Genomic DNA, 70,815 nt, shown 5'->3' with positions numbered 1-70,815 from the left:
CAAACACCCCCTGTAATACTACGGATTTTTATAAGCTAAGTACTCGACCGAGTAGAGCCTACTCGGCCGAGTAGTGTCAAAAGTGTAGTCTGTTTGGGTTCTGCCGAGGAATACTCGGTCGAGTATGGTGAATAATCGGCCGAGTAGAGGATACTCGGCCGAGTATATACTTTACTCGACCAAGTATCCGGTCTGGCGAGTAATATTACAGCGGTTTGATGCGAGAGTGTTTAGGGTTATTTAATTGTGAAAATCAGTTTCTAAACGTCATTTGCAACCCTAATCATTTTACGATACTCTAATCACTCCCTAATCTTCCACTGTGTGTGTGTGATCGTGGTAGTCCTTGCGTTCAATCTTTCATTCTACTGTTGGTAAGTTCTTATTTCCCATGTCATTTAAGTTATTATTAGGGTTTACTGTTTATATATGAAATTGGGGAAAGGGGGATTGTGCAATGTGTAATTGTGCTATGTGATTATTGTATAGGAGAAGACTTCGTAGAGGAGCCCTTCTAATTGTACGATTTCCCGTATTGTTTTTGTTGCTAAGGTAGGGTTTCCCTACTCAGTACTGTTAATCATTGTGTTTGTTTCATAATTGTTGTTATCTGCTGATCATCGGAGGATGGGTGTTGTGGTGACGGTGTTGATGTGGTGGTGTTGTGACGATTGTGGTGTTGTGATGGCTGTGATGCTGTGGTGTGTGTGATTGTGGTGGAGTCACTTGCGGGAGTGGCTTCACACCCTAGTTCGCCCTCCGTGGAACCCGTCACGGGAGGGGATGTGCACATTAAGGGACAGGGATTATTAGTCGCTCATTGAGGAGCTGGACTTAGTGGGGATGGGCTGCGGTCACCCACTGCCGGAGTGGATTACCTGTTGCGATGGGTAATCTGGCAGGGCTACACACTTTGGTGTGTAGTCGGTTACTGTGGAGGATGATCATCCGGTTGCATTGTTTGTTTGTTTTGTATTGATTGAATGGTACTGACCCCGTTGTTGTTGTTTGTGGTATCTGCTGTGATCCATTCGAGGATGGTGAGCAGGCTTGACAGGTATTGCTTTTGGTGAGCTTGGGCGGTCATGAGGGAGTCGTTTTCACCAGTTATAGCATCACAGTCTCGAGTCTTAGTTATGATAGTGTAGTTGTCAGATATTGGATTCATTTTATTGGTTTGGTTTTGGATTTGGTTTGATGTAAACATTTATACTTTACGGTACTTTTAATAAATGTGCTCAGTTCAGACGCTTTTGATATATACTAACCTCGGGCAACCGAGATGGTAACACACTTTCATGGTAGGGTGGTCCTGATAAGGCACCTTGGTATGAGGGGGTGTTACAAAGTGGTATCAGAGCCGAAGATTCCGGCACCTAAACAAATGAACCTAATGAACTTAGGGAGTCTAAATAAAATGAACCCGGGGAGAGTTGTTTGGAGCTACCGTAAAGACTCGGAAGACGTCCCAGAGTCGCAATTTGGCCCTCACTAACTCGAGCTGGTCACATGGGGAAGTGTGTTGAGAGTTGTGTCATATATGTGCATGTATGTGAAGGTTAAAAGTTGGAACATGTGATAGTCAGAAATATGTATGTGGAATTCGTAAAATATATGGAGAATGGAAAAGTAGTAGAAGGGATGAATATGTGAAATTTGGTGAATCGGTTTTAGCAAGTGAATGATTGGCATGATTATGTGTTTATTATGTGGCATTAGAATTCATGTCGTTATATGTTTGGTTGTTGGGATAGAAAGCATGATAAGGGACATTGTACTATTTTAACCCGTCTTTGGCATGACTCGGCCGAGCAGGGCTGGTACTCGACCGAGTAGAGGGTACTCGGCCGATTAACCAAGCACTCGACCGAGTGTTATTTGTTGGAAAGTGGCAATCGTCAATGGAGTGACTACTCGACCGAGTGCAAATAGGCGTACTCGACCGAGTAGTGTCTACTCGGCCGAGTGTTGTTTATAGTTGACAGAGTATGCTTTTTGTGAATTTGAGGTTGGCTACTGGAGTCAACTACTCGACCGAGTATCAGTGATACTCGACCGAGTAGTCTTTACTCAACCGAGTATTGTCTGGTACTCGGCCGAGTGTTTCTTTGGCGGCAGATCGTTACATTTTGAGCCATAGGCTTTTGTGCTTACGTTTCATTGTTTCTTATCAGCTCAAAATGCCGCCCAAAAGAACTGCCGCACAAATTCAAGCTTCTGAGATGACCCTTGACGAGGCTGCTCGTATGATTGAGCAACAAGAAGCTCTCCTTGAGGCTCTTAAGAATGTGGGGAAGGGGAACGAGAAGCCGGTGGATGCTACTCAACTTAGCATCATCATTGCCCGCTTAAACCCTCCCACATATGAGGGTGTTGGGGAACCAAAGCTGCTTAAGAAATGGCACCGTGAGATGGAAAGTCTCATGGAAGTGGTCAAGTGTCCTGATGATATGATCGTTGAGTAGGTAGTATAATACCTGAGAGGTGAAGCCGCCGTGTGGTGGCAAAACGTCAAGGAGGATGCTAGAGCCTACTACCAGGCTGAGGGTCTGGGGGCCATTCCTTGGTCAGGATTGAAGAGCGTTATGAGAGAGCAGTTTGTGCCAGAGCATATCCGACGCAAGATAAGGTCTGAGTTCGATTCCTTCACCATGAAAGAGGAGATGACAGTCACTGAGTACTATCACCGGTTCCCAGAGCTATCTCGCTATGTTGAGGATATGCAGTTGGGACAAAGGGGTTTGGCTCTCCGTTTTGAGAGGGGTCTATCTGCCAAGATCGTGAGCCGTCTGCCAGCTGGGGTTGCCACTGATCTTAAGGAAGTGTACCTGAGAGCGGGCCAAGCTGAAAGAATGGTAGATCTCTCAAGAGAGATCAATGAAAGGGCTGCTGCTGAAAAGTGGAAGGCTGACAATGGAAGCAACAGTCAGCCAGGCAATAAGAAGGGCAATTTCAACCATGCCAAAGCTTTTTCTGGTGGGGCTGGTTTCTTTGGGGGATCTCGTGGCTGGGGAAAGACTGGGGGTCGGAGTTTGAGTGACAGCTCCAACCTTACATGCTTCAACTGTGGTGGTGTAGGCCACAAGAGGTGGGAATGTACGAGTTTCAGGCCCGCCACTGGTTCAGGAGCTCGTTAGGGGAATTTATCTCAGGGGCCGACTCAGAGCTTTGCTAGCAACCGACCGGGTGGATCATAGGGCAACAGAGGTGGACAGAGCAACCAGGGCAGTTATAACCGCAGTGGTGGTGGATCTTATCAGTGTCAGAACAACAGCGCCACCCAGGATTCGGCAGCCAAGCCGAGCACCTCCAATGCTTCAGTCCAAGGAGGAGGGCAGAAAAACAGTGGGAAGGTCTTCATAATGGATAAGCAGGAAGCACAGAATGATGCACATGTAGTCACCGGTACCTTTCTTGTTCATAATGTACCGTCTTTTGTTTTGTTTGATTCGGGGGCAACACATTCTTTTGTGTCTAGGAGTCATGCCTTGTCTATGAGTTTGGGGAAGTTTGAGATTGTAAAGGATGACGTGTTCATACCTTCTGGGGAGTCTGTGTCGTGTCTCAAGTTGTATAAGGGAGTGTCTATGGTAGTTGGAGGGGTAGATTTACCGGTAGACCTGTTAGAGTTTCTTATGGATGGGTTTGAGGTGATAGTCGGGATGGATTGGCTGGGTAAGTATGATGCCAAGATAGATTGTCGACAAAAGAGAGTGTCCTTAAAGGGTCCTAAGGGTGTTAGGGTGTCCTATAGGGGGTTTGTTGTGAAACCTAAGTGTAAGTTCATAGCTGTGATGACTTTAAAGTCATGTTTGAGGAAGAAGTGCCATTTTATTCTCTGTCATGTGAGAGATCGCCGTGTAGAGCCGCAGACAGCTACTGAGATACCTGTGGTGGGAGAGTTTGATGATGTCTTTCTTGAAGAGATACCGAGTTTGCCGCTAAAGAGGGATATTGATTTCAGTGTGGAGCTTAAACCAGGAACATGTACTATATCCAAAGCACCTTACCGTATGGCACCTAAAGAGTTAGCTGAGTTTAAGAAGCGGATACATGAGTTGCTAAGCAAGGGTTACATTCGGCCAAGTGTGTCACCGTGGGGAGCCCCAGTTCTGTTTGTGAAGAAGAAAGATGGGAGTATGAGTATGTGCATCGATTCCAGAGAGCTAAACCGTGTCACAGTGAAGAACAAGTATCCTTTGCCTAGGATTGATGACTTGTTTGATCGGCTAAGTGGAGCAGGTGTGTTCTCCAAGATTGACCTGAGGTCAGGCTATCACCAACTGAGGATAGCAGATGAGGATATTCCAAAGACAGCGTTCCGATCTCGATATGGTCATTATGAGTATGTGGTGATGCCTTTTGGGTTGACCAATGTACCAGGAGCTTTCATGGATTTAATGAACCGGATCTTTACACCGTTCTTGGATCGGTTTGTGGTTGTTTTCATCGACGACATCTTAGTCTATTCCAAGACTAAAGAAGAACATGAAGAGCACTTGAGGATGGTTTTGCAGACTCTGAAAGAGAATCAAATCTATGCCAAGCTATCTAAGTGCAAGTTTTGGTTGGAGGAGGTGGCTTTTCTGGGTCATGTGATATCTAAGAAGGGGGTGTCTGTGGATCCTAGCAAGATTGAGGCCGTGACCAAGTGGAAATCACCGAAGAATGTTGCTGAGATTCGGAGTTTCTTAGGCCTTGCTGGCTACTACAAGAGGTTTGTGAAAGACTTCTCTACCATAGCGCGACCTATGACAGCCTTGATGAGGAAAGAGACCAGATTTGTTTGGGATGAGAGTTGTGAGACAACGTTTCAGACCTTAAAGGAATGTTTGACCACAACTCCTATTCTAGCTTTGCCAGAGGGATGTGAGAACTTTGAGGTATATACCGATGCTTCAAAGAATGGTCTGGGTTGTGTTTTTATGCAGGCAGGGAAGGTTATAGCTTATGCTTCTAGATAGCTAAAGCCATATGAGGAGAATTACCCTACTCATGATCTGGAGCTGGGAGCAGTTGTTTTTGCTCTTAAGATTTGGAGGCACTACCTTTACGGAGCAACCTTTAAGGTGTTTTCTGATCATAAGAGCCTAAAATATATCTACACTCAAAAGGAGCTTAACATGCGATAGAGATGGTGGATGGAGCTGATCGGATATTATGATATGGAGATCATCTATCACGAGGGTAAGGCTAATGTTGTTGCAGACGCTTTGAGTAGGAAGAGCGTTCATTCGCTATGTACGGCCATGTCCTTGCTGAAGCTGAGGGATGAGATGTCTAGGATGGGGATCTTTATGATAAGGAAGGGAGATACCATCGGGGATTTGACGATCGAGCCAGACTTATATGAGAACATCAAGAGTAAGCAAGAGCTTGATCCTAAGATTCAGGACTGGAAGTCAAGAGTGGAGAGTGGGATAGTTTCCAGGTTTTCTATCCATGCAGATGGGAGTGTCCATTTTGATGGGAGGTGGTGTGTCCCTAAGGATGCAGAGTTGAGGAGAGTGATCTTGTCGGAGGCTCATTGCACTCCATATTCGGTTCACCCGGGTGGTGACAAGCTTTACAAAGACCTTAAGAAGACTTTCTGGTGGCCAAACAAGAAGAAAGAAGTAGCGGAGTTCGTGGCTAGATGCTTGACTTGTCAGAGGGTCAAGGGTGAGTAAAGGAGACCACAGGGTAAGATTCAGTCTTTGGAAGTACCTGATGCATGTCCTAAATATGATGTTTTACACCCCATTTTACACGCATTTTAGAGCTCAATTAAGTAGTTTAATGCTACTATTTGCCCCATTTCGTCTACTTTCGTATTTTTATGTAATATTGCAGATTTATGCGGAAATGAGTAGATATTAAGCTAAATCCGTCCCCGAGTACCTTGCATTGCATTTGACGTGAAGTATCTACTCAAGGAATGAGCTTAGTGCGTAATTCGAGGCCTGAAAGATAATTTTATGAAGAATTGGAAGCGGACTATCAGCTAAAGCAGTCGATCGACTGGCCTCCATGGTCGATCGACCAACCCACGACTTACAGAAGCTACTGTGCACTGCAGTCCAATCGATCGACCGGTCATAGTGGTCGATCGACCACACCGCTAATCTGCGTAAATTAAAAGATTGAGAATTAGGAAGCCCATTGTATTTTAGGTTTTAGAATAAAGTTACGTATGTCTACCTATATAACGTAACTCATTCCTGATGCTACGATCATGAAGTCTTTTATCAGAAAACTTTAGGGAAATATTAGGGTTTGCATTTAAGTTTAATTGTTCAATACAATCGGATTATTGCTTTACTTTCTTTGGTACTTTCGGTTTCCTCCTATTCTATTCGGTATTCTTCTGCTCTTATTTTAGTTTTATTACTCTATTTGTTCGTAGTGTAGAATTGCTATATTAGTTTCCCGAAACCGAAATTATCGCTTTATGTTATTTGTTTGTTTAATTATTTCAAGCATGAATTCAGCAGTTTTATTCGTTGATCTTGTTGTTGTTTTCGTCATAGTCATGAGTAGCTAAATACCTTGTGCTAGGATGTAGGGAATCTGTAGAAGTAGGCGGCATTAGAATAGTAGACCCTAGATCGCGCTATGGTCGATCGACCATGTTCCCTGGTCGATCGACTGGCCACGTGAGTTCAGCTTCGTTTTAATTAATTAAATTGCTATGTTTGACGAATCGAGTGCACGCGACTAGTTGAATGCCTAGGAATTGACCGACCCAGTAAAGATCGAAAGATAGGGAAGGGAAATAGCCTACCTAATTAAGACGACTAAATTAATAAGATCGAGAGATAAGTTAATTTAGCCTTTTTAGTCACTTTTCAGGACGAAAGTTAGTATTAGTGATATTAGGGGCCTGTAGCGAGATCGAAAGATGCTACCTGTAAGAATGGACCGAGAGGACTTCTTATTTTCCCGTCTCACGTGTTTGTTTTAGACCCACCTAGTATACTGCCGCCGAAACTATAGTGAACCGACCATCTTAGCACCCTTTTAATATTTGATTTCATCCGTTTATTTAGTTTATTGTCTTTTATTGCCTTTAGCTATAGACCAAATCAAATCAAACCCCCACTTTGTTACCTTGGACTTAAAATTAGACAACTAATAATTGCATCGCCTCCCTGTGGTTCGACCCTGTTACCACTAGCTTCTGTTAGTTTTAATAGGTATTATAAATATTATCTTTGGTGCATACAACGACGGGCATCAAATTTTGGCGCCGTTGCCGGGGAGGCAATTGTTTAAAATTTTTAGTTGTTTCTATTTTAGTCTTTTCTTAGTTTAAGGGACATCTGTTCCTTAAACTATTCTTATATTCTATTTGTAGTTTCTTCTTATGCGCAGGTCACAGGGTGGTGAATTACTACCGTTCAATCCTGAGATTGAGAAGACTTTGCGTGAGTTGAGACGATCATCTAGAGTATTGCTGACAGAGGAAGAGCTGAGTACTCTGTCTAGTTACTACGAGAACGACCTATTTGAGGAGGATCCACATTCATCTCCTGTTTCCACTTCTTCACCGAGACCGTCACATCTCCGCATTTTCCAGTCATGGTCAAGAAGCAAGTATAGTCGATCCTCGGGCAACCGACAAATGCGAATCTTTATAAGGGATTCGCATTATCAGGGGAGGACAGAAAATTCGAGCCGAAGCCTTCTTATATTAACCTGGTTGAGAGGAACCAATTCGGGGGAGCTGCAAATGAAGATGCAGCTAAGCACATGGAGACATTCATCGATTATTGCTGTTTCATACCCCCACCAACTGGTGTGACCCAGGACCAGGTGAAGGAAACTATGTTTATATTCTCTCTTCGTAATGCTGCAAGGGAGTGGTACAGAGACCTGGATCGAGCTGCTAATGGGATCACTGACTGGAATTCTTTGGCCCTAGCATTCTACAAGAAATATTTCTCTGCCTTGAAGACTTATGCCATTAGAGCTCAGATCACGAGCTTTAAACAGGGTCTTGATGAGAACTTTCATGAGGCGTGGGTCCGTTTCAAGAAGCTGGTGCGAACCATTCCGCATCATGGGTTCGAAAAATGGAGTCTATGCAATCAATTTTATAATGGGCTCTATGACGATCAGAGAGCTATCATGGATGCGGCGGTAGTAGTGGCGGATTCCGGGAGAATGTTGGAGAGACTAAGGGGTGGAAAATTATTGATGATTTGGCCACCCATAAAGCTGAGTATGGGAATTCCAGGGGAAATCAAAGGAGGAGTGCTGAATCCCCTTCTGTAGCTGCACTAGAGGCTCTTACGGCGAGGTTTGATAAGTACGAGTTAGGAGGAGCTTCAAAAGGAGGGATCTATCATGTGAATGCTGTTTCAGACGGTCCTTTCGTCTGCAAGAGATGTGGAGGAGAAGGACATGTTTCAGACAACTGTCTTAATCCCTATGAGTCTTGTGCTGCCTTTCAATATTATAGGCAGACAAACACTTATTTTGAGCCGAATACCCATCCTAACTTGAGGTGGAGTAGCCAAAATGTCCTGAATCCAACTCCACCTCCACAGCAGCAGCAACAACAGAATTATGTGCCCCCTCATAAGTAGCAGCAGCCATATCAAAAGCCTCCGTATGTCCCTCAGCAGCAGCAGCAGTACCAAGGGTCCGAATTTGCCGAATTGAAAAATTTGTTGCTGAAAGAGTCTCAAGCTAGAGAGGCCGGGATGAAAATGTTAGAGAGCCAAATTGCTCAATTGGCAAGCAAGAATACAACTCGAGCTCCGGGATATTTATCGACGCAGACGGACCAAAAGAAGACCCTTAATGCCATTACTTTGAGGAGTGGGTCTACCCTTGATGGACCCGCTATGGTTGAGGATGTCGCTGAAAAAGATGAGGCGGAACCGAGTAAGAAGAAGGCTGGAACGAACAGTGGAAAGAAAAAGACGATTACCAGGTATATCAGTCGATCGACTGATATACTCAGTCGATCGACCAGTCTGCGAGATACAGTAGCTTCTGGTCTTGTAGAAGTCAGTCGATCGACTGACCAACATGGTCAATCGACTGACAACGCTGCTGATGGTGAGTCTTTTCGTCCTCCAATGCCAGACAACTTGAGGGACCACTTGTTTCAGGGTACGACGACTCCGAAAATATTGAGGCAAGACCCAAATGCTGATGGGTCAGTCCCAGTTCCGAAATATGACCCGATGATGATTAATGGATCATTTTTGAGATGGTCTGAAGAAGGGTCAAGCTACAACAAGGAGAAGGTAGTGGATTTTCAGCCTAAATCCACCGATGTCGGCATGAGAGACCTAGAGGAGAGGGTCAAGTTACTTCTTTCAGCCCCTTATCCGGAGAGATTGGTGCCGACGAAGGAACAAGTATCGTTTAATAAATTTGAAAATGTTATTCGTAGCTTAAACGTACAAGTTCCCTTTCTTGAGTTAGTTAATCAAGTGCCTGCTTACATGAAATTTATGAAGCAACTTTTATCTAAAAAGAAGTCACTTGAAACTGTGTATTCTGTCGCATTAACTGAGGAGTCATGCTCTTATTTGACCCATACTGCACCTCATAAGCTAGAAGACCCAGGTAGCTTTTCAGTCCCATGTAGTATTGACACCTTTTCTATTGAGAAGGCCTTGTGTGATCTAGGAGCCAGTATTAGTGTAATGCCCTTGAGTCTTGCTAGAAAGCTGAAATTGACTAGGTTTGCAGTTACCAACATGACAGTATAAATGGCTGATCGATCTGCGGTCCAGCCTATAGGAGTCTTAGAGGACATTCCTGTGCAAATAGGAAAGTTCTTTTTCCCTGTTGACTTCGTTGTACTAGATATGCACGAGGATGCCCACATTTCTATCATATTGGGTAGACCATTTCTGCACACTGCTGGTGCAGTTATAGATGTTGGCTCAGGGACTTTGACTTTCAAAGTAGGTAAGCATTCCATTGTCTTTGCCTAGACAGCTAAGAAGAAAGACCCCATGTGGCCAGTCACTTGTAATACGGTTTTTGAAAATAAATCCTATTTTGTGCTTTCTGATATGCCTGTCTCTACGCCTGTTTCTGCTGTAACACCTCCGCCCCATATTGGGAGCAAATTGGAGGAGGATTCTTCTGTTTTGGATTTTGCAGGAGCTGGTTTGGGGAAGGAAGAGACGCATGTTGCTCCAACTGTGAGGGAGCCAATCGTTCAAAGAGGCGGCCTAAGATGTCTTAGCTATGGCACTGATGAGGAGCCTGATGAGGAGCTAGTCAAAGCGACGGAGTCCGATCTGGATTCTGATGAGCCGGATGAGGACATTGATTGGGGAGATGCTGAAACCGTTGATCCGTTGAGTTTAGCGGATGTTGGAGTTGAGAAGAGTGCAGCTGAGGAGATGAGCACTGTAGAGGCTACCTCTTGTAGCCAGAAGCCGAGCAAGTGGGCCATTCCGTGGCCGTTCTTGATCAACTACTAGTTGATTGAGACTTTACATACATTTTATTGCTTTTAAAGACTATTTACCGTTTTTCGTGTGCGCGAGACTTCGCATTTTAATTAGTTTGCTTAGGATTTTATACACTTTAGACTATTGCCTTGGGTTTTGCACAATTTTGGGCGCGTTATTATGTGTATTTGTAGGTTCATAGACCTTGTTAGCTCAATTTATTGAGCTAATTGAAGAAAATCAGAACTTACAGCAGGATTTTCAGTCGATCGACTGCCTCCTATGGTCGATCGACTGAGCTGCGATTTCCAGGAGCTTCTGTTCCTGTTCACCTTGGTCGATCGACCACCCCGCGCTGCTGTACTTATTTTCGATCATTCCCCTGCTGTGTTTGATCAATTTGCGGAAGTTGAGGGAGTCTTTTCTCCACTTTATTCTCCGACTCATCTCTGTTTTCTTCTGTTTCTTTATTTTACACATAATTTTGCGTTTCAATAATTGTTTTCTCGGATTTACGCATGGTACTTTTGCTTCTTTTCAGGTACTTATTGGTAGCACTGCTGGCTACTGAAACCTCCTAGCTCGATCACGCTGGTTTGGGGAGGTTTCCTTTTGCTGCGCTTAAAGTCTTGTAAGTTTCCGAGTTCCTTTTCCTGTCTTATTTAGTTATTTATCGCAAAATCCCATTTCCTTTTGCTTCTTCATTACATGATTTTGCACAATGGGGACATTGTGTGATTTGGTTTGGGGAAGGGTTTTGCGTTGCATTTCATTTGCTTGCATTCACGTTTACATTTTGTCTTGCATTGTTGTTTAATTTCTCCACATATACAGAAAATCAAAAAAATTGAAAATTTTCAAAAATTTCAAAAATTTGCATGTTTATTTTAGCATATAGGTCGAGTCAGAACGATAGTATTTCAATGATGACATTGCATTTTCAACTGTTTATGCCTAAGCCTTGCTTAATTGACATGTTATTAGTAGAATCATATGCATAGTCTACGAGTTTTTGTTAATATTTTGCTGGACTTGAGACTTGACTTAGAATTTTGGCAAACTACATCATATTCTGAGAATTGGAGCCTATAACTGGTGTCATCCATGACCAGTTTATCTAGGATTGTGAGTAGTTACTCCTTATGAGACATGTTACATAAATGTGCATAAATATGAACTTAATCTGCTTAATACCTGTATGCGTTCGGATTTGTGGTTAGTTGACACATGTGGAAGAGGTTTCCTTTATTCATTTTGCCCATAAGCTTCACAAAGCCAAAAATAGCCTTTTTGTCCCATTAACTACATCCTATATTTAGCCTGCCCTTGTCAAGCTAGTAATTTATGTTCTTGGGATTGTTATTTCATTTTTGGTTGCAAATGCTCTTTTGAGATGATGTTGGGAGGATGAGAAAAGGAAGGAAAGAAAGAAAAAAATAATAGAATTGGAAAAAAAAAATTGCGTGTTGTACTGTAGAGGGCAGTCGATCGACTGCCCATCTTGGCCGATCGACCGAAGCCCGAGAAGAAAAAGAAAATCAAATCGCATAATTCAAAGTCTTTATTAAATGGCGATTTTTGCTCCCGTGTTGCATTCATATCTTATGGGGAGTTGATTAATTATGGAGATTGTGAGATTTGTGCTTGCTATTAGCACTCGTTTTATTGGAATTTTGAGCAAGAAGTTGGATGTTGTTATTAATTTGGTTCCCTTAGTTACTAGCTTGGCTTTTAACTCTGTTTTTATCCGAATTTATCTTAGCCTCTTCTTACCCATACCTCTCATATCCATATTTACCTCGGCATGTGTCATGGTCATTTGTTTGGTTGGAATGCATATGTACGGTTGTAGAGATTATTTTCAAATTAGATTGCAGACATGTTCTTATAGGTCGTAGTTAGGTGAGTGTCACTACAAAATGAATTCTTTCCATCTTTACATTAGTCACCTGTGCTTATGTGTGATATGAGCGACCCGTGAGAGTCCGATTGATAAGTCTCTACAGTTGACGGTTCAGCAGTTTTTAACGACTACATAACTCGTTTGCATGATTCACATTGCTAATTGATTGTCGGTTATTGCATTAAATTGGTTTAGGCTTTACATGTTGCATTTCGCTCTGAGGTTGAACTCGTTCCATTAGGTTTTTAGGATCGAGTCTAGTTCTTTCTTGGGCACAAGCAAGGGTTTGGTTTGGGGAAGTTTGATGCGTGTCCTAAATATGATGTTTTACATCCCATTTTACACGCATTTCAGAGCTCAATTAAGTAGTTTAAAGCTACTATTTGCCCCATTTCGTCTACTTTCGTATTTTTATGTAATATTGCAGATTTATGCGGAAATGAGTAGATATTGAGCTAAATCCGTCCCCGAGTACCTTGCATTGCATTTGACGTGAAGTATCTACTGAAGGAATGAGCTTGGTGCGCATTTCGAGGCCTGAAAGATAATTTTATGAAGAATTGGAAGCGGACTATCAGCTAAAGCAGTCGATCGACTGGCCTCCATGGTCGATCGACCAACCCACGACTTACAGAAGCTACTGTGCACTGCAGTCCAGTCGATCGACCGGTCACAGTGGTCGATCGACCACACCGCTAATCTGCGTAAATTAAAAGATCGAGAATTAGGAAGCCCATTGTATTTTAGGTTTTAGAATAAAGTTACGTATGTCTACCTATATAACATAACTCATTCCTGATGCTACGATCACGAAGTCTTTTATCAGAAAACTTTAGGGAAATATTAGGGTTTGCATTTAAGTTTAATTGTTCAATACAATCGGATTATTGCTTTACTTTCTTTGGTACTTTCGGTTTCCTCCTATTCCATTCGGTATTCTTCTGCTCTTATTTTAGTTTTATTACTCTATTTGTTCGTAGTGTAGAATTGCTATATTAGTTTTCCGAAGCCGAAATTATCGTTTTATGTTATTTGTTTGTTTAATTATTTCAAGCATGAATTCAGCAGTTTTATTCGTTGATCTTGTTGTTGTTTTCGTCATAGTCATGAGTAGCTAAATACCTTGTGCTAGAATGTAGGGAATCTGTAGAAGTAGGCGGCATTAGAATAGTAGACCCTAGATCACGCTATGGTCGATCGACCATGTTCCCTGGTCGATCGACTGGCCACGTGAGTTCAGCTTCGTTTTAATTAATTAAATTGTTATGTTTGACGAATCGAGTGCACGCGACTAGTTGAATGCCTAGGAATTGGCTGACCCAGTAAAGATCGAAAGATAGGGAAGGGAAATAGCCTACCTAATTAAGACGACTAAATTAATAAGATCGAGAGATGAGTTAATTTAGCCTTTTTAGTCACTTTTCAGGACGAAAGTTAGTATTAGTGATATTAGGGACCTGTAGCGAGATCGAAAGATGCTACCTGTAAGAATGGACCGAGAGGACTTCTTATTTTCCCGTCTCACGTGTTTGTTTTAGACCCACCTAGTATACTGCCGCCGAAACTATAGTGAACCGACCATCTTAGCACCCTTTTAATATTTGATTTCATCCGTTTATTTAGTTTATTGTCTTTTATTGCCTTTAGCTATAGACCAAATCAAATCAAACTCCCACTTTGTTACCTTGGACTTAAAATTAGACAACTAATAATTGCATCGCCTCCCTGTGGTTCGACCCTGTTACCACTAGCTTCTGTTAGTTTTAATAGGTATTATAAATATTATCTTTGGTGCATACAACGACGGGCATCAGTACCCGAGTGGAAGTGGGAGTCAATCTCTATGGACTTCATTGTGGGATTGCCAAGGTCACAGCAAGGTAATAACATGATCTGGGTGATTGTTGACCGGTTAACCAAGTCAGCTTACTTTGTTCCTATGAAAGATACCTGGTCTAAGATGCAGCTGGCATTGGGTTACAGGAGACATGTGGTACGGTTACATGGTATACCCAAGGATATCGTTTCTAATCGTGATGCGAGGTTCATATCCAAGTTTTGGCAGAAACTGCAAGAGTTGATGGGTACTACCTTGAAGATGAGTACAACTTTTCATCCAGCAACCGATGGTCAGACGGAGAGAACCATCAAGACCTTAAAGGACATGTTGAGGGCATGTGTCATGGAGTTTGGGGGCAGCTGGGAGGACAGACTTGATCTAATTGAGTTTTCATACAACAACAGTTATCATACGAGTATCGGGATGACACCTTTTGAGGCTTTGTATGGTCGGAAGTGCCGAAGTCCAGTTTGTTGGGATGATAGTTACAAGTCGTAGTTTTAGGACCACAAATGCACAGATATGGTTGAGTAAGTTCAGATGATTCGGCAAAATATGAGAGCAGCTCAAGATCGTCAGAAGAGTTATGCCGATTTACACCGCAGAGACATAGAGTTCGCAGTAGGTGACAAGGTTCTTCTTAAAGTGTCACCTATGCGAGGGGTAATGAGGTTTGGAAAGAAAGGTAAACTAAGTCAGAAGTTTATAGGTCCTTATGAGATTTTGGACCGTATAGGCGAGGTAGCCTACAGATTAGCCTTGCCACCAGCTTTGGATAGAGTCCACAATGTTTTTCATGTTTCCCAACTTCGGAAGTATGTGAGCGACCCGTCGCATATACTTGAGGTGGAGAATATCGAGCTTGATGAGTCCTTGTCCTATGCCGAGGTTCCTAAAGAGATTCTTGACCGCAAAGTTCGTAAGACAAGGAATGGTGAGACTGTCTTACTCAAGGTGCTTTGGTCTAATCACAATGTGGAAGAGGCCATATGGGAACCCGAGGAAGCTATGCGAGAACGTTTTCCTAACCTTTTTGAGCAGGTATGTTTGGTTACGGGGACGTAACCATTGTATTTTTAGGGGGGTAGGAGATGGTCGCGTGTGTGTTTTGTCTTATTTTGAGTCGGGATAGTGAGTCTTGTGATGTCTTGTGTAGTTCTTTGGTGTTGATAAATGTTTGTTTGGGAAGTCTTTTTGTGTTTTGTGGTGTCTTATTTTAGGATGGAGTGTGAACTTCGGGACGAAATTCTTTTTAAGGAGGGAAGACTGTAATATTACGGATTTTTATAAGCTAAGTACTCGACCGTGTAGAGCCTACTCGTCTGAGTAGTGTCAAAAGTGTAGTCTGTTTGGGTTCTGCCAAGGAATACTCGGCCGAGTATGGTGAATACTCGACCGAGTAGAGGATACTCGGCCGAGTATACACTTTACTCGACCGAGTATCCGGTCTGGCGAGTAATATTTCAGCGGTTTGATGCGAGAATGTTTAGAGTTATTTAATTGTGAAAATCAGTTTCTAAACGTCATTTGCAACCCTAATCATTTTACGATACTCTAATCACTCCCTAATCTTCCACTGTGTGTGTGTGATCATGGTAGTCCTTGCGTTCAATCTTTCATTCTACTGTTGGTAAGTCCTTATTTCCCATGTCATTTAAGTTATTATTAGGGTTTACTGTTTATATATGAAACTGGGGAAAGGGGGATTGTGCAATGTGTAATTGTGCTATATGATTATTGTATAGGATAAGACTTCGTAGAGGAGCCCTTCTAATTGTCCGATTTCCCGTATTGTTGTTGTTGCTAAGGTAGGTTTCCCTACTCAGTACTGTTAATCATTGTGTTTGTTTCATAATTGTTGTTATCTGCTGATCATCGGAGGATGGGTGTTGTGGTGACGGTGTTGATGTGGTGGTGTTGTGACGGCTGTGATGCTGTGGTGTGTGTGATTGTGGTGGAGTCACTTGCGGGAGTGGCTTCACACCCTAGTTCGCCCTCCGTGGAACCCGTCACGGGAGGGGATGTGCACATTAAGGGACAGGGATTATTAGTCGCTCATTGAGGAGCTGGACTTGGTGGGGATGGGCTGCGGTCACCCACTGCCGGAGTGGATTACCTGTTGTGATGGGTAATCTGGCAGGGCTACACACTTTGGTGTGTAGTCGGTTACTGTGGAGGAGGATCAGCCGGTTGCATTGTTTGTTTGTTTTGTATTGATTGAATGGTACTGACCCCGTTGTTGTTGTTTGTGGTATCTGCTGTTATCCATTCGGGGATGGTGAGCAGGCTTGACAGGTATTGCTTTTGGTGAGCTTGGGCGGTCATGGGGGAGTCGTCTTCACCAGTTATAGCATCACAGTCTCGAGTCTTAGTTATGATATTGTAGTTGTCAGATATTGGATTCATTTTATTGGTTTGGTTTTGGATTTGGTTTGATGTAAACATTTATACTTTACGGTACTTTTAATAAATGTGCTCAGTTCAGACGCTTTTGATATATACTAACCTCGAACAACCGAGATGGTAACACACTTTCATGGTAGGGTGGTCCTGGTAAGGCACCTTGGTATGAGGGGGTGTTACATCCCCTCAGGGGTGTTTGTTTGGGGGAGTTAGAATGGAAGGGATTTAATCCACTCCAATGTTTAGTTGAGCTATTTTGGAATGAATTTAGAATCCGGATGGATTTTAAATCCATTATAACCCCTTCTAATCTCATACTCAACCTTACCTAAAGATTTTAACTCAATTCCATAATGTTTGACATTTCATTCCATTCTAAGGTTCAACCAGACAATATAAATCAAGTATGGAATTTAGAATCCATTCCATAATGGTATGACACTTCAATCCATTACATTTCATCCCCTTCGAACCAAACGTCCCCTTAATAGAAGTACCGAGGTAACACTAAAAATCTTATCATTGAGAAAAAAATTACAGAACTCACATAACACAAATTTCCTTTTAGGTTGCCACTATACTTGTCCAATAAATATGAAAATTCAAATGGTAAAATACACAGCAAAAATATGCCACCATAGAGAAAGGAAGAAGACTTACCATTTGGCAAGGAGGAAAAAAAATGTTTAGGCATTTTATAAGAAAAATAAATAATGCAAACTTATCTCATTAGTGTCGGTGGTAATTTAAAAGTTGACTAAGCTATTCGTCTTCCCAGGAGGAAATCATTAAACTCAATTAAATGGGTCTTAACTATTAGAAGATCAAGCAACAAAAAGTTTATTAATGCTATGTATTGATGTACTCAATAATTTTTATCAAAACTTGCGGTGAAATGTTTTATTAAGGGTGACACGGAGCAATAAAATTTCACTCAAATTTACCTTTTAACAGTAAGTATAGATGGTCACTTCAACTAATCAGCAATACGTCTCACTTGTTGACGGGTCAAGTATCATCCACTTGGGTAGATAAGAAAAAAAGTATAATGGATAGAAAATTACAAATGACTTGTCTTTATCCTTCCATGTGGGTTTTATTTGACCCATCACAAGAACAAATGAGAATCTCCTATTTACTAAAAGAATAGGTGTAACTCTAGGTTTTCCCGCCTAAACATAATTTCTAAAATAAGTTTAGTTTTCTTTAGCCTATTCTATAAGTATGGTAGCCTATAATACACATAATCTTTTAGATTTATATATTTATATCATTTAGTATTTCAAATTGTACACAAATTTATTTCCAATCTTTTTATGATATAAAAGGGAATTCTTTTGTTTTTGTTTAAAGAATCATACGTTAAAAATTGCGGTTAAAAAATATATTATCAGTAAAATTTTAAAAAATAACACAATAAATCTCTCGATAAAAAAAAAAAAAAAACTTTCATTGAAATATTCATTCCATGATTAATACAATTTTGATTTTGATTTTTCAATTCAAAATATAACGTAAAAAATAATAATATTAGTTAATTTAAATTTCATAAATAATACACTAAAAAAACATATACATTACACGAGATCTAAATTAGTTTGTGATTAATCAATTATGGCACCTACGACCGTGGCACAATTTGTCAACAAGTCCAAAACGTTTACCAACATGTGTTGTACTCTACTCACTCGTGTGTAAAAATATCCCAAATATAAACAAACACGCCTTCCCTTTCCCTCTCATCTTTCCAAGTTCCGACACAATCCCTTCTTTTTCTCACCTCATCTCCTCATTTCCAATGGGCAACTGCAATGGCCTCCCTTCCACTCTCTCCCACCTCCGTTCCTACGACTCCTCTCCTCCGGCTCCACCCAATCCACCTCACCAACCCGACCCGAAACCCGAACCCAAACCTCCACCCCCACCTTCTCCACCACAACACCACCCCCAACCAAACTCCAACTCCAACTCTAACTCCAACATGGGCCGGGTCTTGGGCCGGCCCATGTCAGACGTCCGGTCCACATACATCTTCGGCCGAGAACTAGGCCGAGGTCAATTCGGCGTTACCTACCTAGTAACCCACAAGGACACGCGCCAGCTACTCGCGTGCAAATCAATCGCTACTAGAAAACTAATCAACCAAGACGACATCGAAGACGTCCGTCGCGAGGTCCAAATAATGCATCATTTAACCGGACACCGGAACATTGTGGAACTCAAGGGTGCATACGAAGACCGACACGCGGTTCATCTTGTAATGGAACTGTGTGCTGGTGGTGAATTGTTTGATAGGATTATTACTAAAGGACATTATTCGGAACGAGCTGCGGCCAGATTGTTTAGACAGATTGTTACTGTTGTTTATAATTGTCATTCTATGGGAGTTATGCATCGTGATCTTAAACCTGAGAATTTCTTGTTTTTGAGTGAGAGTGATGATTCTCCGCTTAAAGCTACTGATTTTGGTCTCTCTGTGTTCTTTAAGCCAGGTATTTTATTTGAGCAGTAGCGGAACCAGGATTTATAGCTAGTGACGGAAATGATCAAATAAGTTTCTTGAATAGTGGCGGAACCAGTATTTGTGGTTAGGAGGCAAACTATTAATCGGAATAAAGTGGAGTAGAAAAAGAAAATCGAGAATTTTAACTAAAATTTTCGAGTTTTTAATTGGCAAGAGTGGTGACTGTTTTGCTAGGCTCTTTAGTTTCGCCACTGTTCTTGAAAATAGATAGTTTGTTTTGCTGAATTTTGGTTGTGTTTGATTGAGAATCGGTTTTTTAACTGAGCAATAGGTAGAACTTAGAAGCTTGCGTTATGAATTGTGATTAGCTATTGAATTGTTTGGAGAAGTTGTTCTAATTTTGGAGGAACAATTTGAAAATTTAATTGTATCAATTTTATCCCTAATTTGTTTCGGAGCACACCTTTGATGAAGTTTGCTTGATAACCGGATTTGAATGGAAGAATAGGCATAAGCTTGTATTACGAATTGTGTGGAAAAGTTGTGCTAATTTTGATAGATTACACTGAAAATTTTACTGTGCCAATTTTCTCTCTAATTTGAATCGAAAACTCCTTTTTTTGAACCGAGATAGTTTGTTTTGCTAAATTACATTCCGTAATGTTATTTGCTTGATGATAACTGTTCTATAATTGAAAAATAGGTGGAGGCTTGCATTGCGAGTGGTAGTGTTGTACAATGTTTGAAGATCTTGAGTAGTTCAACAATATGTTGACTGCTATTGATTGCCTTTTTTGTAATTCAGTTTGTTAGTTAAGGTAGTTGAGCCTTTGTTTAAGTGCTTAACAAATGATTCGTTTAAGCATAGTTAAGCTGTTAGTTGTGCAGTAATCATTGAGCAGTGGGTGTGCACATGTGAGGGGATGAAGAAATACTAATACAATGGACTGGAAGTAGTTGACTAGTATGACTTGTGTATAATTGATGGTAGCTTGGTGTTACTGGAATCGTGGAAGTTAGATGCCTAATTTAGATTACTTCCATCTGTAACTTGGAGATGCCGACATTCACTGCTATGTTCTCGAACAGAAGAAAAGGCAATTATTGAGTTAATAATTTGGTGTAAAGTGAACCGTGAGGGTAATTTTGATGCTAACAGGATTTAACCCTAACACCATTTTGGCCATAATAGGACATTTGTTCCACCATAGAGGCTTAACTGTGACTTATAATGTACGTAGCCAGTTCATCATACGCAGAGTGTGTTTGATGTTGATTTCCATGTGGTGATGTTCTTTGATACAGGAGAAGTCTTCAGAGACCTTGTTGGAAGTGCCTATTATGTAGCACCTGAGGTCTTACGCCGTAGTTATAGTGCTGAGGCTGATATTTGGAGCGCTGGAGTGATATTATATATTCTGCTTAGCGGAGTTCCACCATTCTGGGGAGGTATGTCTCATGTCCATTGCTCGGATACTACACCAAAGCAAACTCCTTGGTTTATTTAATTCTTTGTTCTCTTAATTTTACCTACTCCGAATACATGAAGATTTTCAAGTGATGAACTACTTTCGTATGAACAAGTTTTTAGCTTTCATCCTTGTCATTTATCATTCCTTGCTGCGTGATTCATTAATGAGGCGTCTCATAATTGGAGATATTGTTGTGTTAGTTTGTAGTAGCATCCTAGTTTTGGTTCTGTCTTAGCCTTAATCCTCCATGGCTAGTATAGAGATGCACTTTATATATGTTCGGCTATGATGTGTATAGCTCATTGAATTGACCCTTTTTTTTTCTTTGCTTGTCAATGGAAGAGAATGAACAGGGTATTTTTGATACCATTCTAGTGGGACATCTTGATTTCTCATCTGAACCGTGGCCTTCAATATCCAGCAGTGCCAAAGATCTCGTTAAGAAGATGTTACGGCAGGATCCTAAGGATAGGCTTTCTGCTCTTGATGCTTTGAGTAAGTTTTTTTTTGTCCTAAAATATGTGCTGAAATCATCAATTCCAGACTAGTCAACAAGACCCTTTTCATATTTAGTATATAAGCAGTCAGTGTTCATCATCAGCCTTTTGGCAGTCGTTAATAAAAGGCAGTCGTTAATATGTTCTCTTTAGCTGGTCAGTTATACTGATTGAGGTACCCAAATCAAGTGGGACTAAGGAACCTACCTGCTCTTGCTGCCACTGAGCTTGATATCCAATGATAGTCATTCACAGTGCACTCATTCCTGACTAAATATTCGTGATGCTAAGTTTTACCAGTGAGTTTGAACGTGACCACTAGATATATTGAATTTAAATGTAGATCATCCATGGATGAGAGAAGATGGAGATGTTTCTGATAAGCCAATTGATATTGCCGTTTTAACAAGGATGAAGCAGTTCAGGGCAATGAACAAACTAAAGAAAGTAGCTCTAAGGGTGAGATTGGAGGAAATTTCCTTTTTTATTTTATGGTAAATCCTTGAAAGCTTATACCTGATGCCTTTTCTCTTTAGGTAATTGCGGAGAACCTCTCTGAAGAAGAAATTATGGGTTTGAAGGAGATGTTTAAATCTATTGATACTGATGACAGTGGAACTATAACTTATGAAGAGTTAAAGGCTGGACTACCTAAACTGGGAACAAAACTGACTGAATCTGAAGTTAGGCAGTTAATGGAAGCGGTATGAACTTGTGCTTTTGTTTCTCTGTTCAGTTACCTCAGAATTTAGATTAGACATACATCTGTACAATAGTGAAACAATTGGATGACCGTCTTCCCAAGCGATTATCAATTTAAGTTCTAGGTATTAATTTATAATTTTATATTCTAGTCACTAGTACGTAAGCATTTCTTTGAACTGGAAATCTGGATTCTGACCCTGTGCTCTCATGTCTTATCTATTTGCTGAAGTTCTCTGTCTGTCTATCTACCGTTGCGTCAATCATGAGCCATAACCAACAATCTACTCAAGGTTTTTCCCCGTCTTGAAAGGCCTCAGTCTTTCGAATCATTTCATCATGAGTCATCATGAAACAACCTCTCTAACACGCGGAGTAAGGTTACAATCATCCAACAGGCCTCCTACCCTGCCGTTTGCAGGAGCCTTTAAGGCAATGGGGTAATGATGTTGTAGTAATATAATCTGTTTAAGTTGATCATCCTTGGTTTTACATGCATTTTCATTGACAAACATTGAGCTATTAAAAAAAATGAACCGTGAGGCGGTCAACATTATGGCTGTGTATGATATGAGTATCTCCATGAAATGATCAGCTTCCTCTTATCATACTTTTGTGGATCCCCTAGGCAAGGATTGTTCTAAAATTGATTTATCAACTTGTGAGCTGTAACTGTGAGGTGAGGTCAGCATTTTGAGTCCGTTTAGGAGAACTAAAGATGGATTTTCCATTTGGGTCGTGGTGGTTGTAATCTGTAAGTTAGCTTAAATATTTTGAGTCTAGAATTTATGCGGTGAAAATCATTGAGAAGAATGCAATTACAGGCTGACGTGGATGGCAGTGGAACAATTGATTACATGGAGTTCATCACAGCCACAATGCATATGAATAGGATGGAAAAGGAGGAGCATTTGTACAAGGCATTTGAATATTTTGACAAGGACAAGAGTGGGTAAGTTTCTCATGACACTTATTATAGAATGAGAAAACTTTTTTACTACTTCCCTTTTGAAGGTCTACCTCGTCATCTTGTAATGAATACTTACGGTCTTGCTTGTCTTTCCCATATAAAGGTACATAACAATGGAGGAATTGGAACAAGCCTTGAAGAAGTATAACATGGGCGATGAGAAAACAATAAGAGAGATCATTGCAGAAGTAGACACAGATAATGTACCACATCTCCAATCTTCTATATTGCTCATTTTCTTTCTCCGCTACACATTTTTTTCTTTCCTTTTGTCAATTCAATTCTGATGCACCATGTAATGTTCATGTTTTTATTTCTTCGTTCTTCAAAGGGGTGAAGTTGTATGCATCCAACCCCTTGCCGTAGATAAGACTACAAGAGTCTTAGAGGCATTGGAATAATGTTTATGTTGTCCAAGCTCCCACCCGGGTACAATCAGGTGTCCTGTTGGGATGTGTGGTAAAAAAAAACAGTGCTGCCTATGGTAGAAAAAACTGAACAATTATGTGTTGGACACTATTGGCTAAGTTAGAAACTGCTAGAAGTATCACACACAAAGGTGTGTCTTTGAGGCGCCTGTTTTATGAACGACATTCTTGTTTTTAGCTTACGAGGAAGTCATGTTGTGCGTTCATAATAGCCTTGCGAATCATAACAGACCCATGTTATATCTTTGTGTTTTCCCCGTGAATTCAATAATATGATGTAGCCTATAGGACTGAGAATTTCCTATCATGCAGGATGGTAAAATTGACTACGATGAATTTGTGGCCATGATGAAGAAAGGTAACCCTGACATGATTGGTAACAGACGACGGAGATGATCCATAACAAGTCGACATACCTCGACTTCCTTGACCGATGATTCGGAAATTTCACAACTGCAGCTTTTATATGAAGCTGTATGGTCTATAAATATCTATTGGAGAAGGAAACTAGGATGGCCATCCCATTAATGCATCAAATGTGGTCCATTTTTTTCCCTCTTACGGCCCGATGTGTGTGTAATTATGAGTTTGATGCATTTGTTTGCTGTGTTTTAATTTTGCTCTCGTCCACTCAATCTGAAGAACTTGAGCTGTAACTTGACCTCGGCTTACTTATATTTACAGCTATGGGCGGCTGTGAAAATTCTTTGTTGTATTGGTTTTTTTTTTCTCTGTTGAAGTATTTGCTGTGGTCTGTTGTTCGAGTAATTTTTTTTTTTTTTTTTTTTTTTTTTTCTTTTATGATATTTCGTTCAGCCTTCTAAGAGACTTCAGCTGTTTTTTATGAATTGAGGTTTCCATAACCAACTTGTGGACAATTAGTAGTTATCTAACAGTTTTTGTAGGCACCATGGGCGCATAACAGTGAATGTCCAAAAAGATGTTACATGGGTTCCGAAACCACATTCAGTTTTTGTGGATGCTAATAAAGTGTTCTGCCCAATGTAGTTCTATTCCGGTTCCCCAATTAGATTCGGAATCCAGTAATAAGTACCTAATGGCGAAGTCAAGATTTATAGTTAGGGGGAGTAGAAAATTTCAAGGGGGGCAAACAAGTAATGCTATAAGTGAAACTCAAAAAGATTTCAGAAAATCTAATTAAATTTTTTGAACTTTTCATTTTTCAGACCACCCCCATCCCCTTTGCTCCACTACTAAGGTACCTGAGTCTGATTGTACTCATGTCTACCCATACCTATATTTAACTGTTCCACTAACATCCTTACTTGTAACTTGACACTTGGCGCTTGACAGTTGGCACTTAGCATAAAAGACCACCAATATAATATTATGTTACTCGGACACTTTACTTTGATGATACTAAGAGTCGAAGACACTCCTACAACACACATTTCTACACTTCATGTTAAACAAAGAGGTAACAATTCCTTACCTCGTGTTCATCTGGTAGGACATAGGCCTTGTTCTTTTGGACTGAAATCGTTGAGCTGAATTAAACTGAACTGAACTGAAAGAGTTAATTTGTGAAGATAAAAGCTAAAGTGAACTAAATAGATTTGAAATGAACTGAACTGAAATTAAGTTCAAAAGAACATAACCTTAGAAGTAACATGGGGTTTGAGTTGAGTTGTTTGACACTTTTGACATACAAAAAAAAAGTCCAAAGCACAAAAAAAAAGGTAAAAGAAAAGTAATGAAGGTAAGTTCTGGACACCTTCAAAAAAAGGAATAATGAAACAATCAAATTGATCAAACATGCAACTTCCACCTTACATCCTCTTGTCAACTTGCTGCTGCCTTGCCTGCCTATATATACACTCCTCATTTCTTACTTTACCCTTTTCCCCTCCCCCTTTCTTCCACCAACCCAATTATCCAAATCCCTAATTCTCCAAATTCATCCTCCATCTTTCCTTTTTTTGCTCTCATTTGCAAATTAGGGTTTTTATTTTCACATAAATTAGTCGAATTATTGTTCACACAAATGCATATTTTTATTATCTTTAATAAGAAGGCGCGAAGAAAACCCTAATTTTTTTCAATTTTTTTCAATTTTGGGGGTTCAATGTTGAGCTCTTCTTCTTATTTTATCTCCAATCGTCCTTTAACTTTACCTTCTGGTTCTAAAATTAGGGTTTCGAATCGTTCTGTGAGTTTATCCCCTCTTAATCGCAGCTTTCGCATTGCCAATTCCAATTTGAGCTTATCGAAATCTGTAAGTTCATTTTTTTTTAATTTGTGTAATTTGTTTATGTAATTAATTGTAGCTTAATGAGGTAATTAAGTGAGTAATTAATTGTTAAATTGGTTTAGAAATGGAAGATATGTTGCTTTAGACAAGAAGAGTTACCAGCAGAGAATTTGAAGTCGGATGTGGTTGAGGATGTTCTTGCTGATGAGTTGGTGAAGCCGAAACTCGATAATCCGGAGCTTGTGAAAAAAGATTGGACCTCAGGTTTCCGTGAGGTAAATTTCTTAGTTAATGTAGCTTATAATAATGTGTGTGAGGGTTTATGAGAATTATGTTTGAATGAATAGGTTGATGATTAGTTGTTGAGGTGTTTGAATTGCGTTTGCGTGTTTTTATCGAAATAACAAAGTTTCGAAGCAATCTCATGCTGTGGCTTGGAAAACTGTTTGATCGTTGAACCTCTTTGTGGATGAATCGGTGAATAATTAAGTTGCTAGTCTCTTTCTCGGTAAGCAAACAATACAATGAGCGAAAGACGGAAAATTGCTTGAAAACACATTGTTAATAAGGTAGGTGTTGAAATGTGATGTATTCCAATGAAAAAAAAGCTATTTAGGCCTTTTAGGGAGAGAGGTATAGCCAAACGACTTCAATGCTCTTACCCTGAAGTGAGTAGTATGCAGTGGAAATGGAATGCGATATTTTCTTATCATGATCAAATGAGGTATCTTTGTCCGAATTATGAACTCATGATGTCGACCATCTATATGATGGGAGTATGGTATTTGGATCTGTGATGTGAAGTGAAAATTATAGCTTAACTTTTTGTGCTAGTGCTTTGCTAATTTATCTGTCTTATCATTTTATATGATGGTTAATTTAGATTGCTATTTTCCCTTCTTTGAGACCATATTGAATACCAACTTTTGTATGACTCAGGCGGTTGATGCAGTTTTTAGAGCGATTGGGGATCGCTGGAGTGTACCATGGACAGGGGAGACCATACTGCAAGTAAGTCTCGTCGTAATATGTATATAAGAACAAAATCTGTCATTAAGATTGATCCGACACAGCTTCTCTGAGAACCCAGGAGTGTTTGGTTGTATGCTCAGCAATTTCTGGATCCTGTTGGTTTTAAAAACTGAATTGTGTCTGCTTACTCTGCTATGTGCTCCCAACTGAGATTTCTGTGTTAGAGCCTTTTTTGTATGCTAGGTGGATATTGTCCTTTCCTTTTTTACTTTTATATTTTTCGTTGATTGCTGATGGGTTTGCGCGACCCATTTTGGTTCTCTCATTTGGTTTTCACTCCTCTTTCTACATCTTTGCATTTTGAGTCGTGCGACCACTCAATGACGGTTCTAAAGGATGATTCATGTCAGCCAACCCCAAAGCATTTCATAAATAGGATTATACATTCAGATGTGTAGGAGCGTTGTACAACCATATCACATCTAGTTGAGCTTATATGTAACTTTTTCGAGCTTTTAAAAAAAATTGGTTAATTTTTACTTTTTTTTACATCAAAACTAAAATGTAAATGAGCTTATATGTATTGTTGTTTTTGAGTTTTGTTATAATTTTTTAAGATCATTATTTATGAGCTCATAAAATTTACAATAAAGCTCATAAACTTTACACTGCAAGCTCAAATCCTTTATTATAAAGCTCCAAATCTATACTAATTGCAATCATTTTGGGATTAAGGCTTTGATGTTGTTGTTGTTGCTGCTGATGAGTTTGCACGCTGTCTGGGTTACTTATTTGACTTAGTAATATGCCGGAATTGAGTAAAACGACTTTCACTAAGTCGCCTGTGCTTCTGATTTTGTGAAGTAGCAGTTGGTTGATGCAATTGAAACAACTTGCATTACGAGTCATCACTCAACCGGTCATTGGAAACTGCCTCACCTTAGGCAGGAGCCTTTTGGGCACTGAGGATGTTTTGTTGTACCGATAAGATCACGACAATACTCTGCGACTTACCAATCTTTGTGTTGATTCAGGTTATGCTATTATGGATTGCCTCATTTTGGTTTGTAGGCTCTTGGATGATGCCATTTGCAGCCCACATGGCAGGATTCAGTAAAGAGTCCCTGACATATCGTGGGCAAGCCTTATATAGCCTTTTGACCGATGTAACCGAAGGATTAGCAGGGATCGCAATCCTCCATAGATGTCTTTCCCGTTTTCGACCTCTTCCACCAGGTTGGTTTAAATTCAGCCTAAAAGGGAAGTGGCATTTTGATGTTGCTCTTGGATGCCTTATGTTTCCCTTGGTCAATCGTCTTTCACAATTCAACCTTGACATACTTCCTTTATTGCCTTCAACGCCTGTCACTCTTTCTAGCGTTGAGCAGTCTATCTTAGCACGGGATCCGATTGCAATGGGGTTGTACATTGTGGTTGTTTCCGTTTGTGCTCCTATCTGGGAAGAGATAGTCTTCCGGGGTTTCCTTCTCCCTTCCTTGACGAAGTACATGCCAGTATGGTGCGCTATACTGGTAAGCTCTGTTGTCTTCGCTCTTGCACATTTCAATGTACAGAGGATGCTTCCACTAATTCTTCTGGGGGTAGTTATGGGTACTCTCTTTGCTCGGTCTCGTAATCTTCTACCCTCTATGTTGTTGCACAGCCTGTGGAATGCATTTGTATTCTTAGATCTAATGAAGTAGAATCCTATATTTGTCCAACAATATAAAAGTAAATTGTTGGTGTCTTTTCAAATTGAAACAATTAGGACTCATTGATCTTGTGTAGTTTGCCGTTTCAATATGTTGTAAAATAGTTGCCATGATGATATACGCGTAATTGAATATAGGAAGGTTCTTCATGCGAATGACTGAAAGTTGAAGAAGCCTTGGAAATGTGGTGAAGAATTTTTTTAGGGGTGTAGAGAAATATAGGCTGTGTATCTTATGCTGATAGTGCGATGATACTAATCAGTTTACCCATGTAGCACAAAAGTTCTCGGAATGTCCATGGATTGTGGGGATAGCATTAGCTCATTTTGAGACGGTTGCTTGAAATAGGTATAAATTGTCAAATTGGAGGCTATAATAAATGTTCCAGTTATCACTTGTAAGAATTATTGATCAAGGCTCCAGTTATCACTTGTAAGAAGAATTATTGATTAAGGCGCAAAAGCAATTATAAAGCAAATTGCTAAATCACGCCCCTAGTTTTAACTCGATACACCCCTAAAAATGGGTACTATTTTGCCATTTCTTAATTTTTCTGTAACACTCCTCACTCCCTTAATTAGCAATGATTTGAAGGAAAAATAAAAATAACTTAAATTAGCAATGAATTAACTTATTAATTAACGATTAACTGAAAAGAATTAAACTAACTAATTAACGATTTTTTTATATATATTTAGAAGACGATTAATAACAACAATTTTAAACAATAATTAGCAATGAATTATTGTAATAATTAATGATGAATTTACACCGAAAATATGAAGTAATGATTTTTTTTATATATTATCAAACGTTAATTATTAACGATAATTAAATAATGATTTAAATTAGGAAACAAAATTGACTAACGACGAAAAAATATTAAAAAAATGATTTAAATTAGGGCCAAAAATTGACTATTAAAAGCGAAAAAACTTAAACGCAGTAGCTTTGTGCTCGAAGTCTGTTTTCGACGATTTATTTTTTTAAATCGTTTATCTCGACGAGACGTCCGCAATAGGAAAAAAAAAAGTTTTTTTTTTTTTTTTTTTTTTTTTTTTTTTTTTGGCAACAGTAAAAAAATAGTCTACATTTTCATGGCCTGGCGAGCCAGACCATGCGCAATGTTATTAAGATGCCTAGGTATAAAACTAACGCTTACACAATGAAAGTAAACCCAGATATCTTTAAGGTCTCCGAGTATTCCGCTGACACTATGGCTTTCCTTCTCAATACCGTAACTGATTAACCGACTTTTAAGCAGTCCATTGTAACCTCCAGGTGAAGCTCCCCCCTATCTCTCGCCCAAACACAGACCTCCCATAATCCGAGGGCTTCCGCTTGTATCGCGGACTCCGCTTTCCACTTTCTTTTTTCTCTATGGGTCTCCACTCCCCATCTATCATAAGCCACCCAGCCACAAGCTGCTTCAAGATTCCTGTCCCAGCTTGCATCAACCTTTACTCTGGTACCCCTACACTGGTCCTGCTTCCCAATCACGAAGAACGGGCGTCCTGCCTGTAGTTCCTTAGCGTCCATCATCCTAGGCATGGACCCCACCACCTGGTCTTTCTGCCTCTTCTCCCGTCTTTCCTCCTCGAGTTTTAGACCTTTTACACAATCCTGAACACTCAAAGCCAGGGTTCTAAAAAGAGTCAAGGGGTCAATCTTCACCCCATTAAACAAAACATTATTTCTTAACAGCCATATTTGCCAAAGTGTAGCCATGAACTTGAGAACCCTTTCCTCCCCCTCCTCAAGGTTTGATAAGAAATGAATCCAATTTATAATCCAGTCGCCAATGTTCAGCCCCACAGCACTCTCTCCTCTAATACCCAGCTCTGATCCTGCCCATATCCTAGCAGAGATATAACAATCCCTAAAGAGATGTTCCAACGTCTCTAGGTAATCCTCATAACCCGCACACAAACCACACCTAAAAGTCTCCCCAATCTTCCTTCTTTCAAACTCCTTACCTATTGGAAGCGTGTTGGTGATGATTCTCCATAGCAGGATCTTCCACATGGATGGGCCCGGAAGCTTCCAAAGTTTCGATTTACAAAAGTCTTTCCCTTTCTCATTTATCCTTGACCTTTCTTTCCGGGTTCCTTTAGCTTCCATATACTCCTCAAAAACAATACCATACCCACTTTTGATAGTATATGACCCATCATCGGTGAGCGGCCAGAAAACCTCATCCTTTATCCTGGAGCGACAAAGGGGAGTTGCTAGGATTTGCCTTGCCCAGTCTTCCTTAAACAAGAAATTAACCAGATGAGACCTAGTCCATTCGTGTAAAACACACGAATTGGCCTAGGCCAGTTCATGTGGTTTATGGGACGATAGATGTTACTGACGTATTTATGTGACATTGGGTAAAATTCGGAAGGCACATATTAGATGATGTCATAACTGATCCAATTGCAAAACGACTTTATGTTACCTTGCGTAAAATTTGGAATGTTCATATTGGATGACCTCATAACTGATCCAAAGTAGAACGTCGAAATGATGAAGTAACTTTCACCTTCAACTTCCCATTACGTAAAATTTGGAACTTATATTCATCTTTTACACAGCCATTCAAGTCGATTTGAAATTATAGCCAAAACATTTCAAGGGCACATCAACAGTTTTGCTTGTAATAACTTAATTTTTTTTAAAAAAAAAAAAATGCTGTCAAAAAAAAAAAAAAAAAAAAAAAAAAAAAAAAAAAAAACCTTAATTCAATATGATCAATTTGGCGGCATGCCCATCAAGCCATGTAGGCAATTGGTCATAGCACAACAAAACTAAACCAGATAAACATAAGAGCATTAGAGAGAGAACTCATAACAGCCTTCATAGCATGAACATAGGGTTGATAAAAGAAAACCATTGCGCTTTGCGCTATATGCATCGGATCCCAATTTTGCTGTTGGTGTATGGGGAATGCTGAGAATGTTGTGATACATCTCTAAAATGTAGTATATCAACATATTACCATCCCCTGAACCGAAAAGGCATTTATAATGTTTTATGACTTTTTATTCGATTCTGGGACCATAATGACTTGTGTAGCACTCGAATATCAATTAATGAAGCCATCCAAAGCTTGACCTTGGGGATCTAAATCCGACAAATTCAAGATAGCGTATGAAATTACAAAGCGTGAAATAAAGCCAAACCCCCAAGGCCCCCAACCCTTTTCGTTCAAAGGTTGGCTATGATGCACGAAACTACAAAAGCACAGAGCTACAACCATGAGTGGAGCTTTCTAATCATCCGAATGCATGTTGAATCGATAGGTTGCCAGTTGATGAATCAAAAACCGCCTTAATGTCCACCAAAGTACTTTCTACAGAATGTTTGATATCATGATTGCCAACAGAAACAGGTTCTGTTAATAGCTTCACTCCTTGCCTCCACAGTCTATGATCTACATAGAAAAAATATATCGTCAATGTTCATATTTGCAAGTTTAGTAATGCTTGTACATGAGATCACATTACGATCAGAAAATATGATGTGGATGAATACGCAAGTTGATGAAATATAATGGATCAGAAACCATAACGATGACAAATAATATACAGAGAAGAAGAGTCCAAGTGAATTTATTCGAAACAGCGACAACACCACAAAATGAAAGCCAAACAGTCTATTCATGAACAAATGGCATACAGAGTATATATTTACAGAGTGGTTTATTATACCTGGCCCAGTTGATACTATAATGTCATTTTGTGCATCCAACATCCAGTCTATCCAAAGCACAAAACCATGGCATATACCGCTCTTGATAAACTCAACCTGCAACAGCACAATAGTCCTCACATTTAGATAAAACTTGGACAAATTCTAGGGCGAGAGGTGTTACCCTAAAAGACCATTATCAAAATGAAAACATATAATTAAAAAAAAAAAAACAGTTCCTTCTCTTGTCCAATTTCATACACCAACCACTCCCTTGTTCAAGTCTTCCCACCCTGGTTGCTCAGGCTAACACGCCACCACCGCCTCTCTTATAACCGATATAGGCTTCCCCTCCCGTCACATAAACGGTTAAAACCTTCTAAGGGAGCTTGTTGAAGGGGAGGTGGTTGCTGAAGTCAGGGTTGGGGATGGAGGGAGGTTGGGGCAGGGGGGCTGTGACAACTGACAAGCTGTGTTTCAAGTAGTTTGGGTTACGCCACTGGGTAATGTGGCTATTCTATGAGACCTGTGAGGGACTTGTGGAACAGCCACTGGGTACTACAGTGGTTTACCCAGTGGCAATATAAGCTCTCCCCGAATTTAAGGTAGGAACCCCATACATTAGACATAGTACGGTTTTGACTTTCAAGTATGGTTAGCAAGAAAAAATAAAATGGAACTGATAAATAATATAGCGGCCATAGCCATATAACCACAACAATTACGCACTTTCAGCCACATTATATTTAGAGTGCGTACCTTAGTTTCTCCAGAACACGAACTCATAGGCTTTGAGAAGTCAAACTCCATGAGTGTAACATGTTCACTCAATTCCTATCGACAGTTCAATTACATATGGCATTAGTCAGTATAAAACTGATAAATCATGCAACATAAGAAATTGGGGTGAGACTTGATAAAGATGAAGCTAAGAAGAAAAAAGTTACTATACCATCATCTCTCCGCATTGCCAAATAGAACAAGGTAGCATAGGGCCCTCCTGAGGTGATGGCAAATTACCACATGCTCCTAGGACGACATTTACGACAGAATGATCAAACCCTTCAATGTCTGCGAGACTACAGCGACTTCTCCATAAATCCTAGAACAAGAGTTTACAATGTCACTTTTCTACCTCAAATTACCCACAATTAGCAAAGGTAATTCCGATTCCCAAGGAACTTACAGGCAGAGACATGACACAAACTCGTAAAATTCCTTTGCAAGGAACAACTTGTGCATCACTGGACAACATTCTTTCGATCCTTGTTCTTTCTTTCCTGAATACCCTCAGAGGGATGGAGATCATCCATTAGTCGTGCAAGAAGCATCAAACCACTAAACAGTTAATGGGTCAAGAAAGTAAAACTCTTTTCACTTATCCCTTCAAAGACAAATGTTCTCACTTAATTGCATCTTTGCCTAGTCAACATTGACACCTTGCACATGAATGCATCATGGCAGTCACTTAATACCACAGTCCTTTTCCTCCAATAAATGGTGACCATCCAATTATAGGAACCCTTCACCATCTACACAAACCCTGTTTAGTTTCCCAGCAAATCTCTCTCATTTTGACAGACTTAGAGACAAGTTTACCAAACACACAACGAACCAACCCCCTTCCCTTGCTTTAATTTTAAGGTTTTAATGGGGATCCAGAAGAGGCCGAGAGGAGCAAGTTCTTGAAGCCCGAATGGACAATGCTCCTCCCAACAACAAATGAAAGTGAGGCAGACTACCATGGTCACGCCCTACGGTTTTAGTGGAAACAGGGAGTTCCAGCTCAATAATTTGTCAAACGTGAAAAACATCGAGTCTTGCAGGTTGCAACCAATATCAGATTATCAGCTGAGTCCTTTCGGAAACTTAAGTCATATTGAACACAGTAACTACTAATTACGTCACTATCATGCACCACAAAAGCTTCTACATGCCAGCAAATAGAGATGTTCATTAAAGAATATATACGAATACCATGTACTTACCAAAATCTCAGATTTGTCCATGGAAGTTGGGTTTCACATCCATAATAGAACGGCTCCCCAACAAATAGGTCAACCTAGAAATAGAGATTTAATAACCTCAGACAGAACTAATGTAATAAACGCTATTTGTTGTTATGGTTGATGAACTTGATATCAAATGGGAAACAATGTCATACTAATAAAAATAGTAGCATGAGACTATATCGAAAATTACCTTTTTCTCAGCCGTATCTTCCATTAACGTGCAGTCTTGTCGATGGTCCAGAAGTTTGAAATCGTGTAAAGAAAACTGGTTTATTTTAGCTAGAGCTTGGAGATACTGAAAACCTTTTTGCCTCAATCCAGGAAATAATAACATTGCATGTGAAGTTTTGCAGAGATGAGTTAAGGCTATGGCTAAGAAAACACTATCATCCGCAACAAAACAATATTGGAAATCTCTTTTACACAGCTGCAAAAGAAAAAATCAAAAGGATTCAGAAAGAGAGAACCTAAATGTAAGAGAACGACTACAAAACAGCGACGGAAACTCAACAACCAGGGTGCAATAATAGAAACTACTACGACGTTATTTGGTCGGAATTAATCAAAGAAACGAGAGTCCATTTTTGAAATAATGGTTAAAAATAAAATATTTGTCGTTTTGGGTCGGTTTTGAAAATATGTGTCAAAATGGTGTCCACGTAGGCTCGGGATTTCTAGACCTGAAACACGCCATTAGCAGTGGCGTGTCTTTACAACAATTTTTTTCCTCAACTGACTGAACCTTAAAAAAAAAAAAAAAAAAAAAAAAAAAAAAAAAATTACATAAGACACGCCATAGGGGGTGGCGTGTTTCCCCTCTGAAACCCGCCATTCCCAATGGCGTGTTTGTTTTAGTCCATTTTTTAATGAAGTTTCTTTCCCTACTCATTATAAACACGCCATTAGTAGTGGCGTGTTTTAGGTCCAGAAATCCCGAGCCTACGTGGACACCATTTTGACAAATATTTTCAAAACCGACCCAAAACGACAAATATTTTATTTTTGACCATTATTTCAAAAATGGATTCAAGAAACGAAAGTCTACGCCTTTGACACATTGCAGTAAATTTATTCAACCTCAAATTTAGTATTTTCAATACTAGGCGAAGTTGCATACATCCAATCCCTTAACCATGCCAATCTTGCCCTATGTGGTATTGTGGTGCTGTTAATGTATTGCGGTAATGTTAACAATTAAAAATACTGACAGATTCATTGTGTTAACACAGGGGAAACATTGCATACATACGACCCGATTACATCATCATATCCGTGGGGCGGGGGCTGGGCCTTTGAAGCATTGTGGTAATATCAGTGCTGAACAACAATGTTAGAAAAGACTTTAACAGATACTTTGAACAACAAATGGGCTGACTGTGATCGAATAAGTTTTGAGACAGAATGGAGAGACAGAACAAGGCAAAACCATGCAATATGAATACAGTAACAATTAATAATACTATGTAAACATATAGGACTTTACTTAAGAAGAAGAGTAGTCAAACATATATGTTAGCTGAAAAAGTGATTCATGATCCAGACATCTACAACAAAATCATGGGAAGTGAAACTCTAGCTACATTAGACTTCTTACAAAGTTACAAGCCTTTTTAGTTAATGGCTTACTTCATTTCAGGTTTAAATATGTAACTGGCCTTGTGACTTTTGTAGGGTATGCAATATGGTGCTTCCCAGTTGCTTATATGTTGGGCTACCGAAAGGTCTAAGATACAACAACAACATCAGAGCCTTAATCCCAAAATGATTTGGGGTCGGCTGACATGAATCATCCTTTAGAACCGTCTATGGGTGAACACACACCTCAAAAAGCGAATAGAAGAGGGAAAATGAAAAACAAAAGGGAGAGCGAAAATGTAATGGAAAGTCAAGGTAAACTTACAGGTTTCAAAATCGAATTCCGGATTTCTTTTATAAAAACTTAAAATTTAAATCGAGAGAAAATATTAAAACGATTTTGAAAACCGAAATAGAATTAAGGATCCGGAATGCCTTAAATGTAAACCAAGTAAAATATATAAGAAAGTGGTTGGTAAAAAAGTGTAATAAAGGAGAGAAGAACAAATAATTTAATTTTTAAATTAAATAAAAACACTAAATATGTCAAAAAAAAAAAAAAAAAAAAAAATCAAATACTAAAAATTCACATGTATCCTTTCCCTCCATTGTGCCCTCTCCGTCACCATACTCTCCTCAAGCCCCAGGAATCTTATATCTTGCTCTATCACTCTCAACCATGTCTGTCTCGGTCTTCCTCTACCTCTAGGGACCAAAAGGTCTAAGATACATTTCACAATATTTAATTTTTCATACTTTACACCATGGGTTGGATAAATCATAAAAACAAGAGAGGAAACAGGTTTAGCACACTTACCGCATTTTCCAGTGTCGTTAACATAGAACGTCTCCAATTACAATCAGAATAGGTTGCAATTTTTTCTGGTGACAAAGTGAGCTCAATATCTTTTCTGTGTGATTTACGCTCACCCTCATTTGTTTGCCTTAGAGCCTCAAGATGATAAGAAACACTAGTATCTGAATGAGCAGCGTGTAATCGAACATTTTCATCCTTTGATACTGACAAGCCCTGTCCGGGGACAAACCACACACACTGTTTCCAGTGGTCACACCAATGGCCACCACCTTGTAAATCACAAAGTTGGAAATTTAGTTAGTATAAGAAGAGTATTAATCTTAAATATGGCTCCAGAAACACTAAGGTGATTTTTAATTCAATCTAGTAAGTGACCGAGACTCTTCTGCTCACAAATACATAAGCACACTATCAACCAACATCATGTATTAGTAGTAGTATTGGTGAAGTACCCGAAAGATCTGTTGATAATTCTTTTATCCATCTTGGTGCAGTAGAGTAAAATATTGTTCCTTCTTCATCAAGCTGTAAAACCCACCTAAACAGTAAACAAAGCTATTGTCAAGTGTAAGCGAAGATATAACAATCATCTATCTAATTTTTGTGATGGCATATTGAAGTACCAGGAGACAATAGCATTTACTCTTCCGCCACCAGTAGCTTTTATATGTAGTGCAGCCTCTTCATGACTCTCTGGTCGTTTCCAAAAGTCAATTTCAAATATTTTGAAGGGTTCTGAAAGCTGGATGGATGCAAAATTAAGCAAGGTTTCAAAATGTGAGTCTGCCTTGATCAGAATTTATTAAAGCAGTGTTACCAGCTTTATTTCTTCCCGCAAGGAGTCACAATGCATAGAGTACTGTTGGGACTTGACTTGCAAATTGCCTTTCAGTTCAGTGGGTACAAGACGAATGCCATCTGATGAGCAGACCTCATTGTTATACAGATCATGTAGCTTCCATAAATAATCGCTTTCAACAAACTGCAAACAAACATGGTTTCCAACTTTGAAATTAACATTATCAGTTGTAAAGATACTCAAGGTAGTGAGGTACACAGGAAGACTAGGTGGGAGCTACAGAACACTACTTCATGTTAACAGAGACTTCAATCATCTCACATATTTGTATGTTGCTTTAACAAGAAATATTGCATAGTGTTAAACAGTGGCTTGAGTCGTTACACAGTTAGCATATTACCCTAGATAATGTTTAGCTTATGGACATTATTTTTAGAGGTAGACCCAAAGGAGGAATTAAAGTAGTTTAAGATGGATGTATACAGGAAACGGTAAACAGAACAACACTATACAAAACTGAATTAATATTCCATGAAGTTACTTGCACTCATAGATAGCCTGTTTGATAACTTCTGAAAGATTTACCTGTCCATATATTGTTGCACGGTATGGTACAGTTTGAGGACTCTTCACCAGCAGTTCATCATGTGCATGCTGTAATGTAGGTATTAGTCCTTCTCCCAGTAACTCAGAGTCTAGAATCTCGCTAACCTGCAATTTAGTTTATCAATAATGGTTTTATGATTTATTTACTAGAAAGCAAATGAAAAGAATATGCATATATGAACCAAGCAAAATCACAAGTCACGTAACAGTCTTTAATTTATGCAATCCCTTGTATATGAATATATATTAAAGCAGTCATTCTTTTTCTCAAAGTCCAACTCTACCACTATTATTAAAGGATCCCAGTTTCTGTATGCTTGCCTAGCAATCTTCAAGTAGCAAAGCCCAAATTAGCCTAAGGGTCAAGAGATTGGCAGATAGTAAGCTCTGACGCTTGTAGAGTTCTAGTAAAATAACCTCTTGTAGGTTCAGCAAAGGAAGCTCCGGAGATTGAGTTTTCATATTGTTAATTTCTCAAAGTTTCGCAGATTGTTAATTTCTCAAAGTTTCCCCTTCTACCACAGTGCAAAGTGTTGCTGAAGCTAGATCTTTCAGGGCTGTTCAAGTGCTGCACAAGATTTTCATCCTAAATTCCTAATACCAATTCAAAGAGAAACGATTGCAGCAAAATCAAATATGCGGAACAGTGCCCACACAATAACCAGAGCCCAATGTGCCAACCTAAATATCTGCATCTAGCAAACTTTTCTGCTGAGCTTCGTGCATAGATAATCCCCCAAAAAAACAGCTATTAACACAGCATAAACAAGATAAAGAGAAACAAAAAACAAATGTAATGTGGTTAGTCAGAGCTTGTATAGGGCTGCAATTATGTGCTTTTCTTGTCTACTATTCTACTATTCTTGTTTCTATTGTTCAAACTGATTCTTGGTGCATAACTAATTGTAAACATTCACACTGACAATAGACTAGTTACAACTCATCAAAACAAGAACTGTTTTTTTTTTTTTTTTTTTTTTTTTTATCTAATACTCCCTCCGTCCGTTTCAATAGGTTTACACATTTCAAAATATGCGGAAGATTTTGAAAAAAAGGTAAACCTACTGAATGGAGGTAGTATGAGTACTACGAATTACATTTACAATTTGTGGCATATCATGAATCCCTGGAATATCTTACACCAAAGGTATGGATCCCCAACTAAGAACAAAAGCAGTTCCGGACAAATGAATCCTCCCTTTATAAGCACGACAATTGTTTAAAAGATATAAATCACTAATTTTGAGCACATATCACCTATATTTCACTATTCAGCTTCACACCTTCACATCAAGTGACATTTTTCGCCAGTATGAACTTATAAAGAGACTAATTCCAAAGATCGATGAACAAAACAAGAATATGTTAAAATGAAGTGGCAGTTTAATTTACCCACAAGAATATCTGCTCGAGTATTGATGTCAATGCCAACATTCAGTTCATCGGATCGCTTGTTGATGACTTTAATCTTCCTCTCCATGCCATTCTGACGTAGTACTTTTCTCATTAATTTCACCATTGGAAGGTATGACTCACATGCCGTCACGCTGCCTCTGTCACCACTTGCCTCAGCTTTGTCACTTACACCCATTGCACGTGCAGCCATCATTGACAGCAAACCAGTACCAGCACTAGACATATCACCCCATTACACCAAAAAAGAAGATATTAATGATCCTATTCATAAGAATTATTACATCTTCCTATCAAACATGAGACAAGTGATCTGCGTTTAGAAGGAACACAATAATGGATTCAATATCCTAGCAATTTAAGATTGTCAGATAATATTATGGCAAATCTCATCGAAAGCACAACTCCTTTACGGTTGTCACAAAAATTCCATATTTTTCTCCAATTTATATACCCGGATACCACACCTACAAGTATTGGTAAACCGCCCTAGACATGCAAAGACTATCTAACCGAGTTTTTTGAGTTATAAGTACCCACATTTTTAATCTTGAAGCAAAGGAATGTCATCACATAATGTCATAGATAATTCTATGTTACTCCGTCACTTCACTTTGGTCGCCTGGGACATAACAATTTGACACTTCATTTTAGTCCAAAAAAATGAAAATTTTGCGCAAAATTACCATATCTGACACTAAGACAGTGTCGTGCAGCTAAGTCAGAGTAACATAGATATAATTCACACCAACAACAATTGTAAGGGCCGCTATTTTTGTTATCTATCCACTTTCCTAGTGAATTTCACCGTATATAATTTATCATCAGAACAACAACTACATTAACCCAGCAAATTTGTAATCCCCCAATACAGAGACGAAATACCAATTGCGCCTTCCCGCCCTTCCACAAACGAATATATGAAATTTAATCAAGCCATTCATTGAACACAATCTAATAATCAGCTACCATTTCATTTTCTTTAAAAAAAACCATTGACTGATAAAAAAATCAATCAAACAAGAACTACAGCAAATCAACAAAACTGCATATTTCATCAACATTGCAATTCCTAAACACGGACATCAATTTCCGAATGCAGCAGGCTTAAATAGCATTCCAAGCTAGTGGCAGTACAAGGCAAGGGGGCTAGCAGGCACGATCGCTCTCGACCAATGAAAATGTTCAAGTTACTCCTATTTAACATTAGCTTATCTCAATTCAATAATAGTTCACCGCCTGACAATTTCAGTTCCCTAACGACAAATCCTGGTTCCGCAACTAATAATCATACAAAAATGAAGTAGAAATCGTCATTACCCAATGTCGAGCACGTGACAAGGACGAGTAACAGTCTTCTCAATAGCCAAACGATAAGCTTTATTTCTCTCACTATCATTGAGCATATCAAGATACGACGTCGTTGCAAGGTCGACAGCGGAAGGAAGGTTCGAAACGTCGTCGTATTCGTCAACGACGATCCACTCCGAGTTACCTGTGAGCGAGTTGAAACTGAGTTGGAACATTCGGTGCTGAGTTGACTCGGAAGCCATGGAACGAGCTGGTGTAAGATTGACGAGTGGTGGTGGTGGAAGCAGGTGGTGAGAGTGCGAGAAATGGTGTGTTGATGTTATTGTTAGGGTTTTGGAGGGAATTAGTGATGTCATTTTATCCAAAGTTAGGTTTTGGTACGTATTGGCGGCCATGGCGGGAGAAGACCGTTTTAGGAAAGTATTTCGTCATTCGGTCCAATTCACGACATTTGATCAAATATGTGACGGGAAATTAGAAAAATACATTGAACTGGACCTATAAAGAGGTAAATAGTCGTAAATATTACTCCGTAGTTATTTGATAAATTTAAAGTCGATTCATTGTCAAGTCATGAGTCGTTCAGGTTTAGTTTGTGTGACTTGGGAGAAACCCGGGTTGTATCGGATATCAATTTAGCATCGGGTGTATTGTATTCTTTATTTAAGTCATCTTCTAATTGATTCTAAAAGAAATCAACCATTGAGGCCGCCTCTTCATTGTCTCATAACGGTAAAGTTTCACGAAAAACGCTCATCTAATGTTCTAGTGAAAACGCTTTTCCAATGTTCCAAGAAAACATCATTCTTCACACCCATGATATAAGTACGCGTGGCTCTAGGTAGCACTGAAACGGATACTGCTACGAACACAGACACGATGATCACAAGTATACTACTTACTAACATCCCTCTTTCAGCAGTATTGAAACGGAGTTTGAAATTTCCAAATCCCTGAAAGCGTTCCTGATAGACCTCACTTTCCTAACCTTGTGTCATGCTACTGCCGAGTAACAACAAGAGCTAGTCAGATCTCACGCTTGAAAGCAAGAAAACTGAGAAGATGATAACTGACTGCAGAATATCATCTACAAGGGGGCTCTTCTATTCATAATAGAATGCCAGTATTGCCAAAGTTGTGATTGGAGACAATTGCTAAATTGCAATACGAATTCGTTACTTCAGGAAATAACCATTTTCCCAAGAAAAAAAACATAGGTGGTCTCTGACTACAAAGTCCACAGCTAAGTGCTCTAGGTCCCTGCCATTTCAATTAAGAGCTCCATTTTTAAGATCAGAATTGACAATTGAAAAAGCAAAAAAAACAATGTAACTGAATGATGAAGACACTCACAGCAGCAGACTCGGAACCGCTCAAATGTCCATTGTCTGAAACATATCCCCTCGGAGAATCTCCTTCTTCCTCGCCTTCTGGAACTGACGAGGGTAGTTGAGGCAGAGAAACATAAATAATTTTCAATTTCCACTCCTCAACAACATGCTCTGCCTCTTTGCTGAACTGAATTCACAAAGCAAAACCATTTAACCAATAAAACTATAGTATCTGATTACAAAATATCCAAATTGCCAGTGATGCAACTCAGCTGTTCGTTCACCCCTTGTTTGGATGAGGGGAATTAGAGGGAAAGGGAAGGTGACAATTTCCCTAGTTTGCTATGTAAACTAGATTGAAGGCTACATGCCAAATCAAAATCCTTCCTAAATAGGTACACTTTGAAAGGAAGAGTGGAAGACACCATCCCTCCATTTTCCCTTCCCATCCCTTCCCTTCTCTCAATCCTACTATTGTACTCCCTCCATCCATTGTAGTCATTTGTCTACCTTTGATTAAAATAACTCCCCCAAAAAATAAAAAAGGTAAACAAATGATTGGTATGGAGGGAGTATTCAAACAAACCCTAAAGTACATTTAGCTAAAAGTTAAAAGTTAAAAGTTAGAACAACTCCTAAACTTGTGGCACAATTACACTCTGAAGAGCTCAAGATCACCAAACTATACTTGTGACACAACCACACTCCGAAGAAGCTCAAACCCACTACACTATATTTGCAGGTGTAGTTTAAAAACAACTACCCGTACTAGTCAACTAAATCAGCAATTGGAGTATGTCCCAAACTTCGGGTCTATTCTTTACCACTTCACTCTATTTGCAGGTGTAGAACAGGAGCTCTCAGTTTTTCTTAAAGAAGAAATGGAAGTACAAAACCAGAAAGAAGGAGATTCCATAACATTGGATAAGGGAGATTGAAGGGAAGAGAGTTGGCAAAGAAACAAGAGAAGCTATAAACAGAGTTTAGAGCATTACGACTCAAGCATACTGTTCTAACCATTTTGACAAGGTCATATTTTGATAATTTGGTTAGGGTTCTAGAGAATAATTTGTAAGAAATCAAATCAGAAAGTAAAAAAACCGAAGCAGGCAAAGAAAAAACGATTTGACAAGAGGACTTACAACAAAAACATAAGATTTTGAAGTTGGAGTTTCTAAGCTTTTTATTATGGTGAATGTAATTCTACTTTGAAAGGAAAAGTAACAAATGATTTCAGATTAGAAATAAATATATTATTGTAGTAGAGAATAATATCTAAGTTGGAAGTATTACACTTGATCACAACGTGAGAAAAACAGCCATCACACGAAACTATAAGCACATGTATACAATTCTGTCAACATACTTTTGAGCAACATCAGTAAAATCAGATTTATAAGCAAATGTTTTTCAGCAAGATGTCATAAGGTTCAAGTGAACTCTAGAAATAACAAATTAAATAACCACAAAAGCCTCGGTAACTAGATCTCTCAAACGCACTATCCTCGTCATTAGCTTTTTTATGATAGGTTTAAAAGACTGAGATAGAAAGCGTAAATTTTACCTTCAAGGATGCAAGGGATGTAAGGCTCCGTTGTTGCATGACCAACTCTTGTACACTTGTGGAATTGCCGATATCTGTCCTTAAAAAAAAAAAAAAAAAAAAAAAAAACCAAAGCACAAAATCTGCTGAGCGAAATGCTTGTAGTAACTTCCGTCAATTCTCCCACAATTCAATAAAATAATTGCTCGATCATATAAATATTCGCAAATGAAAGAATCTTATACCAAATCAGGGCTTCTATGACATGTGACCATTTCCCAAAGCAGGTTCCGGCAACAAGGGCATTATTACTCGTGAGATATAAACGATACTGACAAACACGATGGAGCAAACCTTGGACACAATCCCAAGTTAAGTTGTAATCATAGTTTTGCTATCAGTGCAAACCACTATGCTTCCTTATCCACATCAATAAGTTTTGCATATGCTCCTCAGATGAGGCTCATAAATAAATAAATAAAAGTTGAAGATTTTAACTTTTAATGTCTGAACTGAATACAGAGATTTGATACAATTGCTTAAACCACTCTAGAATAAGCCAACCCATTTTTTGAAAGACAAAGCCGCCTCTCGTCTCTTAAATTGAGTTTCGGACTCGGATTTTGGAGACTTGCCCTTGTATAATGTCCTGTGGTACTTCAAAAATAGGGTACGGTACCGGTATTTATCAATGAACATGTTCTTTTTCTCCATCATCGCCACAACTTCATTAGCTCGGAAGAAAAAACCACCCCTTACAAAAGTGTAAAGGACGGAGTCTAAGAGTTCTTGATCAAATTTCATTTGGGTGGAAGATGCAAGGCTTTTCATCTCCCCCCATAGTTCTGCCACCTCAGTATATTTTCCACCAATGGCTGCATATCCAGTAACCAGAGAGTGAAAAGTTTGTGCATTCGGAGTATGTCCCAAGCTTCGCATCTTTTTCAGCGCCTTCTCTGCATCTTGTATCAATCTCTTCTTACAAAAAAAATGGATCACATTATTCCAATCGTGAACTCCGCAATCCACTCGCTCTCCCTCCTTAATTTCCTGCAAGAGTTTGGCCATTAATCCTGCTTCGCCACTTTGTGCACATCCTTCGACAAGGACCTCAAATTCTTGATGCCCAGCTCTTGGGATTTTCGCTTCTTTCATCTCTTTGAAAAGATTGAGAGCCCCGAGAGAATCCTTGTGTTGAACCCTCAACTCTATCAAACTCTCATAACAACTTGCATCTAGTTGAATTCCAGACCTACGGACTTCCTGTAAAAGTGACATAACCTCTTTTGTTCTATTCGCCTTACAATATGCTTTCAAAAGAGAGGAGTTCACAGAAGAACTGGTCCTAATTCCAGCAAAACGCATTTCATCAAGAATATCATGTGCTTGATCAAGCCAATCAAGTGAAATGCAAGTATTGATGACATGGACCAAGGCAGAATCGTCAGCAGAAGATGGGGCCTCTTTCCTTTCAACCTTGATAAGAAACTCGGCTAAGTCCTTAGTCTTACCAGATTCCAGAAATGACTTCGCTATTTTCACGTATGCAGTATCTGTTGGTTGGATAATACCTCGCTTAGTGATGACCAGTTCAACCGTTTTCTGCAACTCTGATGACAAATATACGAGTATTTCTTTTGTTTTCCTTTGCAAAGAAGTGAAGTTCCGATCTCTGCAAAAATCCTCAAAAGATATAAACTGGCATGCCAGTTTTACAGGCTTATCTAAATCACTAGAGTCCATATTGGCAAGAGTTTGGATAGAAGAGGATAAGATTTCTTTTTTGGCGGGTTCAAACATGAGGGTGGCGGCAGCAAGAGAATTCTGAGCTTCTTTTCCCTTATGAAGCATGTCTAAAACCATAAGAGATGCCAAATCCAAGTCCCCAAATTTCAGATGACAGTTAAGCAAGCAATTATAATACTGCAGCAACTGAATCTCATTAAGGTCGTGTGCTTCGTCTATGTGTCTCTTCAACTTTTTTAGTTCTTCTCTTCTCCCATTCCTTTCATAAATATGTGCCATCAAGATTAACAACGTAGTATCAGCCTTAACACCAATTCTAGGCATCATGTCCAGTAGCTCCTCAGCTATCCTAGTTGTTCCGGACACAAGACACCCTCCTACTGCAACACTTAAGGCGAGGGTGTTAGGCTTCATCGCAATCAAAGGTGCGTTACTTTTTTTACGGGGGTCTATCCTGTTATCCTTAAACAGATGGCCTATCTCAAGAATTAGCTCAGCAGCAAGATAAGCTCCAGACGATGACATTGACATGTAGGCCAAGACGGCAGACCAAGCTGTCACCGGTGGATATTCTTCAATCTGTACCAACTTTCTCAATAAAACAGATGCAGGCACTGGCATGCCACACTTTGATAGCGCAAGAGCAAAGTATAAAAGAGTCTCTTTCTCAAGTAACGCGTGCTTACCCTCCTCAAATATCCGTTCAACTAACCCAAAAGCCAGATTTAGCAACCGCGGGTCCAAAGTCTCAGCATAACCAGCAAGCAACATATTGACAACCGATTTTCTAGGAAACCCTTCCATATGCATATGCTGTTCTAAAAATCTCCAAGCATCATCATATCTACGTTCATTAACTGCATTTTGTATATCCAAACACAGTTTAGCAGGGTCACGAGCCTGCACCAAAATTGTCCCGCTTGTTGTGAAAGAACGACGATGATTAACTACATAGTTACGATATCTCCACCTTTGATGGTACCCACTTTCATTAACTAAAGATAAAATGGCTGGCGCGACAGAGATTGCTTTTTCACAAAACCCGAAACCACTAAGGTGCCATGAAGATAAAACAAGGCCCTGAAGCTTCTTATTTCTTAGCATTTCTATTGCCGGAACAATGTATATAGGATACAGCTATACAAGAGTAATTCAGAATAGGCACATCAGTAGTATACATCCACTGATTCTCAATCCAGCCTAGGGTAGCATTGATACAGACACATGACACGGCATTCCAAATTTAAGTCATTCAACAATAATCAACTCTAAAAGTTTCAGCTACATATTAGGGCAAATCAATTTCTCCTTGTAAAAATATGAAGGAAAAAGATTGACAAAAAAATGACCTCATGTATGGAGGAGGAGTGGTGATGTTGCCGGTTGCCGGTTGCCGATTTCCGATTTCCGATTTCCGATTTCCGATTTCCGATTGGAACAGAGACGGTGGCGTTTTAGCTACTCTGGTTTGGGACTGTTGTTCTCTACTTGAGACTGACGAAACTAAGGTAGTGGTGACTGGTGGGCTTTGGGAGTGTGGTGCTATGGGTTGAGATAGAAATTGTTTGGGGTTGGCTAGGTTTACTAAATACTCCCTCCCATCCAGACCAAAGATTACAGTTGTTTTATCATACTTGTCGAGACACGTTTTGAACGTCGTATCTTTAATTCTGGCATTATTAAAAATTATAAAAATTTGATATTCTTATAAAGATTCATGACGATAAAATCAAACAAAATCTCACATGACTATATTTTGTTATCTTATAGATTAAGAATAATATCAAAGATTTCCTACGACCATAAATAGTGCCAAAAAGCAACTGTAACCTTTGGTCTGGATGGGAGGGAGTATATCATTTGAAAAAGAAAATTGTTGCTTAGTACTTTCAAATTTGTTGTTAAGGGTAGGTCCATTAAGAGACTAATTATAAATTGATGGAAAAAAGGTATAAAAATTAATAAAATGAGTTACAAACTCACAATCAATAATAAAGGGGTACAAAAAAATACATAAAAGCGTACGATAAAATTGGTCTCTCAAATCTCAATAAGTTAGTGACAGATCGTTCCTTCAAAGTTTTAGTGAAGAAGTATATTGATTCATTGTTAAGATGGTCACAAATAAAATCATTTTTTAGTGGTCATTGTTAAATAAAACCGCCACAAGATCAATTCACATGACTATTATGCAAGCTTGCAATCACTCAAAATATAGATCCTCTTCAGATAACTAGATAAGTTAAGATACCGAATGAGAACAAGAAAGTCTTGTTTGTAAATGTCCGAGTGTTATGGCGTTTCACGATTTTCTTTCCTTTCTAAATTTTTTTTTTTCTTTTTTTTGCAAAAGATTATCATTTCATTTCAATTTTGAAAATAAATTACAGTTTGCGAAGAACTAACTATTAGGAAACTTCATGATCCTAAGAACACTTCCCCCACTTACAAAGGCAACCAACTATTTGATTTGAATGTTTAGAAAACATTAAGATTCTAACAGAAACAAGAAACTTAAGTTTCCTAATAATGACATCAATATCAGTAGCCTTTTGATTGAAAAGCCTGTTGTTCCTCTCCATCCAAACTTGGTGACCTGTTGCTGCAAGTGAACATTGGAACCAAGCTACTCGCCAATTTGCCTTACCTCATGTTGCATTCCTACTAATCAGTTCCTCTTCCAAGTTTAATGATGCTCTCTAAATGTTCATCCTCTCTAGCTTGAAGATTATCCAGTGGCAAGCTGATTTTGAACTGCCCTTAAGCTACAATCTTGTGGCTTGGGATGACTTTTGAATGTGTCAATCTTACAACCCAAGGACTTGTACTAGAAGCACCTCTGAGAAAACAGTAGATGTTTCTGAGATTAAGCTTGTTACCACTTTACCAGTAACAACTTGTTACCAGTAACCCAGTTAGACACCATGGAGGAGGCATGTTGAACATTTCCAGTTTTAGCAATAAGAATGTCCCTGACAGTGAGGATCCATTTTATGTTAGATGCATAATGTTTCTTAACTGACAAAAATCAGATGTCTTGATCTTTACAAATATAAGCAGTGATCCATTTTGCCCATAGACTAGTGCCTCCAGAAAAAAAGACCCAAAGCACGCATAATTGGTATTTGATGTAATACCCGCCTTTTAGGGATCCGTTGAGTGGCCCTTAACTGATAGGCTGTCGCACACCTATGTAAAAATAAATACCCTAGACACAAATGAATGTAGTACGTAGGGGTCGAATCCACAGAGAGACGGTAGTTGTTAATTAGTTGTTATGGAGTGAATTTTATCTTGAGATCGGTTATCGTATGATTGGTTGGTTGGATAATGGAAGAAAACAATAATGATAAAGAAATAGTCTAGAGAGATCGGGTCACACATGCAAATTACGTAAATGCTCAAATTAAACATAGAAGTTGATGAATCGTTAATTGTTTAGGCTTAGAGACACCCACCTCTCGATATTAGTGTCAACCATAGACCGAGTCCTAGATAAACTCTCGTTTATGACTAAGTCGTCCTACTACACATGCTTAGTCTAATCCGATTCTGTGCCTCTCGACTTATAGAACGAATTAACAAACTTAATCAATGAATAAGGCCTTTACACAAAGATTAAACGTGACGATACAAACATGTGATAGAAACAATGAAACGATACTATAACATCCTAGTTCAACATTGCAAGAACTACTTATGCATGGTTTCCCTTATTCCCTAGACAATTGAATTACTTATGCATAATGAAAATTAATCTAATCACATATGAAATGATAAAGATAAACATACTAACTAGCGATGTAAATGACTAAGGGAATAACAAAATAATACTAGAAATGAAATTACCTTGACAATAGAACTTGAATATAAAAGAACAAATGCTTGAGATGGAAATTGTAAATGAACTTGTAATATAAATTGAAATGCTTAAAATAAACATAAAGGAAATGATAAAGGGAAACCTAATCTAAACTAAACTAAGAACTAAATTGAGAGTCTAAAAGTGGTGTAGAAAATACAAAGAAAAAATGGTGTGTAAAAGGTGTGTAAGAAGTCCCGGATCAACGCCCTTTATATAGGGGTGAAGGGAGAAACGTGAGTAATTAAGAGAGGGGTAACCCCGATCGGGGTCGTGGTGATTTGACTCCGTCCTCTTAATTCTTCTAGTTAATGCTCATGGAATCCAATGTTGATGTTTAATGCCTTATTTAATCATCCGATAATGATCATTTTGTATGGCATCCAATGTATCTTAGCATCCTAAGCTTCCACCTAGTTAGACTTGATTTCTTGGGCTTGACTTTGCATAAGACTTTATTTTTTTTATTTATTTTTTTATAACGAGGAGGTTGACCCCCCCCCGGTCCATGCATTCCCGCACCACCACATGGACCATGTAAGACACCCCCTTCGGGGGCTGCAGTGGCCAATTGATCATCGCCCCAGATGGTAGTCGAACCAGGGACCTCTCAACTCCTGTAAGCTTCAAGATTTAATCCGGCTACCATTAGACTAACACCACTTGGTTCAAAAGACTTTATTTTGCATTTTCATTTTATTCCATATCTTTATGCATGCAAATCCATGTAACTCTTCAATGTTGGTCCAACTCATGCTCCACACTTAGCCTTGTATAGTAGCTCTTACAAATTTGTTAAAAATAAGCTCCTAAAAGCTCAAGTTCCTACAAAATGTGACAAATCATGCAAAGACAACTAAAACACAATATTAGCTCATAAAACTACTAGATTAGTGCAAATGACATATATATTAGAGCTAAAGTAGGGGGTCAAAATGTACATAAAATGGACTTATCATTAACCTTGAGGGATCCTTAGTGGGTGAAGAAAGGGGAGTTATATGGCTTTTGAGACTGAGTACTCGGCCGAGTGTCTGTATCACTCGATCGAGTGGTCTAGTGACAGCGTGTTATAATGATACGCGGAGGTCGCGACTTAAATCATTTCCTCATTTCTCAAAACCTAAAATCAGACCCTTTTCCCCTCTTTTTCCCCCACCTTACCACATTTTAATCCTTCACCTAGATGACTAATGTGGGAGCGGGATTAGCGAGTCAAGATGTAGTTTTTGTTGTCGGTCTATTTAACAAGGTAAGTCGTTATCCTTATCTTTTGTATTAGTAATGATAATAGTTGGTCGTGATAGAGTTGTACCATTGGTTGTAGGTGATGATGGTAATGTCTTATATGCATTTGTATGATTGTCGGCGCTTGCTTGAGGAGTCGCTACAGGTAGGGTTTCCCTACTCAGTACTGTTTGTGATTATTGCCTTGTTGTGATTATTTGTCATTGTGAGTCTATTATTGTGGTTGTTGAGATTGTTGAATGTTGGAGGAATAAAATGGATATTGTGGAGCCATGTAGGGAGATGGTTTCAGCCCCATGTTTCGCCCTTTGTGTAATACCCGGATATTTGGGACCCGTAAAGGAACCTCGGGATGAGTGAAAGGATCCTTGGACTTGGACCGAGTAAACTGGCACTCGACCGAGTGCAGCTCAACAGTACGCGATATAACCTATGACGGGATCATATTTCACCTAACCCTAAATCATTTCATTCATCCTCCTTATCACTTCAAATCCCTTTCCTTCTCTCTAAAACCCTCATAAACACCTCCACATGAATGATAAGCTTGGATTAGAAGAGTATACACCTTATCCTTCTTTCCTTTCACCTTGTATGTTGAGATCTACCCTTTTCTATTTCTTATGAACACTAAATTTTTGGAGTTTTGTTATTGGTGATTAATTAGTAATTAATATAAGTAATATGGGTAATTAAAGGGTAATAATAAGGGATTTTGTGTTGTATAATAGTGTAGGATGTATTGTGATGGTATTGTGTGATTTGTATAGGATGAGACGGTTTGATGAGACGGAGTTTCGCTTGTCTTGGATTTACTTATGGAGTTTGATAAAAAGGTAAGTTTATCCTACTCGGTTTTAATAATGTGAATACTTGTTGTGTGTTCATCATTCATGTTTCCATGGTATAAGTCGATTTGCATCATATTATGATATTGAGATTGTTGCGAGTCATATGTTGGTGTCGGAAATGTATATTAGCACGACATTTGATTATGATGACTCAAGGAGTTGGAATACTTGAGGAATTGATGTTCATGACATGTTTGAGGAGTGTATCTCATAATGAGTCGTATTTTAATATATTGTGTTGCATATTACATATCGTGATTGTCGTATATGCTAGCGGGCGTGGTTGTTGTTGAGGAGAAGTAAGGCGGTTGGGAAACTGTCTCACGCTTGGGTCACCTCTTGGAGCTTCCCACTCCAAGAGAGATGTGCACATTAATGACTTGAATTATTGAGGGATTCGTGTGGTTGAAGCATGATGTCTAGCAGGGATCCGGTTAACGCCAGAGTCTGGTATACCACGGGTGTGTCCCGAGTACCTTTGTTACGGACTGCGGTCTGGCTGTTTGGTGGGCGGTGGTGCGGTGCCATCACCGATTGTGGTACCGTGGGTGTGTCCCTAGTATCAGTGAGATACAGGTACTCGGGACACACCCATGGTACCGAGCCCGGACGCTAAGCGGACCCCTGCCAGACGTCGTGCCTCAACCACACGTGTCCTTCCATAACTCAAGTTATTAATGTGCACATCCCTCTTGGAATGGGAAGCTCCAAGAGGCGACCTAAGCGTAAGACGGTCTCCCAACCGCCTTACGTCTCTTCAACAACCAAGTATCACCGCCACCACTCTATCACATCCTCCAACATTCACCACAAACATGTATATCACAATATGCCCGCAATGGTAAGCATAAAGCTTTCACATGAATTACGATTACCAACATACCTCGTGATACAATTCCCCCATTAACTTAGTATAATGCAATACAATGACCACATGAGACCAACACCAATGACCCCATTTATCATGTCATGACGGAATCCATACAATGATGACGTCAACCATAATCATCCCCTAATCATGATATAATGCAATCTAATTACCATGTGTGACCAACAACAACAAGAATGACATATACAACACATGAACCACATTCATGTTACCGAAACAGAGTAGGAAAAACTTACCTTTTAGCATACTCCAATAGCTACTCAAAACCAACATGATTCCATCTCATAAAACTGTCTCATCCTACACAGATCACATAATAACTATCACAATACATCTTATATACCTCCTATATAATACCAAACCTCTTAATAATACCCTTTAATTACCCATTTTACTACTAATAATCACTAATTAACAAGTAGAGTTTGAGTCTTAAATGAAAGTGTCGAAATTAAAAGAGTAAAGGTAGTGTGTTACTCACAAGATGATTAGGAACAAGGAAAAGTAGTTGAATCTTGGTAATTCTTCACCAATAGTTGTAGATCTTGAATTTTGGAAGGAGGGATTATAAAGAAAGGTGGGGAGAGGTTTAGAGAGAAGTTTTTAGGGTTTATGAAGTGAGAAAAACTGAAGAGGGGAATATATACCAAGGCCCAACAACACAAAGCCCACACGCGAAACCTAGGTCTGGACCAGAGTCACTCGGTCGAGTGCTCGGAGGTACTCGGTCGAGTGACACCTAACAGAAACATGGTTTGGGCCCAGGGGGCACTCGGTCCACTCCCTCGATCGAGTGTGTGACACTCGGTCGAGTACTCTACTGTACTCGACCAAGTGCACCGCTAAGAAAGTACGGGGTATTAGAGAAGTGCCAAAGGAAATCTTGGATCGCAAGTGCGAAAGACGAGAAATGGCGAGACTACACTCCTCAAGTGTTATGGACAAATCATAACGTAGAGAAGAGGCCATATGGGAACCGGAAGAAGCAATAAAAGAACGATATCCACATCTTTTTGAGCAAGTATGTTTGGTTAACGGGTCGTAACCTTATTCTTTTCGGGGGGAGAGGGTAGAAGATGATCGCATGTGTTTTGGGTTGTTTTTGAGTCGGTATTGGTATTCATTTGGTCAACTTTTGGGAGCTTTTGCCTTTGGTTTGAGTTTTGTTGTGTAGCGGTGTTGGTAGTGTTTATGTTGTGCAGGTATGGGTGTGAACTTCGAAGGCGAAGTCATTTTTAAGGAGGAAGAGTGTAATACTACGCATTTCTCAGTTCTGTTACTCGGTCGAGTAGGGGGTAATACTCGACCGAGTGTGCTGTACTCGACCGAGTAGGCTGACCGAGTAGTTTTGGTGGTTTTGTCAGGTTTCTGTTTTGGGGTCGCTCGACCCAGTATGTGATGCACTCGGTTGAGTACGTGTTACTCGGTCGAGTGGGTTGCGACACTCGACCGAGCGGTCGAGGGAGTGTTTTGCGCGGTTTGATTAGGGTGATTAGTGTATATGTTATATCATTTCGGCAGTTCTAAAAACATTTTCACAAACCTAATTATATCCCTAATCACTCTCTAATCACCTTAATCAAGATCTAAGTAAATGGGTGGTCATTTTTACACATTTCGGAAATCTCATTCGTGTGTCAAGCGTAAAGTAAGTTTAGATCGTTGTTCTTTATTCGTTTTAAGTTTGGTTTAAACCCTAATTTGGGACAAGATGGGGGAAATGGTTGTGTAATCATAGATTATGGATAGTAATTGTATGTGTAATCGTTATATAGGCGAGGATTTTGCAGAGGAGTAGTTCTAAACTATCTTGCGTCGATATCCGGATTTGCTAATAAGGTAGGGTTTTCCCTACACAGTATGATTGTATGAGTAATTGCTTTGGTTGTTGTTTATGATTGTTGATTGCATAATATTATGTTATTGTAATTGTGGATGTTGGAGGAGATGGAATGGATATTGTGGAGCCATATTAGGAGATGGTTTCACCCCCATGTTTCGCCCCTTGTGACTCGCGTCGCAAGAGGGATGTGCACATTAATGAGTTGGGTTCGCTAGTTGCGATGAGTTGGGATTTGATGTTCAGTGCTGCGGTCTGACATCGGCACGGGTGAGTTATCTGTTGCGATGGAAGCTCGGCTACTCGTTGCGATGAGAGCCATTTGCTGTTACGGAGTTTGGAGACGGTGGAGTATTGATTGAGTTATCTTGTGTTGTATGTTCTTTGTGTGAATTGTGATTAATTGTATAATTGTAATGACCCTTCAATGTTTTTAAAACTGTGGTGAACCATTTGATATTTCCGACAAATGGGGAGCAGTGAGTCTAGCAGGTGTTGATGTTTGAGCTTGCTTGCGGATTTGAATGGGATGTCGACGAGACACTATGATCATTTTAGCTTCCGCTGAGTTCTTAGACATTCCTTTGCTTTAACTTTGAGTTGTACTTCCTTTTGGTTTGGATTATGTAATCGACTAAAATTATCTTTATTAAACGTTTCATTATGGTATCTTTGATATAGACTACCTCGGGTAACCGAGATGGTAATGCTTTCATTTGCTAAGGTAGGCCTTGGTAAGACACTTTGTTAGATGGAGGCGTTACAATTTTTGTGTTCTTGGAGATGTTCTTGAATGTACAAAATTTTTACTTCAAATTTTTATAATAGTTATATTTAATTTGGATTTAATTCGTAAATGTTACGATAAAGGCGATAAAAATAGCACATATAATCAAATCAAGCTAATTAATTTTCAACAAATTAGTGGGGACTAATTTTTGAGTTCTAAGTCAGTTTAGATAATTATCTTGAGCTTAAATATGATTTAAGTGTTGATTATTGATTATCAATGAATTCCATAAAACCGAGCTAGATAAGCATGATTGTTTAGTAGGGCGATTTGGCATGATTTTTATTGCATTTCAATTTATTAGAATTAGAAGGAAATAAATTAATGGAAACAAATTGAAGAGTATCAATTCTCACTCCCACCAAACATCGCTTTCGAACACCTATATTAGTTGGATTATATTTAAGATAAGTCGAGGCGGAAGATGGGGTCATTATCTCTTTATTTTTTATGGGGCATGTACAAATAAAACAAGCACGCGAGTGTAGAATTTCCTGAGTAGGGGCCCAACTTTATACGGCTGGATGCGCAACTCACCACACGACACACAAGTGACACAACTTATCAACTTATCCAACATGTCATCCCCACAATTTCAATAGCAACCAACAACGAATAAAGTCAATTCCATCCAATCCAAACACAAAGTCTTGTTCTCCAAACTTATAATACCTTTTCCAATAGTTGTAACCACTCATTAAAGGCAAATTCACATTTCAGACCGTATTATCTGTTTGAAATTAAGAGTTAAGACGGATTAAATGTAACCATTTTACGATAAAATGTAAACATTTTATAATAAAAAATAATTTTTTATCATAAAATGATCACTTTTTATTGCAAAATGTGATTTTTTTTCGTCTTAAAAGAGACTTGCTCCTAATTAAAGGATTCACAAAAAAGGGACAATCAATTTTTGTCTTGAAATGCATCATGCTATGTGGAGGGTATTATTGTCAATAATTACACAGGCATGAAATTGCATTGAATAAATTTGAGTCTTCAAAAACTGTATTATAAGGCGGTTTTACGATAAAACATTGTAAAACACAGATTATTAACCCAAATAACCTTTCAAAAGAACTTTGTTGTTACTTGTTACTACATCGGTAGAAACATTTGGGTAAATAATTTGCGGTTTCACAATGATATTTATGTAAAACCGCTTTAATAAGTATATATGTGTGATCTTGTAACTTCTTCATTGTGAAAGTGCCCTCCAAAGGGCTTGAGCCAAGAGACCTGGGGCACTAAGGTGAGGCAAATGACCTTCAGTATTGAGCATGATCACAACACTCTTACCTCCTAAGTGATCTTTCATGTAGGTAGCAACCGACTCCGGCACCGACATATCCTTAGCTGTTTGGATAATGAAACATGGGACTTTTACGAGTCCTAACACACCGCGAAAATCACATTTGAACACAGTCCTACAAGCAAAGAGGGATATATCTGGCCTCATATTGAACAATGTCCGACTAAATTCCTGCACTGCTGTAGGCACATCGGCCCCCACGGCTAACGGGGCAAATCCATTAACCCAAGCTGCATAATTCGCTTCCATTGCTGAGAAAACAGTCTCAATCTCGCTTTCCTCAAATCCACCGTGATAATCATGGTCATTCAAAAACCTGCAATTATAGTTGACGGTTTTAATAATTAATTAAACAAGATTCTATATGACTGTTCGTGTTAATCCCTTTAAATCGTTAATGGAATAAACGTCACATTTGAACTGGATAGGCATTGAACGGGCCCCAAACCTCTAAAGTAGTAATGTACTTGGAAACAAGACTAGATACTCCAGTAGATATGCATATTGCATACCATGCATCTAAAAAGTTGTGGTTATGTGACATAGAAATAAAGCTAATCATCATTCATAGCTTTTTTTAGTTGACGAACGAGCATAGTTAGCATGCCAATTCTGATCAGTCATTATTACATATTTTGTGTAATCTCATTTGCATATGATTAGAACATAGTGAACGAGAAACGACTACATCAGCAACAGTCGATAAAAGCATGCTCGCAGTAGAATGCGCTTCTAATCATTTTTCTAAACAGTGATTACCACATAAATTACACAAATTCTTGTTTCAGACTAACACTTTTCGTCTTATTTTTCAGACGGGCATATGTGACCATTTTATAGTTAAATGTAACCACAATGGTATAGGCAGTGTTACAGCTTATGGTAACTGGTTTTTCAATAAAATGTTTACAAAATCCTGTCTTATTATTTCAAACCAAAAAGGCCCGTCTGAAGCAAGACGCACTACATAAATTAATGGATCAGTTCTCGCTTTAAGCTATCTTTTCAATTGACTGTAACAAAAAAACTCAACTATCTCGAAATTAACGCAACCAACAGCATTTCAATTACCTGTTCTTTTCAATTGACTGTAACAAAAAAAAAATGCACTGAAATAATACTAGAACGCAATGGAAGTGAAGATTGATTACCTCGGGGAGGCGCCAATAAGGATGAGCTTAGAAAAGAGAGTACGACGCCGAATACAAGCAAGAAGACCGATCATGGCGGACACAGAATGACCAACATAAGCACAAGAAGTAACACCAAGGATGTCAAGAATATCTAGGAGATCATCCACATAGGCATCAAGGGTAGTGTACCGTTGGAAGTCGAAGAAATCGGGATTAACACTGCCTGCACAAGGCAGGTCATACAGAATGACCTTGTATGATCGGGTGAAGTAAGGCAATATTCTTTGCCAAGCAGATTGGTCAGTCCCAAATCCATGGGCTAAAACCAGATAGTTCTGTCCATTGCCTTCTACTCTCACATTTAGCGCTTCTATTAAGTTTTGCCCCATGTCGGAGAACCGGTCAGTATCAAATTTATCCTGCAATGTTAGAGTCCAATTGGTAAAAATAACAAACTTCGAATAGTTCTTCCGTGTTACATTTAATATAATGACATATACAAACTCTTGTGTACTCCTAACCATGTAATCGGGGGGTCTTTGACTACGTTATTGCAAGTTTTTGTTTCTAAGAGCGTTAAACATTTAACCTTAAGAAGCGGCTGCCTAGCAAATTCTAAACCATATCATCTTTGCAACTGAATTTTGAACCAGCATGCAGCAGTGCTACAATCACCACAACAATGGTGATCAAGCAAGTTATATGTAAAAAGATACTCTTAAACAACAACGTACAGCATCCTGCATTTTAATTCAACGACATCCTCAATCCGATTCCTTGAGGAGCTAAAACTTCAAAAGTATTCTAGCGAAAAATACTACCCCGATTCAAATGGCTACAGACTTCACAACACGAATGCATCAAAAATACCTCAAAACTAGCATCCAACAAACTAAAACTCTTAACATAGTCGATAATAATACCCACCAATGCACCATGGGATCAATCAGAATAGTCGTAGACTCAATCATTTGATTATCTATGATTAAAATATCTCTCACAAACTACAAAATAAAGTAAACAAATGATCGGAACTAAGGGAGTTAAAATAACAAAATGCACCCCAAAATCAGAAATTCCAATATCCAATTTATTTATTTATTTTTGACATAATGAATTAAAAATATTATGGTTATTAGCTTATTACCCTTCTCCCAAATTCCAAATACTTCCTTTATCCCCATCGTTTATTTACCTTTATTTAAACTTTTGATTAAAATACTCCTTACAAATTAAAGAACAGATAGGGGGACAAGGTGGGGGCACCCCCATGTGCTTCCCTCTCTCCTCTATTTGGGTCATTTATGAGAAGAAATGGTATCCGTCACTCCAAAGTGACGGATACGTGCCGTCTTCAATGAGATTTTGTGATTAAAGAATTATAACAAATGAGTGAGACCGAAGGTGAAATGGAGAGGATCCTTGCTCCTCATTTCCTGATCATGCATGAAATCCAGCAAAACCAAAAAAGGTAGTCTTCATTCAATAAAACAACAGTAGATTTTTTTCTTTTTTAAAAAAGAGAAAATAAAATACATTTAGATATAGTCAAACTAAAAATGGACCCACAATTTAGAAAACCCAGAAAAAAACAGAGCATCCAAAAATTAAAATTCAAGCAGCACTGCAGCAGCTGAGCAGCATATAAAAAACAAACAAACAGATGGGAAGACAAATCATCAAATGCAAAGCATAAACAATAGATTAAGTCGAAAAGAACGGGGCCTAACTACAAAGGTCTAATAAGACCATGTTCTTCTGGTCTCCAACCATCGGAGCTCAACTGAACTAAATTAAGCTGAAAAAAATTAACGGGCCTGAACTGAACTAAATTTGTAGGAACTAAACTGAACCGAACTGGAATTAAGTCGAAAAGAAAGGGACCTAACTATAATTTCCTTTTTTTTATCTTGCAAAAATGTTGACAGGATAATTATATCCCAATTACATTGTAAAATTCGAAGAAAAATAAAGTTTGAAAATTACCTTAAAGTGAAGAAGAAATGAAGTACAGTCTTGGCCTATAGTTGGGATGTGGTTGGTTGTGAAAGAAAGAAGAAAATGAGAAGAAAAATTAAAAAAGAAGAGGCATATTATTCAATTTTAAGCTAACCATCAACTACCATATAAAAGTTTAGCTATAGTTAGTTTTTAACTAGAGTTAGCTAGATAAGGATCAACAAAACATTTAATACACCCACTAGTCATTACTCTTAACAAAAATACGTATACAGCTATAGAACGGTTTTACATTACCTTTATTGCATGTGTTGGGGAAGCGTCCTGTAAACTCGGTGCGGGAAGAGTCTCACCCAACAACGATACTACGAAGGAACACACACAACGAACGTAAGTAAGAACAAATAAAGATGACACCACAATTTATCACGTGGAAACCCTTCTCAATTAAGGGAAAAATCACGGCTCTCTCGACAAATTAATTCACTTAATGAGATATTACAAAGTTTGTAAGTACAATCACTCACATTAGTATTGTCACTTTCTCTCAAATTTTGCCTCACTCTTATTATTTCTAATGGATGTTGAACACTCTATTTTCTCTCCTTAAGAACAATAGTATTCTCACCAAATATATTAACTTGCCTCTCTATTTTTTGTGTGTATAAAACTATTATCACTAATAGCTATTTATACTAAATATAATCTTAAAACTTCTCACAAGCCATTGATTGTTTTATTAAAACAATCCATAACATCTACTTGTGCATTTTATGTTCATTCTCCAAAAACGTAAAACAGTTTACGTATTTGCTTGTGAAACATTCTACACTTTATTTCAACATTTAATTGTTGGAGTTTTTGGGAGATTAATCCAACAATTTCCTCTCTCGACCAAAAGTTCCAAACACCTCAACTATCTCGGAAAAGCGGACTTTCTTCTTAATGCCGGCCTTACTTTTCACGCTATGTCCATCCACATAGCAAATATTTTTTTTCGTTTTCACCCCTTGCAACACCAAGCTTCTTCCACAATACACTTTGCACCACTTACCACTACAAACATATCGATTACCTTGAGTCGTCAACACACCCAAAGAAATAATGTTGGAACAAGCTTTAGGGACATACCTCACATTTTTTAAAGTTCTTATGGTGCCATCATGGAGTTTCATTCTTACACTCCCTATACCCTCAACTTTTAATTTGAGGCCGTCACCCACTTTGACATGCCCAAAGTCTCCAATATTTTGCAAAGTATCAAATGATCCTTGGTCTTTACACACATGCATAGAGGCACCCGAATCCATCACCCATTTTTCTTGACATTCCACCTCATCATGAGTAGTCAAGAATATGCCTTCATCATCACTACTATTACCACACACCATATTGGAAGAATCACCTAAATCATCAACCTTAGCTTTGCCCAACTTTTCTCTTAATAACTTCACACTTTTCAAGTCTTCCTTCATTATTGGACAATTTCGTTGAATATGGCCCTTCTCATGACAATAATAACACTCCACATTATCCATGTCTCTAGTGCGCGACTTTGATATACTTCTTTGGCCATCCCCATATCTTTGTGATTTTTTTCCTCTTTCACAACCATCTGCCACTAGTGCCCCATCACTTGATGATGCATTTCCATCTATTTTTGCCATCATCCTCTCATTTTCTCTCACCACTGTTATTGCTTCATCCAAAGAAATTTTCTCTTTACCCACGAGCATCGTCATCACAATGGATCTAAAACTCTTCGACAATGAAGTCAATAACAAGAGAGCTTGCTCTTGATCCGTTATATTCTCATCGGCATTCAAGAGTTGACACACTAACTGGTTGAATTTATTTATGTGGTCTTGTAAATTTGTATCACCCTCCTCCATCTTGAGTTGATACAACTCCCATCGCAAACATAATCGGTTGGTGAGCGATTTTGACGCATACATGCCTTGTAGCTTCTCTAACAGGGCCCTCGGCTCCTTCTCGCCCAAAAGATTATATTTAATCTCCGGTGCTACCGCCAACCTTATCATACTCACGGCTTTCTTTTTCTTTGACTCCCAATTAGACTCACTCATCTCTAATGACTTAGTCAATTCCAAAGCCTCATCAAGACTCGACTGGACTAGCAAGTCTTCAACTCTTTGTAACAAATCCTCTCTCTCTCTCTAAAAACCTCCCAATTTCTCTCTATAAAAAATCCCAAAAAAAACCTTCTTTGTAACCTCCATCTTCCCCTTCCTCCCATCGTTCCTTCTCAGCCAGCTCCGTCGCCGGAGATAGGGTCGTCCCGGCCTATCTCCGGCGATGTTACCTCCATCAATCTTATCTTCTAATCTTTCACCCTTGTTTTTTCGCTTCTCCAATTTGAATCAAATCTCTCCTGCTTTCTCCGGGGTCTTGCCGATCGATCTTCTGTTGTTTATTCCCTTTGATTGTTGTGCGGTGTTTCTTTTCCTGATTCTTCTCCTTTTCCGTCTGTCTTTGTCACTAGTGACCTTCATGCAGCGGTAGATTTGTGTTTGGTGTTGTTGATGGCTTTTAAGCCATCGTCTGTCTGGGTTTTGGGATCTTTCCTTGACGTTCCCGACCCTCCGTCCCCTTGTCCTGTCACCGTTGTTCTTGAAACCAACCCGGTGGTGTTCCCCCCATTCCCCCCACCACTGGTTTGGCCTTCTTGTTTTGTCTGTCTGTCGATGAGTATAACTCATTCGGTGGTGTCGATGTTGTTTTATGTGGTCGTGATTTGGGACGATATGGTGATCCCCATTCCCCCACCTATCTCTGTCTCTTTTCCTTTATCACTCGTGTCTGTCAGTGTCGGCCTGTTGTTTGGTCTGGTTGCTTGTAAGGCGGTGGTCCTGGGAGGTGTCTTTCGGTGAAACGGGCGTCTTTAGTGTCAATGATCCGCCAGATTGTTTTGTTGTTGGGTTGTCATTTTCTGCTTTTGTTGCATGCATGTGTCTCTGGTGTTTTGAGTCAGTTGTGGTTTGTGTCTTTGGGTCCTTGGAGCTTCGGCTGCTTCGTTGTTTATTGGAGGTCGTTTGCAGACCTGTTGCGATTGTTGGACTCCTTTCTTTCTATTGGTTTGGTGATGTTGGGTGTTTGATTTTAATTTCGAGATTGTGTGTGGGTTTGAGTTGGTTTGAGTTGGGTCTTCGGTGTGGTTGGTTGGATTGGAGATGGTGGTTTAATTTAAATCGATGTCACCACAACTTAATTTTCTGTCTTGTTTTTATGTTTTAATAATCTCCTTCTATGGGAGTCTTTGTTCTAGTACTGGGGTACTTTTGAGGTTCTTGGCTGGAAAATTAGTTGGGGTGTGCTCTCTAGTCCGTCTTATCAGCTTACTTGGTTCTTTGAGTTGTTGGTCTTTGGACTGTTGGGGTCGATTACCACGGTGTAGGAGATTCTTCTCCGCTGAAGACAAGCTTGTTCGGCTCGTTCTTCTCCTTTTCTTTCTACGCACTTGTGGCGTAAGTGCACCTGGTCGGTCCCGTTGGCTTATGGGAATTGTTAGTAAAGCTGTTGACATGGAAGAGATTGCTCGTGGTCAACTTATTCTTCATCATCCTGCCCTCGTTACTCCAGCTTCCTTTGTTGTAATTTTATTTCTAATAACTGTTTACTTAGTCTCTAAGTGTGACTTTGATGTACTAGTTTTGCTAGTTGGGCTTCTAGTGCAACTTAGTCGACTAGTTTGTTATGTAACTTTTGGGGTATAATAACCCTTTCTCTCACTGTCAAAAAAAAAAAAAAAAAAAAAATATCTTTGTGATTTTTTTCCTCTTTTACAACCATCTGCCACTAGTGCCCCATCACTTGATGATGCATTTCCATCTATTTTTGTCATCATCCTCTCATTTTCTCTCACCACTGTTATTGCTTCATCCAAAGAAATTTTCTCTTTACCCACGAGCATCGTCATCACAATGGATCTAAAACTCTTCGGCAATGAAGTCAATAACAAGAGAGCTTGCTCTTGATCCGTTATCTTCTCATCGGCATTCAAGAGTTGACACACTAACTGGTTGAATTTATTTATGTGGTCTTGTAAATTTGTATCACCCTCCTCCATCTTGAGTTGATACAACTCCCATCGCAAACATAATCGGTTGGTGAGCGATTTTGACGCATACATGCCTTGTAGCTTCTCTAACAGGGCCCTCGGCTCCTTCTCGCCCAAAAGATTATACTTAATCTCCGGTGCTACCGCCAACCTTATCATACTCACAGCTTTCTTTTTCTTTGACTCCCAATTAGACTCATTCATCTCTAATGGCTTAGTCAATTCCAAAGCCTCATCAAGACTCGACTGGACTAGCAAGTCTTCAACTGTGCTTTTCCACACCATAAAATTCATCTTCCCATCGAACAATGGAATATGAAATTTTTCCGCCATCTTACTTACGATAAATAAGTTCCTCCCTAAATCGGAATTTCCCGCACCTCCCAGTATACAGAACCTTCGGCTCTGATACCACTGTTGGGGAAGCGTCCTGTAAACTCGGTGCGGGAAGAGTCTCACCCAACAACGATACTACGAAGGAACACACACAACGAACGTAAGTAAGAACAAATAAAGATGACACCACAATTTATCACGTGGAAACCCTTCTCAACTAAGGGAAAAACCACGGCTCTCTCAATAAATTAATTCACTTAATGAGATATTACAAAGTTTGTAAGTACAATCACTCACAGTAGTATTGTCACTTTCTCTCAAATTTTGCCTCACTCTTATTATTTCTAATGGATGTTGAACACTCTATTTTCTCTCCTTAAGAACAATAGTATTCTCACCAAATATATTAACTTGCCTCTCTATTTTTTGTGTGTATAAAACTATTATCACTAATAGCTATTTATACGAAATATAATCTTAAAACTTCTCACAAGCCATTGATTGTTCTAATTAAAACAATCCATAACATCTACTTGTGCATTTTATGTTCATTCTCCAAAAACGTAAAACAGTTTACGTATTTGCTTGTGAAACATTCTACACTTTATTTCAACATTTAATTGTTGGAGTTTTTGGGAGATTAATCCAACAATTTCCTCTCTCGACCAAAAGCACCAAACACCTCAACTATCTCGGAAAAGCGGACTTTCTTCTTTACGCCGACCTTACTTTTCACGCTATGTCCATCCACATAGCAAATATTTTTTTTCGTTTTCACCCCTTGCAACACCAAGCTTCTTCCACAATACACTTTGCACCACTTACCACTACCAACATATCGATTACCTTGAGTCGTCAACACACCCAAAGAAATAATGTTGGAACAAGCTTTAGGGACATACCTCACATTTTTTAAAGTTCTTATGGTGCCATCATGGAGTTTCATTCTTACACTCCCTATACCCTCAACTTTTAATTTGAGGCCGTCACCCACTTTGACATGCCCAAAGTCCCCATTATTTTGCAAAGTATCAAATGATCCTTGGTCTTTACACACATGCATAGAGGCACCCGAATCCATCACCCATTTTTCTTGACATTCCACCTCATCATGAGTAGTCAAGAATATGCCTTCATCATCACTACTATTACCACACACCATATTGGAAGAATCACCTAAATCATCAACCTTAGCTTTGCCCAACTTTTCTCTTAAAGACTTCACACTTTTCAAGTCTTCCTTCATTATTGGACAATTTCGTTGAATATGGCCCTTCTCATGACAATAATAACACTCCACATTATCCATGTCTCTAGTGCACGACTTTGATATACTTCTTTGGCCATCCCCATATCTTTGTGATTTTTTTCCTCTTTCACAACCATCTGCCACTAGTGCTCAATCACTTGATGATGCATTTCCATCTATTTTTGCCATCATCCTCTCATTTTTTCCCACCACTGTTATTGCTTCATCCAAATAAATTTTCTCTTTACCCACGAGCATCGTCATCACAATGGATCTAAAACTTTTCGGCAATGAAGTCAATAACAAGAGAGATTGCTCTTGATCCGTTATCTTCTCATCGGCATTCAAGAGTTGACACACTAACTGGTTGAATTTATTTATGTGGTCTTGTAAATTTGTATCACCCTCCTCCATCTTGAGTTGATACAACTCCCATCGCAAACATAATCGGTTGGTGAGCGATTTTGACGCATACATGCCTTGTAGCTTCTCTAACAGGGCCCTCGGCTCCTTCTCGCCCAAAAGATTATACTTAATCTCCGGTGCTACCGCCAACCTTATCATACTCACAGCTTTCTTTTTCTTTGACTCCCAATTAGACTCACTCATCTCTAATGGCTTAGTCAATTCCAAAGCCTCATCCAGACTCGACTGGACTAGCAAGTCTTCAACTGTGTTTTTCCACACCATAAAATTCATCTTCCCATCGAACAATGGAATATGAAATTTTTCCGCCATCTTACTTACGATAAATAAGTTCCTCCCTAAATCGGAATTTCCCGCACCTCCCAGTATACAGAACCTTCGGCTCTGATACCACTGTTGGGGAAGCGTCTTGTAAACTCGGTGCGGGAAGAGTCTCACCCAACAACGATACTACGAAGGAACACACAAAACGAACGTAAGTAAGAACAAATAAAGATGACACCACAATTTATTACGTGGAAACCCTTCTCAACTAAGGGAAAAACCACGGCTCTCTCGACAAATTAATTCACTTAATGAGATATTACAAAGTTTGTAAGTACAATCACTCACACTAGTATTGTCACTTTCTCTCAAATTTTGCCTCACTCTTATTATTTCTAATGAATGTTGAACACTCTATTTTCTCTCCTTAAGAACAATAAGTATTCTCACCAAATATATTAGCTTGCCTCTCTATTTTTTGTGTGTATAAAACTATTATAACTAATAGCTATTTATACTAAATATAATCTTAAAACTTCTCACAAGCCATTGATTGTTCTAATTAAAACAATCCATAACATCTACTTGTGCATTTTATGTTCATTCTGCAAAAACGTAAAACAGTTTACGTATTTGCTTGTGAAACATTCTACACTTTATTTCAACATTTAATTGTTGGAGTTTTTGGGAGATTAATCCAACAATTTCCTCTCTCGACCAAAAGCTCCAAACACCTCAACTATCTCGGAAAAGCGGACTTTCTTCTTTACGCCGGCCTTACTTTTCACGCTATGTCCATCCACATAGCAAATATTTTTTTTCGTTTTCACCCCTTGCAACACCAAGCTTCTTCCACAATACACTTTGCACCACTTACCACTACCAACATATCGATTACCTTGAGTCGTCAACACACCCAAAGAAATAATGTTGGAACAAGCTTTAGGGACATACCTCACATTTTTTAAAGTTCTTATGGTGCCATCATGGAGTTTCATTTTTACACTCCCTATACCCTCAACTTTTAATTTGAGGCCGTCACCCACTTTGACATGCCCAAAGTCCCCATTATTTTGCAAAGTATCAAATGATCTTTGGTCTTTACACACATGCATAGAGGCACCCGAATCCATCACCCATTTTTCTTGACATTCCACCTCATCATGAATAGTCAAGAATATGCCTTCATCATCACTACTATTACCACACACCATATTGGAAGAATCACCTAAATCATTAACCTTAGCTTTGCCCAACTTTTCTCTTAAAGACTTCACACTTTTCAAGTCTTCCTTCATTATTGGACAATTTCGTTGAATATGGCCCTTCCCATGACAATAATAACATTCCACATTATCCATGTCTCTAGTGCGCGACTTTGATATACTTCTTTGGCCATCCCCATATCTTTGTGATTTTTTTCCTCTTTCACAACCATCTGCCACTAGTACCCCATCACTTTATGATGCATTTCCATCTATTTTTGCCATCATCCTCTCATTTTCTCTCACCACTGTTATTGCTTCATCCAAAGAAATTTTCTCTTTACCCACGAGCATCGTCATCACAATGGATCTAAAACTCTTCGGCAATGAAGTCAATAACAAGAGAGCTTGCTCTTGATCCGTTATCTTCTCATCGGCATTCAAGAGTTGACACACTAACTGGTTGAATTTATTTATGTGGTCTTGTAAATTTGTATCACCCTCCTCCATCTTGAGTTGATACAACTCCCATCGCAAAAATAATCGGTTGGTGAGCGATTTTGACGCATACATGCCTTGTAGCTTCTCTAACAGGGCCCTCGGCTCCTTCTCGCCCAAAAGATTATACTTAATCTCCGATGCTACCGCCAACCTTATCATACTCACAGCTTTCTTTTTCTTTGACTCCCAATTAGACTCACTCGTCTCTAATGGCTTAGTCAATTCCAAAGCCTCATCAAGACTCGACTGGACTAGCAAGTCTTCAATTATGCTTTTCCACACCATAAAATTCATCTTCCTATCGAACAATGGAATATGAAATTTTTCCGCCATCTTACTTACGATAAATAAGTTCCTCCCTAAATCGGAATTTCCCGCACCTCCCAGTATACAGAACCTTCGGCTCTGATACCACTGTTGGGGAAGCGTCCTGTAAACTCGGTGCGGGAAGAGTCTCACCCAACAACGATACTACGAAGGAACACACACACAACGAATGTAAGTAAGAACAAATAAAGATGACACCACAATTTATCATGTGGAAACCATTCTCAACTAAGGGAAAAACCACGGCTCTCTCGACAAATTAATTCACTTAATGAGATATTACAAAGTTTGTAAGTACAATCACTCACACTAGTATTGTCACTTTCTCTCAAATTTTGCCTCACTCTTATTATTTCTAATGAATGTTGAACACTCTATTTTCTCTCCTTAAGAACAATAAGTATTCTCACCAAATATATTAACTTAGGCAAAGTTAATATATTTGGTGAGAATACTTATTGTTCTTAAGGAGAGAAAATAGAGTGTTCAACATCCATTAGAATTAATAAGAGTGAAGCAAAATTTGAGAGAAAGTGACAATACTAGTGTGAGTGATTGTACTTACAAACTTTGTAATATCTCATTAAGTGAATTAATTTGTTGAGAGAGCCGTGGTTTTTCCCTTAGTTGAGAAGAGTTTCCACGTGATAAATTGTGGTGTCATCTTTATTTGTTCTTACTTACGTTCGTTGTGTGTGTTCCTTCGTAGTATCGTTGTTGGGTGAGACTCTTCCCACACCGAGTTTACAGGACGCTTCCCCAGCAGCATGACATGGACCCTTAGCTTGTACATAAAAATACTCCTTTTATTTTTCTATTTTCACTCTATTTCTCTATTATATATATCAAGTAATACTCTGTAATTCTTAGGCAGGAAAAACATATTTTTCTAAAACTAAATCATATTTAGTATTAATAATATAAATAAATTCATTAATTATCAGTTATCGCCCTTGTATTAAAGCATTTATAAAAGTTATACTCCTTCCTATTTACAATAAATTCCTCCTTTTATTTTGACACGAAAATTAAGGAAACACGTTACCTCAACATCAATATCTATCTATCTATCTATATTAATAAAGGAAGCTTTTTTCGAGCGATTACAGAGTCTCTAACTTTTGTAAAATTCGAAAAGCTATAAAAAAAAAGAATATCAATAATCCATTATAATAATAATATAATAATAGAAGTATATAACAATGAGAAGTTGAAATCACGTACGTTTGATGGTATTTGTATTAGAGTGAAAAACGACCTCAACGATTTCAACATGTATTTATATATAAAGACCCCATGCGTAAGACGTATAAAAGAATTCTTACTTTATAACGGCCATATTTTTTAGTTAATTTTTTTGTTGTTATATTGATTGTACGTATTGTTTGTGTTATGTATATTGTGATTGTTTGCTTATTGTCCTATGATTATATCTCATATTCTTACTGTATAGTGTATCTAAAGTGTTAATTCACTACTACAAATCCAGGCAACTACAACGCCTCTTTAACAACGATTATTCACGAAAATCACAATAGACGTTGTAGAATGTATGGCGCGAATTTTACTAAAATCAATTACAACGGGTATGGTTATAAAAACCGTTGTTATTAGTTTTAACAACGGGTCACACATGAACAACCGTTGTTAATAATTTGGCGCAAAATTGGCGCAAAGTTAGTGAAAAGTAATCACATCGGTTATTTTTGAAACCCGTTGTTAAAACTTATTTAACAACGGGTGTTTTTTACAACCGTTGTTAAAACATATTTCACAACGGTTGTTGTTTAATAACCGTTGTCAATACCTTCCATACTATATGCACCACACAAACACAAGTCTGCTGCAGCCACAAAACACAAACCTTAATACACAAACACAAACCCAGCAGCAGCCAAACACAAACACAAAACACACACTTTCTCATCGTCTCTTTCTCTCTTTCTCATCGCTTTATCTTCTCGCCACATCATCGTTGATTTCATCGTCTCTTTACGTACGTTACGAATTATCGGTTTGTTTCATCGTCATTATTTTATTTTTCTAATTATTTCATTTCCATGTATGTGTTTTTATCGACCATTAGGTTCCGTTCAGCATCTGCTATATCGTCATATAGCTGCAGCTGCTGCTGCTCCGTCAAGCATCTTCTTTGGCGTCCTTCAGTACGGATCGAGCATAGTAAGAGTCTTAAGGATGATATCATTCATTTTGTTGGAGTTTGAAGTTTGTTTTGAAAGATTAAGGAGAGGGTTAATTTATTTGGAGTTTGTTTTAGCAGTAATAAGATATTATATATGTAATGTATACGTGGCCTGACTGGCCTCTAAATACTCTGTATAGAGCTTCTATTTTTTCGTTTGAATATCGCTTCCCTAATATATTCTTACTCATGCAATCACGTATGACATACCCTCTATTTTCCTCATGTGACCAGTATTTGCATAGCCTGGAAATTTCTTTTAATTGTTTGAGTTAACGTACAGCAAAACAATGTTATCATGAAACATGTACACCCTATTTATATATTTTTATGAGATCAAGTCATTTGAGACATAGTTATATAATAAGTATGCAAATAGAATTATATTGATGATTGACCAAACACGACTCTTAATGAATTAATTTCAATTGTATGAACTACTCCCTCCGTCGTATTTCAGTTAGGAGTTTTATCTTAATTCAATTTCGTTGTCAATTAGCATTGCATATAAAAAGCTACTTGCGTGATAAGAAGATCAAACTCATGCTACTTCCATCTTCTTTGCCTCTTACGTAACATTTTTTTTCATACATTAGCTTAAGTGTTATATATATGTTGAATTCATATAGTTATATTGGGAAAAGTAGGTATCCAATAACTTCTTCGACATAAAATTTGAGATACTTTTCTTGGATTATCCCCATGCATTAGATAATTGTAACTTGCTTAAAAAGAAATGGAGAGTCCATTTTCTTTTATTGATCCAGATTACATCTTGGCAACATCAAACGGTTATTCATTTATGCATAAATAAAAATAAATGTATAATATAGTATTCCCTCTGTCCCGGTCGTTTGTTGTCCTTTTCTATTTTAGGGTGTCTTAGTCAATTGTTGTCCTTTCTATTTTAATAATTAAGTTAAAGAGCAATTTGATCATTCACACTCAATTTATTCTTTATTTAAAGAGGAAATGTTATTAAATGGGTTTGTAAGAGGCAATAGAGAGAAATAAGTTAATAAGATCTTAATTGAATGCACTCATATCAACATACAGAGTATTACGTATAGATAAGATCTTATTCTTTTAGATCGATATTTTAGGAACTTTAATGAATTTAGAGGATCTAAATTGTACTGAACTAAGTTTACAAGACTTGAATTGACTGAATTAAGAATGGGTGATTTCCCTACATAATGCTATAAGATAAATTAATTCTCTATGTATGGTTGTTTTAAAAATAATTCCCACCATATTGTTTATTTAGGTTTGGATGATCTAAAGCAAAAAGGGATGGAAATAAAAACAAAATTGAATTCCCTTATTGATGGGGCATATTCTGCGCAACTGACCAAGTCAACATATTGAGCAAGGTCAAAGATGTCCACAGCAAGTCAACGACCTAGACAGCCTAGCCGATGAGAATCATCAGCCGGTCAGCCCGGGTCTCGGCATGACAACCTTCCAGCCGGGACACATACCCGCGTACTCACATCCAAGACCCCTCGGCGGTGAGTCAACAGGGCCCGC

The 70,815-nt window shown here is 38.8% G+C and overlaps 7 protein-coding genes and 1 non-coding gene across 10 annotated transcripts; 2 read left to right on the top strand and 6 right to left on the bottom strand.

Annotated features, from left to right (window-relative positions):
- Window positions 1–7,941: 7,941 nt before the first annotated feature.
- LOC141588990 (small nucleolar RNA R71) lies at window positions 7,942–8,048 on the bottom strand. The gene has a single exon (XR_012519952.1). It is a non-coding gene; the product is annotated as a small nucleolar RNA R71 (small nucleolar RNA).
- A 10,215-nt stretch (window positions 8,049–18,263) lies between these two features.
- Window positions 18,264–23,827, top strand: LOC141587370 (calcium-dependent protein kinase 1-like). Its single transcript, XM_074408842.1, has 8 exons — window positions 18,264–19,044; window positions 20,322–20,465; window positions 20,831–20,983; window positions 21,329–21,444; window positions 21,522–21,689; window positions 22,512–22,639; window positions 22,761–22,860; window positions 23,398–23,827. The coding sequence occupies exons 1-8, from the start codon at window positions 18,351–18,353 to the stop codon at window positions 23,479–23,481; spliced, it is 1,587 nt and encodes a 528-aa protein (XP_074264943.1). The 5' UTR covers window positions 18,264–18,350; the 3' UTR covers window positions 23,482–23,827.
- A 1,030-nt stretch (window positions 23,828–24,857) lies between these two features.
- LOC141587373 (uncharacterized) lies at window positions 24,858–28,164 on the top strand. The gene is made up of 4 exons (XM_074408844.1): window positions 24,858–25,321; window positions 25,420–25,572; window positions 26,237–26,308; window positions 27,304–28,164. The coding sequence occupies exons 1-4, from the start codon at window positions 25,172–25,174 to the stop codon at window positions 27,970–27,972; spliced, it is 1,044 nt and encodes a 347-aa protein (XP_074264945.1). The 5' UTR covers window positions 24,858–25,171; the 3' UTR covers window positions 27,973–28,164.
- Window positions 28,165–29,226: 1,062 nt separating this feature from the next.
- Window positions 29,227–30,102, bottom strand: LOC141588793 (uncharacterized). Its single transcript, XM_074410218.1, has one exon. It carries the CDS (start codon window positions 30,100–30,102, stop codon window positions 29,227–29,229), a length of 876 nt encoding a protein of 291 aa, XP_074266319.1.
- An 884-nt stretch (window positions 30,103–30,986) lies between these two features.
- On the bottom strand, window positions 30,987–40,694 carry LOC141587369 (protein arginine N-methyltransferase 7). Its single transcript, XM_074408841.1, has 14 exons — window positions 40,199–40,694; window positions 38,862–39,096; window positions 37,445–37,570; window positions 36,878–37,042; window positions 36,684–36,802; window positions 36,513–36,598; window positions 36,061–36,329; window positions 33,859–34,095; window positions 33,645–33,718; window positions 32,843–32,936; window positions 32,609–32,758; window positions 32,416–32,490; window positions 31,677–31,773; window positions 30,987–31,399 (listed from the first exon to the last, which is right to left on the bottom strand). The coding sequence occupies exons 1-14, from the start codon at window positions 40,582–40,584 to the stop codon at window positions 31,242–31,244; spliced, it is 2,271 nt and encodes a 756-aa protein (XP_074264942.1). The 5' UTR covers window positions 40,585–40,694; the 3' UTR covers window positions 30,987–31,241.
- Window positions 40,695–40,935: 241 nt separating this feature from the next.
- LOC141587368 (uncharacterized) lies at window positions 40,936–46,390 on the bottom strand. Its single transcript, XM_074408840.1, has 4 exons — window positions 46,159–46,390; window positions 43,085–43,158; window positions 41,543–41,707; window positions 40,936–41,449 (listed from the first exon to the last, which is right to left on the bottom strand). Exons 2-4 carry the CDS (start codon window positions 43,121–43,123, stop codon window positions 41,297–41,299), a joined length of 357 nt encoding a protein of 118 aa, XP_074264941.1. The 5' UTR covers window positions 43,124–43,158; window positions 46,159–46,390; the 3' UTR covers window positions 40,936–41,296.
- On the bottom strand, window positions 43,501–46,160 carry LOC141587367 (pentatricopeptide repeat-containing protein At1g03100, mitochondrial). Its single transcript, XM_074408839.1, has one exon. The coding sequence runs from the start codon at window positions 45,911–45,913 to the stop codon at window positions 43,613–43,615; it is 2,301 nt and encodes a 766-aa protein (XP_074264940.1). The 5' UTR covers window positions 45,914–46,160; the 3' UTR covers window positions 43,501–43,612.
- Window positions 46,391–55,202: 8,812 nt separating the features above from the next.
- LOC141587365 (putative strigolactone esterase DAD2) lies at window positions 55,203–58,855 on the bottom strand. 3 transcript variants are annotated; one of them, XM_074408837.1, is made up of 4 exons: window positions 58,724–58,855; window positions 56,929–57,156; window positions 56,756–56,805; window positions 55,203–55,920 (listed from the first exon to the last, which is right to left on the bottom strand). In XM_074408837.1, the coding sequence occupies exons 2-4, from the start codon at window positions 57,124–57,126 to the stop codon at window positions 55,491–55,493; spliced, it is 678 nt and encodes a 225-aa protein (XP_074264938.1). In that variant the 5' UTR covers window positions 57,127–57,156; window positions 58,724–58,855; the 3' UTR covers window positions 55,203–55,490. The 3 variants fall into 3 exon arrangements, with proteins under 3 accessions (XP_074264938.1, XP_074264935.1, XP_074264937.1); XM_074408834.1 differs by having other exon boundaries at window positions 56,756–57,156; XM_074408836.1 differs by lacking the exon at window positions 58,724–58,855 and adding an exon at window positions 58,468–58,687 and having other exon boundaries at window positions 56,756–57,156.
- Window positions 58,856–70,815: the final 11,960 nt, after the last annotated feature.

This window comes from Silene latifolia, chromosome 6, assembly GCF_048544455.1.
Source record: "Silene latifolia isolate original U9 population chromosome 6, ASM4854445v1, whole genome shotgun sequence".
Classification (NCBI taxonomy): domain Eukaryota; kingdom Viridiplantae; phylum Streptophyta; class Magnoliopsida; order Caryophyllales; family Caryophyllaceae; genus Silene; species Silene latifolia.
Note: the sequence above shows the minus strand (reverse complement) of the source record. Positions and strands in the feature narration are given on the sequence as shown.

Coding starts and splice junctions, on each gene's coding strand:
- LOC141587369 (XM_074408841.1), bottom strand. CDS start 40,584: ATGGCCGCCAATACGTACCAAAACCTAACTTTGGATAAAATGACATCA. Junction 39,097..40,198: donor TGTCACGTGCTCGACATTGG/GTAATGACGATT, acceptor TGATATGTCTAG/TGCTGGTACTGGTTTGCTGT. Junction 31,774..32,415: donor CGTGTTCTGGAGAAACTAAG/GTACGCACTCTA, acceptor GTGCTGTTGCAG/GTTGAGTTTATCAAGAGCGG.
- LOC141588793 (XM_074410218.1), bottom strand. CDS start 30,102: ATGGAAGCTAAAGGAACCCGGAAAGAAAGGTCAAGGATAAATGAGAAA.
- LOC141587365 (XM_074408834.1), bottom strand. CDS start 57,126: ATGGGGCAAAACTTAATAGAAGCGCTAAATGTGAGAGTAGAAGGCAAT. Junction 55,921..56,755: donor CTTATTGGCGCCTCCCCGAG/GTAATCAATCTT, acceptor CTATAATTGCAG/GTTTTTGAATGACCATGATT.
- LOC141587367 (XM_074408839.1), bottom strand. CDS start 45,913: ATGCTAAGAAATAAGAAGCTTCAGGGCCTTGTTTTATCTTCATGGCAC.
- LOC141587373 (XM_074408844.1), top strand. CDS start 25,172: ATGTTGAGCTCTTCTTCTTATTTTATCTCCAATCGTCCTTTAACTTTA. Junction 25,322..25,419: donor ATTTGAGCTTATCGAAATCT/GTAAGTTCATTT, acceptor AAATTGGTTTAG/AAATGGAAGATATGTTGCTT. Junction 26,309..27,303: donor CAGGGGAGACCATACTGCAA/GTAAGTCTCGTC, acceptor GTGTTGATTCAG/GTTATGCTATTATGGATTGC.
- LOC141587370 (XM_074408842.1), top strand. CDS start 18,351: ATGGGCAACTGCAATGGCCTCCCTTCCACTCTCTCCCACCTCCGTTCC. Junction 19,045..20,321: donor CTCTGTGTTCTTTAAGCCAG/GTATTTTATTTG, acceptor TCTTTGATACAG/GAGAAGTCTTCAGAGACCTT. Junction 22,861..23,397: donor CAGAAGTAGACACAGATAAT/GTACCACATCTC, acceptor CCTATCATGCAG/GATGGTAAAATTGACTACGA.
- LOC141587368 (XM_074408840.1), bottom strand. CDS start 43,123: ATGCAACAACGGAGCCTTACATCCCTTGCATCCTTGAAG. Junction 41,708..43,084: donor CATCCCTTGCATCCTTGAAG/GTAAAATTTACG, acceptor TTGTGAATTCAG/TTCAGCAAAGAGGCAGAGCA. Junction 41,450..41,542: donor GCGGTTCCGAGTCTGCTGCT/GTGAGTGTCTTC, acceptor TTGAAATGGCAG/GGACCTAGAGCACTTAGCTG.